Source organism: Liolophura sinensis, chromosome 6, assembly GCF_032854445.1.
Source record: "Liolophura sinensis isolate JHLJ2023 chromosome 6, CUHK_Ljap_v2, whole genome shotgun sequence".
Taxonomy (NCBI): Eukaryota; Metazoa; Mollusca; class Polyplacophora; order Chitonida; family Chitonidae; genus Liolophura; species Liolophura sinensis.
Genome location: NC_088300.1, coordinates 27,127,832 through 27,194,292, shown reverse-complemented (window position 1 = coordinate 27,194,292; position 66,461 = coordinate 27,127,832). Strand labels below are relative to the sequence as shown.

Below are 66,461 nucleotides of genomic sequence, written 5' to 3'. Positions count from 1 at the left end.
GAATCCACTCAAAACTGACCGAAATACCTTCATAGTACAAAATTGTGTATAGGGGCTTCTTGTTTACGTTACAAAGTTGTTCTGTCTGTAAATTTTAAGTGACATCGGAAATCACCCTATTTACGGCATACACATATCCCACAAAGTAATTTATCATCCTCTGGGTCAAACATTGTAAATTGTATATGTTTACATACACAGATACCATATAGGAGTCTGCTGAAGATAGAGCGGTCTTCGCTAGGTATTCTTGTATGTCAGCTCACAAAGACATAGGTATTATTAATTCCTCTATCTGGCGAGTGTCCAGCAAAAATAGTTTTATAGCATTCTTTACCTTGGCATGTTGTTTAATAATTCAAAAGACCCATACATAGTACTTGTCTACACTATGGTGCTCGTGTTCCATCTAGCTCCTCACTGCGAGATGAACAAGCAACAAATTTTGGTAACCGAGTCAGGAGGGTTTCCAAAGCTACAGATGTATACAGTACAGAGCTAGTTATGAATGGGTCTTTGTATAGGTTAGTAGTCCTTCGAGGCTTTCTGAAGTACATGTACGTGATTCAGGAATACCATGGGAGCAAAAGCGAAGTTATTTTTTGTCACCACAATTTGGATATTTGGTATGTGATACGCTAGTATTTACTTTCTATACATGGCCCTGGCACTTATAATTTTCATTGGGTTTTCGACACGACGGTTTACTACAAGTGTTTCTTACATATTCCTATGGCAACTGGCGTTTTAGGTTATCGTGGAAACGTGTCATGCAATTATCAACCTCTTTCGTCAGTTCGTGTTTTACAAGTACACTAAAAAAAGTTAATCTGTTAAGTTTTGTTTGAGTCTGTTGTTTGTGTGACGCTAAGAATGTACTAGAATGTGATATTATTATATTATAATATGGTGTCATATTCACCATGATATCCTGTTAGTCTAATAGAATCTTTATGTCGAATTTATAGAATATGTGTGATATATTTAAGAGAATATATTTATTAATTTATTTGATTATGGGTGTTTCACGCCGTACTGAAGAACATTTCACTCATACAACGACGGCTGGCGTTATTGTGGGAGGAAACTGGGCAGAGCCCGGGGTAAACTTACGACCATCCGCAGGTTGCTGGAAAACCTTCCCACCGGAGAGGAAGCCAGCATGAGCCAGACTTGAGCTCACAGCGACGGCGTTGGTGAGGCTAAATTGTGCCGCGATGGCGTGCTAAATCCCCCTATTTACGAGAATAATCTAGTGCAATAGCAGAATACCTTCCAGCATCACTCAGAGAACAACTTTCTGTTAAAATTAACAGATTAATTTTAGTGTACATATTTGATATATCGCTAAAAATCACTACAAATGAAACCACAGACTCCTGTTTCCTTTAGGACAAGAGGGATAGTTACAATTTTGACATTGTAAATTCTCCTGACTTTGACAGCAGTGTATGGCCTTGTAGTGTTTGTTAGATCCTGAGTATTATGTGACGATTTCAATCAACGTCACAAGTTATTGCTTGTGTGTCAAATGCTATTCCACCAAGCGCCTTCAATCTAAGGTTCTTAAAGTAAAGCAAAGCAAAAATATGAAGTAAGGTTCCTCATACAGACAACTGAAAACTGTGCGAAAAAATACTTCCATTTATTTTCTTTCACTCATAGGTAAAATGAGTTATTCTAACATTCAGTGTCTTGATTAGAGCTGAATAAACTTACCGTAACGTCAGAATTCAGAGTTCTCTTTAGTGATGCCTACTTCGATTTTTTGAGGCCTTGACGTTTTACAATGAGTGTAATTCTCTTGTAAGTCAATACGGACAGAACGTCCAAAATATCTGGCACTCTGATTCTTGATAGTGTTTAATCCCGATTTGACCCATCCTGTGGAATTTGATTGCTACTTTGGATATATGGACAGTTGCTATAAAAACACAGCTAAGATACATATATTTTAGTATCGACAACTTATTTACTATCATGAATTTAAATACTGATCTCACTCATTACCATGGAACACACCTTGCGTCTTTTCAACATCATTGAAAGCTGCTGACTGCTTCTGCGTTCTAATTCCGTACCTTAAATATACTTTCTAATTTTTTTTGTGGATTGTGTTAAACGCGTCCTTTTGGGAATTAGCCGTGAGATTTTTTACCTGGAGTGTTGGTTGACGGCTGGTTTATGAATGTGTGTTTCGACGCACAGAATCATGTCCTTTCATGATATTATATTTGTTATATGCCAAACAGGAATCCCGCTAGATATCCTAATGGCGTCTCAAGTCCCGGTACCTGCATTCAGCCTTGACGCTCCTTCAGGCTGGAGTATCCAGGATGGAGCTATCGACATTAAATTAGCCTTTGATAAAACAGTCGAAAACATCACCGCCACATGCACGGCGAACTTCGGCGATGGGAGCCAAATGGTGAGTGGTAACTGGTCACGTGACTTGTCCTTTGGTCACAAATTTCCATCGTCTGGCACGTTTAACACGACGGTAACATGCAGCAACAGCGTGAGCGAGAATGCAAACTTTCACGTCATTGAAGTCGTTTTTGGGGACGTTCCTATATCCGGTATGACCGCTGTTATTCCTGGTTATATTCTTGTCGGAACGCCGTTCGAAATAAAGCTAATCGTGACTGAGGGAACGAATGTTCTGTACAGGGTTATTCCCGGAGAGAACGACCCAGTTTGGGTACTGACGTCTGGGACAGACACAAGCGAAACCCTGACTTACACTCTAAACCAGGCGGGCAAAGTCACTGTGTCAGTGACGGCCACCAACGAGGTTTCCTTTGCGCAGTCGCGTCCAAAAGCGGAAGTCATCCATCCGGTCACTGGCTTCCACCTCATAGCCACCAACTCCATCGTCAGCATAACAGATCAAGTAAACTTTACGCTCCACATTCCAGAAAGTAAATTCTTCTCTATGGGTCCGCTCAGGATTGAGCTTTTCGACAATATGACATCTATTACAGCGAAAGTCCCCCTCACGGTTAAGCCGTCATCGACCAAGATAGTTCTCACCACAAACCTGAGCCTCGGGATACACCTTATTGAGGCCAGAATTAGTTCACCATTAAACGAACAAGACGTTGGCGTCACCGTTCTGGCCATTGAGCCTATAACCCAGTACAATGCCTCCGATGTGGAGTTCAATATTGATTCTGTTTTCTCTATGAACTCCTCTGACGTGACGTCAAACGCAAGCCTGACTGTGGTGATACCAGACGTCGACGCTAACGGCGATCCGCCCATAGGTATAGAGATCACTTGGGAATTTGGAGACGGCTCTCCTACGGAAACGGAATTCATAACCAGCTGGGTAAAGGAACACGCTTATTACGCTCGTGGGAATTACACGATCACAGCATCCACAAGGCTCACTGGCTCTCAGGACGTGCATACGTCAACGTTGTCAATACGTATCGGTGTACTGGCCATTACAGTCTCACAACTGCAAGGGATCGTCGGGAAGGATGTCTTCACCTTTTCTATCTCAGGAGCACAGGGCAGAGAAGTCGGTTACCTGATAGATCTAGATAACGGCCAGCAGATCTCTTTAAACAAAACAGACGTCTTCGAAGGAAATATAACCGAAGTCGGCGCAACTTATAACGAACCCGGAGTTTACAAACCGCGCATTTTCGCATGGAGTGAATACTTTGCTGAAAATATTTACCTGGAGGATAGAATTCTAGTATACCGTGCTGTTGCAAAGTACAATTTAAGCTGGACTAAACCAACAGCTGGAAAACTCCCGACATCGATTCAGTTTTCTCTTACGTTTCTTGGGCACTTACCAACCAACACGACATGCCTGCTGGATTTTGGCGACGGTAAAAACAGTACAGTTGAAATATTGCCTCTGGCGGAACAGATGACCACAGAAAGAATGGACCAGTCGACGTTGACAATGGATACTACCATAGTAACTGAACAGACGACTTCGGATACAACCGTCCAGCAAACGACTTTAGTCGGCACAACGGGTGGCATCGGAACATCACTAAATCTGACCTTGGATTTCAATACAACAGAGCCAAAAAGGACAACGCATTCAACTGAGTCAGCAGCCGAGTCGTCCAGTGTCACCCTGTCCCCTAAATCCACTACGTTTGCATTCCAGCACAACTACACCGGCTACTCTACATTCCTTCTGCAGGTGTCTTGTTTCAATGTGGTGTCTAATGCCACATACCGCTGGACAGTGGATGTTGAGGGATCAAGCAGAATGTCCAAATCCGCTCCTGTGGTCATCTTTCTGCAAGCCCTGCTATCACTTCTTCTGACAAAGGAATTCTACTAACCCTTATCCCTCCAATACCCTGTTTATGATGACCAGTGTACGTCTGAGACAGCTAGGACATTCTGGAAGGTGAGGTACATGCACACTGATATTTCATTATGGCATTTCTTTGGAAAGTCCGTCGTATCACGAGCACAGACATGTTGGCTGAACATTTCAAAGGAAAGCGGTTCATTCTGATTCTGTTGCTCCCGAACCACGTGGGATCCATGGAAAGCGTCCAGGGTGCCAACATGCAACTACTTGCTGTATTACTGTGTCGTTTTCCTATGAAGCAAATGAAGTGTCACCTACTTTATTGCCGCTTGTGCCCTTGAACAATCCATACGTGATATGCACGATGCCATTTTCTCTACTGTCTTAAAGATTGGGAAGTATGAATAGTTTCATTTTACATGTATTTGTTTTTTTGATTGGTGTTTTACGCCGTACTCAAGAATATTTCTCTTCTAGAGCAGCAGCCAGCATCATGGTGGGCGAAAACAAGGCAGAGAGCGGGGGAAATCCACCAGCATCCGCAGGTTGCTGAGAGACCGTCCCACACTGAGGAAAATGTTTGGGTCACCTGACTCAAAAATCTGAGTGATGCGATGGAACTAATTCGAGTCATATGACCATGTTAGCCGAGTCATGGACGAGTTTTCTGTCTAACCAAATGAGTCAAAATATAACCTGATGAGTCTGTCTCAGTTGATCAGGTGATATGACTCAGTTTTCTCAGTCGAATTAGCTCCATTGCAGAATTACTCACATTTGTTAGTCAGTTGACCCAAACTTTTCTTTCAGTGTACGGACGACCGGAGAGAAACGCAGCATGAGCATGAAAGGCTCCTGTGTCATTGAGCTGCGCTAACCACCAAGTCACGAAGGCCTTTTAACTAACTTCACGAATGCATCCAAGTAGTAAATGACATGACTATAACAGTGTACTTGGTGGTCGTGGGCCTATAATGGAGATCAAAGATTAAGTTCATCCAACGCTTACAGCAGAAGTATTAGGGATGAGTCGGCAATGGATGTTACGGTTGTCATTTCTGATATACTGATAGTTTTCCTATTAGTTATATAAATGTGTAAATCCAACTGGAATGGCACAGCCACGAGTTACTGTGCATTGGCAACTGTTACATCGTAATTGAGAGCTTACCACTAAGAGAAATTCCAACTACAAGCTCGCGTTTTTGTGTTATGTCCTTTTTGCTACATTTTCCCAGACCTCATAATGATGTCATTCTGTGTGACAGGTAACCAATTTATATGGAATATAAAGTGGGGAACGAGCTGAAAGTGTAGAACATGCGAGTGCACTATACATAAAGAGACACTATCCTGGCTCATCAAAAGTTTTTTAGAACATGAATTAAAATTTTGTACTACATTTCATAACGTAAGTAGATTCTCCTGGAGCAGCATGTCTAATAATTACAGTGTTATTGAGAAACCGTTTTATTTGGCCAACATATATACGACTTTTGTCTGTAACAAATCAAATATAGCCGAATGATTATTACAAAGTTTATTATGAGGAGTCTCATAACTCCTAACTCTCATAACGCTAAGAATGACTATTTTATAGTCAGAATTCTCCTTAACATTGTTCAAAAGATACTACAACGTATTAAGCGTCGCTGTTATCCCGTCACAAATCAAACGTTAAATACGGTAAAGAGAGGCAAGTATATCGTATTTGATTAAAAATTTTATCAGATTTTCTGTAACAGTTTGAGATATTAACAATATTCATGTTGTAAGTAGCGTTATCAACACATCCAAACATCTCACAATTGTGTAAGTATACATATCGGTGATACTCTAACAATCTCTGAGTATTTAACACCACTGGACTAGAACACAGAGTAGGGCTATAACAGTCCACCTCAGAAAAATAATACAAGGAATGTTGGAAGTTCGAAACAAATATGAAAACACATATAATAGAAATACTGTCATAAAACGGGACCATGCCAAAATAAAGTAATTATGGTGTTTCAGTTCAATGTATGATGAAACATTCCTCGCTTTAAAAAATTTATCCATGGATAAGAATGTGGTCAAAAAGAAATAACAATGAGCATTTAAGTATTGCGTTGTACAAACCAATACTTTTCTACTGATATTATTTCAATTGCGTTTCACGCAATATTTTACTATCTTTATGCTCTCCGAGTTCAGTAAATGGAAAAATATTTCCACATTTGCTAATTTGAATACAATTCACAATATTTCGCCCCAAATCTACCTTTACGACAGCCTGCATTACATAACAAACAAAAATGTGTTTTACGAGAAAAAAAAAATATGGTTATGATGGATACATTCATCACGTGAGGGTATGGCACACATAAATGTAGTGCCAGTGGATTCTTCCATGCAGCAATCCAATTTTTGGAGTTTGGACATAAGCTGACACTGAATGAGAGTATCAAAACATTTTTCATGGCTTGAACTTGCGTCCATGAAGATACCCCCATATATGAAAAAAAAGTCTGAAGATCACACGTGATTGGTCACAAATCCATTGCGTCACTGTCTACATCACTGCTTGCATTAGATTCAGAGTTACTGTTAGACACATCGCTCAAAGATTGGCTCTCACCCATTGACATCATTGCAAACAAAGCATCGCTTAAGTCGATCTCGTCTCCATTACCGAAGACATCCGTTAAATTTGTGTCCTCTGAATCGTTAGACACTGTCCGCTCACAATTATGGTTTATTTCTGGGACAACTGAAGCTGTTCCATTGTTCTGTGTTTCATTGGTGAGACTTTCCATCCGGCTATTCGCCGGTTGTGACTTGACGTTCTCAAGCTGTGAATGGACGTTCGCAGGTTTTGACTGGTTATTCACAAATTGTGATTGACCATTTGCAGTTTGTAACCGGTCGGTCACACGTTGTGACTGAGTGGCGTTCGCAGGTTGTGACGGACCGGTACATACTAGATGACAGCTTTGAGACAGTCCATTAGAAGGACGCAACTGTCCATTGGAAGGATGCGTATTACCGTTGGTTCCCGCGAGATTGCGAGATCCCAAGTGCACACAGTTTTCGTTTCGCTCGGATGGTTGCTGAAAAATATCTAACGCAAAATCTTGCATGTCCGCATCTTCACTGTCCTCTTCCCTTACGTCTGAAACCTTTACACCATTGAGCTCCACTGACATCCATTTTCTCTTGGCCGGTCCAAGGATGACTTGCTCCAACTCTGCAATTCTCTTAATGGCCTGCTGCAATTCTGTGTCTCTGGTTCGTAACTGACCCATAAGGCTTTCACACTGGCGTGAACAAAATGTAAAACATTGTTGCAATTAAATAATTGTTAAAACAAATAACGGAGTGTCGTTAGTACGGTAACGCTTGCTTTTTGACTTCTGATGTTATACGACACCTTAATAAGTTAACCAACCAAATGTTTGTAGTCCCCGATCTTTTTATTCCATTTTTTTTGATTGTTGTTTAATGTCATATTCGAGAATTTTTCAACTGGACTGTGGCCAGCTTTAAGGATGGACGACACAAGAGTGCCCAGGGTAAACTACCAACCTCTGGCAAAGTTACTGACCAACTTTCGCGCGTCTGACGCACAGATACGCACACCAAACCGATGTAAGAGGTCAATGAAGGTTAGACGAGGTAAACGACCATGTGAGCGTCCTCTGCCAAAGCCCCATACACAACGAAAGTGGGAGAGTCTACTATTACCATGTCATCCACAGCAGTGAGATATTCTGTTATCGATTACAAGCCTAATTCGTGAGTATGAAATGTATAAGTGCTATTCAATCCACTCCAAGGAAATAAACTATACCTTTTCCGAGAGCTGCTGTATCCTGAGTTTTGTTGCCTGTAACGATCAAAAGGTATATAAATCTATGAAATTATCTGTTCAACTTTAAATCTGCTGTAACGGATCATGTATACAGTCATGAAAAGATGACTGCAAGGTAAATATAACCAGCATTCCTGATTTCATTTATTCAGAAGACAATGGTAAGGTTTATCGATGGATGAAACCCGAGTGACGGGAATTAAAGCAAAGGTTGGATTCCAGTCTGCTTCCTCAGTGCTCAGACCGGCTCAGGAATGACCGTCTGATTATCCCCCCACCCTCACAAAACAGAACTGTTCATCACAAAACAGAACTGTACAAATTAATAGTACAGTTCTGTTAAGACGGTAGCAAGCATTTGTTATATCAGAAAATATATGCATCCCGTGATCCAAACAGTGGGTGATTTTAACAACAGTGACGAACACGACATGAATTTACCTGACTATCGAAGGCTTTCAGCTCATTGATTAGATCCTTTAACTCTGTCATCTCTTTACCTGTTAATGAAACGGCTTGGGTTATAAGATGTATAAGAGTGTATGCATGCATAATGTTTATGTATCGTTGGTAGCTTGGCTCCATCCATTTTCATCTAATTTCACACCTCACGGGATGACTACCACCATAAACATGTGATAACAGAATGAATATATTATTTACAAATTTAGAAATCAAAATCCTACACAAAATATATACACAAAAGAAACAATATTTAAATTTGACAAAATAAGTCAACATATGTTACTACCCACCTCGCTTTGATATTAAATTTTGAAACGTAGTGGAACGTATGACGTCAGCCAATCTACTCTTCTGGTTAATTGCCAAGGCACGTGATGATTTTGGAGCTGTCCGTTGAACGTTTTCCTCCTCAGATTCTACATCCGGTCCGCTTTTTCGCCTCACTTGCTTGTTCATTTGCATCCTTAGGAAAGACAAGGCCAGCAGAAGCGTACTCTAAGGAAATGATTTTCTTTCAATTTGAATAAAATTTTGATTGAAACAGAAATCTAAATGAATTGGTGTAACTGAAAAACGAAGTTATGGATCCTTTGCTAAAAAACAGGGAAATAACTCTACGAGCATGTGTACGCAAACAGGCCTATTTAGCCAACACAGGTAAAATGAAGAAGACAGTGATATATACATATTCAATATAAGCCGTTCACTTTTCAGCTCTATGGTTCTGCTGAATATAGAACAGAATAAAATCTGCTGTCTATAAAGCAGTGAAGCTTATGTTGGCCTTTTGATCTTTGAGCTTTACCTTTCATGAGCCTTTTTCTCCAGGATGACTTTGGCGTCTGGATACTCAACGAGGGCCTTAGAAAAAAAAACACGAAAGCTTAAATGTGAAATACATGATGTGGAAGGTATAAACCTGAATGTTGTCGTGTTCACTGTCAATATTGTTACATTCGATCACCTTAGTCTGAAGATAGCTGTTAACTTTACAGATAAAAAACACTTTAGGTAAATTTACTTACGGTTATTAAGTCCTTCCGAGAGAGACAAAGTAGTTCAGAGTAACCCACCGATCTAACGTCAGCTGTTCGCCTGCGAAAGAAAAGCATTTTTCATTTTGTCCTAGTGAGTGGGTGGTTAGGGTTTAACGTCGTACTTATTTTTCAGTCATATGACGACAAAGAAGTCCTTAGAGTACACGTACGTGTAATGTACCTCCTTGTTGCAGGACGAATTTCCACCGCTCTTTTATATAGTGCTGCTTCACTGAGACGCCTTACCAAAGGCAAGCAAGACGCTCCGCCCTAGCCATGATACTGATACGGGTCAACCAGTCGCTGCACTATCCCCTTAACGTCAAGCGAGGAAGCTACAACTTCCTCTTTTAAAGTCTTAGGTGTGACCCTACCAGTATTGACCTGGACCTACCGCTCCCGACGCGGACGCTCTTTAAACTGAGCCATTTTGCCCTAGTGACACAGAAACATAACAATATATGGCCTACTCAAGGTGAACCCTCTATAGCTTTGATCTTTTCGGTCTAACATTATAATTTGGACGATGTCTGGTGTCTTATTCCGACATTAAATCTGATCACGCCAAAATGTTGGTTTCGGCATCACGTGAGTACTTACCTGTTTTGACCAGCGTCAAGCTTCAGCAGACTGATTTCTCCAAAGTAGTTCCCCGCCATTAAAGTTGCTACGACCATCTTATCACCAGTGGCTGGGTTTTTAACTAAAATCTAGAAGACAAGATATGGTACGTGTACTACGAGCATGATATACTTTTAACATTGTTACTAATGACCACACGATCCACACATGCCATATAACCTGGGTTTTTCATTGGTTTATTTATTTGTTTATTTATTTTGATTGGTGTTTTACGCCGTACTCAAGAATATTTCACTTATACGAAGGCGGCCAGCATTATGGTGGGAGGAAACCGGGCAGAGCCCGGGGGAAACCCACGACCATCTGCAGGTTGCTGGGAGACCTTCCCACTTACGGCCGGAGAGGAAGCCAGCATGAGCTGAACTTGAACTCACAGCGACCACACTGGTGAGAGACTCCTGGGTCATTACGCTGTGCTAGCGAGCTAACCAACTGAGCCAAGGAGGCCCCGGTTTTTCATTGGTGAATGCAGATGAGTAACTCTGTCTGTATAAATGAGAAAAGTCTAAACTTTGCTAACACATTTATAGAAAAGTACTTTGTGGAATACAGAAACATCACAGCTTAGCCAGTGTTAGTTTGAATCCAGAAAGACTTGGATCCCAATAATACTTCGACCATAAAGAACAGCATAAATCAACCATTAAGGTCACCAGAGAAAGAGGCATGAACTTGAATACGATTGGGAATCTGGGACAACGAATTCTCGTGATTACGTAGTGTTACTAACTAAAAAATTAGATCGAAAAAAGAGATGCAAAAAAAAGCATTCAAAACATCGGCTGGTATTACAAAGACCAAACAGGACAAATGTTTTAAGGGATGGAAAGAAATGCTGGCCTTTCACTAGTCTACATAACCAAGGGTCAAAGTTGAATACCTATACACGGCTTTGTAGAGAGGCGGTCAAACCATTATGACAATAAACTAATCCCCTCACCTCCACTTTTCCATGGTTTATTATGTACATTTCTCTCCCTGAAAAGGAAAGAAAAATATTTCTGAGCAAATCATATAGAAATAGGTGTGAAAATATGGCCTACTTTTACCTTTATGCAGAACAGGTTCTGATTGGGACAAAAGTACCATACACTAATACATAATTTATACACCAGTCGGAGGCGATCTTAAAATATTATAACAAAATATCTGATACATCTGTCGTATGTTTTCTGGGCAAATATCTGTGATAAAAAGCCTAGGAATACGGCGATGATCATTTACACACACATGTACTCAGGAAACTCCACGAGACAAAACAGAAAGTGTTCATAAAGAGTTCCCGTGCTAATAGGGTCATGTTTGCATTTCTTTCTCCGTGATAACATATGATATCTCATTGCATTATAGGTTCAGTTTGAATTTCACTGTTTACATTTCCACCTCGGATGATTTCATAATTTAGGTGTTGCGCTCTGGAGAAAACGGCTTGGCATTTCCATCATTAAATATAACACCTCGTTTTTCCATGCATCATAGCTATTTTTTTTGTAATGCCACTGTTTGAATTTCCACCTCAATAGTTTGATATTTATCGTGCCTCCTCCTTGGAGTGTCATGTCAAACATACCGGATACATATATGTTTACAATATCCCACTAGTAGTTATACACCTCGTCCACCATTACGTGGCCTGTTGGCATGGATTAGGATTGCCAATATTAGAACATAACGGTTTGCCTAGACTCATGACTGAACTCAGCGGCCTGTTTTACAAAGCCATTTCGGGCCAACGTCCAAAACCGTTATCTTCTTCGCAACACAATGTATTTGAAGCTGGATGCTCTAACATGGCTGCGGCCCTATGTGGGAAGGTCTTTCAGCTACCTGCGGATGGTCGTGGGTTTCCACCCACCATAATGCTGGCCGCGGTGGTATAAGTGAAATATTCTTGAGTACGGCGTAAAACACCAATCCAAAAAAAAAAATATATATATATATCTAACATGGCTGAAATTGTACTACAATAGCACCGAATTACCGGTCAAAATTTTATACGTTTGCCACATCTATTTAAGATATTAATTTCGATTACAATTTAAGGCTAAAGCCCGAAATCCCCTTGTGAAATGGGCACTGCATCTACCGTTTAAGAGGGACACATTTGCTAGCAACATTCAAGTTATATTTTATTTATAGTAAGTTTTCTCACCAATTTCTCCGATTCGGCAGATATAATCCCGTGGAGAGAAAATCTGTGGACGGAGCTTGAGGACGAGTTCTTGTAACAAACCTTCCTCACATTCCTCGAATATCTGTACCTATAACAAGTAAAATGTACTGTCAGGTCAAGTTTTCGAACTTTATCTGAGGTTACACACAATAACCCTGCACACACAAAATTTTATCAAAATTGTACAATGTTTGGGGCTGATATTGCAGGGAAATCAAAGCGTGACAGGCGGATGGACAGACAGGCAGGCCCAAATTACTACACCTCGCTACGGTTTCCAGAAATTTCCCCTGACTATATGTCGCCACGGACAATGGTCTTGTTAAATTGTGGAGGGACGATATGTGAAATTCAGAGTTGACGTATGGATCTAGAAACAACATTAATGCTCAGAATATCGTCCCGTTTCTTACAGTGCACATTTCTGTGGGTATATATGATTTGGTTTTGTCGTAGTCAAAACTATTTACAAACGAAGACTTTCAATTTATATGTATCATAAACACAGGATCTGACGTCAGTAACATCTGTACATTTAGCATCTCAGTGAAGGGGAAACAGGTAAGAGAAAGCTGGACTAAATGTATAGCGTTGAATGTCAGACCTGCATGGAATTTCGATACCGTCACGTAATGCAGTATCAAGAATGTGTAAAGCACATTTGGCTTCGGGACAAGAAATCAATACTTTCCATGTTAGAAGAATAGCGATTTAAGTGTTGTTTAAAAAAACAGCGCTACAAGGGCATAAAAAGTTGTACGAGACATCTGATCCCGGGAATTTTCTGCACCGCATCATTCGAGGAATAAAATGCCTGTCCTGGCACCAGACTAATATAGCAGGCGCAAATTTCTGTATCCATAGTAATTACCATATTAATGAAATACGTCCCTGTGGCATTAATGTGCAATCTGAATCTAAATCAGACATGTAAGATAGACATCCGGTAATGAAAATGTCAAATAAAATCATTCCTGATCATTCCCATTTGTGACAGGAATAAGACAATGGAAGACCAAGAATTGGCCAGGATCCTAGTCTACAAAACTGGTTTTGACATCATTTTTCTTTCATTACCACAGTTATTGATGATAAATATCACGATAATTTTTTTATTCTTAATTATAAGGATTAAACAATACCGATAAAAAGAAAATTGGTTATATCAAAAATTGTTTTGTGTAATACATTTAACAACTGATAAACTTCAAGACAACAGGCGAGGTTAAGTGCATACTTTCTTCAGCGTGTCCAGGTTGGTGTGGATGGCTATCTCAGTTCGGATCCTCTCTGGCAGCATTTCTAACAAACTCGCTTCATCAATAGCCTGCGTTCTGGAACAAGGCATCGATTCTCATGTTAGAAGCCGATGGTTCTAGAAGACCAACAGCTAGACAGGCAATGGAGCTGAGCAGCTCGGGATTAGTCAGTCGGGAATACGAGATGTCAACACATCGACTCAATCCCATAATGAGAAGTCAAGCAAAGATAAGTTTTCTGTTTAATTAATACTACACATGTATATATAAGTATGGTGATCTACGACTGCCAAACAGAATATATATTGTGTTTCTTGAGCATTTTGTGCCTTCAAACCTCCTTCCAGCAGCTGCGTCTTGGTTGCAAAATACTACCTTTCAATACTAATTGCTTTCTCAATTTTTTTTGGATGGAAAACTAAAGATTCTTGGATACGATATTCAGCTTACGGAATTTGCTAGATAAATACTGGATAAGAGCACAGAACGTATTTTTTCACTTTCTCTACAGGAAACAGAATCGAAGTTTATCAGCCTATCGAATGCATTGTATCAAAAATTGTCGTGATTCGTTATGGGATGTCATAAACACGTCATACAAAATTTACGGAAGTATATTCACAGTTCTACTGGTTCAGCTGCTTTTATTTCTCAAACCTTGATCAAATATCGCGACAAAAAATAAAAGCATTTTTTACGATCTTTTTTTTTTCACTGAAATACTATCTCACTTACCTAGTCCAGGAATAATTGGCCCATCTCTTAACTCGGTTTTGCAAAAAGGTTGGCACATTTCTGTGATTCATGTAAAATTTGATTTGGTCCATCCTGAAAAGAGAAATAAATGAATTATACCATAAAGTTCCATCCATACATCTTTTGCAGGACAATGACATAGCAATGAAATTTTCGACATACAACAAGTCAGTCTCTTTCTTCAAATTGTCTCATCAGAGTGTGACTGTGTAGGCTCCATTTTCTCTTTCAGCCTTTGTAACTACTTTATATGCCCAAAAAGTTAGCTATTCGTGCACAATAACTAGAATGAGCCAGTACAAATCACTGGAGTAAATGTCAGCTTGAACAGATAGGATAACAAGAACACCACAAAGTAAAAAATAATACAAAAAGAGCTTATGTCTAAAAGAGAATTAAGCCTCATCAAGATTTTTACAAAAACTCAGTCAGGAGCTCTGATCGGACTTTAACCGACCATACACATGTATACGCCTACGTGCTTCCCCATTTACAAATCCCTTATTTGCAGTTTCCCTTAACTGTCAACTTTATACCTTATGTCATGTATGTTAAACCTCACAACAACAAAGTCTTTCAAGAATCCGTCAAGAGTTTGGAACTTGTTTTAAACATTTTACACCTTGCTCGACATTCTGATCGGGTAGGAGCGCGAGCAAACGTCCCGTTCACTGTCTTAGAAGAATCCGGCATCATTTGTAACAGGAGGCACCGTTTGGCAAAACGTACATTCCAACATTATCACATTTTGGTCGCTGTGTTTTTTTAAGTGTTCTCGTTTTCTCGTGTTTCTGTGTTATCTACATGTAATTACACATATCCTTGTGCGGCTAGTGTGACGGTAGTGAAATATATGTACGAATTCGGAAGCATTTCCTATTTGATGCATATTTTCAATGTTGTTACAAAATATGAACTACATCTCGACCCGAGTTTTCGTGCAAACCAGAGAGTTCTTCCCGACAAGTCAAGTTTCTTACATGAGCTGATATGGCATTTCACTCCACGTGTACCAATGGTCTGTATTGTTAGCATACAAACGAATTAAACTCAGCCCATCCGGTTGTCCAGATTTGCTGTATTGCCTCATATTTATGCTGTCATATTGATTGTAAGCTTGTACATACAGGCCTAATTGCAACTCAGTGCATGTTGTTATGGACATGCTAAACGCTCACGTTCAAAGATTGTCAGAATAAACCTTGGCTGAGGTCAAGGTATATCCAGTGACCGTATATCACGACTTCTGTGTCATCAGATACGAATGTCAACTGTGTGTCAGCCAACTCCACTTGTAATCAATGTTTCCCAGATTTCAGCGTTACTTTAAAACATTAATGAACACGTGCAGGCTGAATGACAATACCTTGCAACGTAATCCTGTCTGGCGGCGTTCATGTTGCTGATCACATCACCGACATTTCCAACCACAGCAGCAAATACGAACACCCCGATCAGAAAGGTCAAACCGGTAAAGATGTATTCCTGTAGAAATGCGGACAAAGTTTAAGCATTTATCCACACCCTTACTGACTCAGGGACGGAATTACTTCATGTGTCAAACAAACAAAGAAAAAAAGGAAAAAAAAAAACAAAACAAAAAAAAAAAGAAGCTATCCTAAGCTCATGCTGAGGCTTATCGCACGTCACAAGAAAGCAGATTTCATGTCTCCAGAGACTAAATCCCTGCTTAACATCTTTTAAACCCTTGCTATACAAAAGTTAAATTACACATGCAAGTTTTGATCAGGAATTTTTGAAAGCCTTGTATTCAGAGAATCACCTAGTATAGCGCAACATCACAACAAGTTGTGATATGATAAAACATGCGCTCTAATGATAACACAGTCTTCACTAGACTGAAGCCACCATCCAAACTAATCAACATCAATAACAACCAGTAATTTATAAGAATTTTATCCCAAATCGAAAATATAACTAATGAATGTAACAAACCCCCAGCACGTACATATAACGACATACTTACTGCTCAAGTAGCAGTGGCATTATGTACGAAAAAGGGTACTGGTAAAAAGTGAATACTTACGATATCGCTTTCCGGTGGCTGGCGTTCACCAATAGTTGTTAATGTCATCATGGACCAATAAAAGCACAATATGTATTTTCTGCAAATAATTATCACACTCATTAAACCTGAAAGTATTAACATTGTTTTTTCTTCGTATATGCGATAACGTCGTAGAGATGTTTGGATGCGTTCGTTAGAATGCCAATAATCATCGCATGTTTATTACGCTCCATTTGATCACCTTCAAATACTCACATATTATTAACATTTATTCAAATATATTTGCAAAACGAAATGGTACATAGCCTCTCAGGGCGTACGTGAAAAGGTCTTCAGCTACCTGCGGATGATCGTGGTTTTCCCCCCGGGCTCTGCCCGGTTTTCTCTCACCATAATGTTGGCCGCCTTCTTATAAGTGAAATATCCTCGAGTGCGGCGTAAAATACCAATCCAGTAAATAAAGTTACATAGTAATGTTAAGTTTTGGCATACCGTGACAATCTTTGACTATCCGGACTGCTCGGGTAAACCCACTCTGTGCTGCCCAGCCCTTCGTACTATCAAATAAATCAATGACATTCATACATTCAGCGACACCTGTACAGAAAACACCCTGACATTCACAAATTCTTTAAAAATGAAATGATTCAATAAGAAAGATATCCTATTAAATACAAGAACAGCTGGATCTCATCTAACAACCAACGCTAACAGTATCTGACATAAGCGACAAAAGGCTAATACGAATGCCAACAGAGATATGGAATAAATTTCAACTGAATAGGGCCAAGAAAGTTTAGTGCTCTTTATTTCTGATAATAATCTTTAACAGTGTACTCAATTTTTTTACGACTGCGGTTACCTTAGTGGGTGGTGGAATTTTTCAATTAAGGTTTGAGATTTTTAGTCTGAAAGATGGAAATAACAAGGAATGACTGGAAGAAGTCAAATACTGGATAAAACCACTTACCTCAGATACCATGTAATAAAAGCATCCAATCCAGTGAATAACTATCCACAGATACAGGGATAGTTGAAAGCCCGGACTACATTCGGATTACTGGTTTGACTGTAACAGGATCAAATCAAGATTATACAGATTATCAACGTCAACAATCAAGAGCATGCATTCCACAAGTATTCCACTATAGTAATACATGTTAGCCGTTGGCTCTTTGGTATACAATCAGGAATAAGATAGTAGGAAAAGAAAACAATATGGTAATGTGGATCGTTTGTAAAATCAACCAGGTGTAGGAAACTAATACCTTTGTAACTAATTGCGGTATATCATGCAGTATACCAACTTTCAGCTCTGATAATGCATGTATGTTGCCTTTATTCTATGAAGCTTGGCAAAAACAGTCATAAATACAGATCCATACTGTCCAAGTTCAAAAGAGCCATAATTCTTTGAAAACTTCATGAAGTCACGAGAAACCCAACGGCCATAACAGGAATCATGCTTCAGCTCACAGTGAAAAACACTCATAAAAAGCCTAATCAGCCATAATTTCGCGAAACACCGAAGTACTCTTCACAAAAGTGCCATCCAGCAAATCGATGCACATGCTGAGTTCAAAAGAGATATAAGTTTGCTGTTTAAATTCTTTAAATTCGCTTCAGATCTATAACTTATCATGATATAAAAGTGTAAAAATAAGTAGACGACAGAAACAAATCAACGTTGTCAAAATACTTGAACACCATTAGTCTTGATAGATAGTAGCTCTTGCTATCCAGTTATATAGATTCCTCACAAAGTGTAGATTGTTTGATCTACATAGACGTTACAGAAATAAACAAATTAGCTACAACGTACCTGTCAGTTATTTCAAAGAATTTTGGCACAACATGATATTTGAGAAGACGGTGGATTCGTGTTATTGGGCTGTAGACTTGATCTGTAACAACAGAACAAATATCAGTGTTAAGGGTGCTGTGTGAGGTTAACATTGGCAGCGCTTTCGTGGCAATGTGATTTTGATCTTCATTTGCGTAGAAGGATCCGATTCTAGTCAAATGACGTCAACAATTTTTATCACATAATGCCTGCGAAGACATTGGTGGAGTTCATGAAGCAAATAGTCACATCTAAAGCCTGAACACTGACTTGATTATAGAAAAGTTTAATACTTGCGAAGTATTAAAATACAATATCCTACATATGTTAGCACACTTGCTATCAACCGTTGCCACATGAAAAGCACACTATACATCCGACCTCAAAAATGAAAAAAAAAAAAAAATGAATCAAAAATTGCTATTAAATCTCACAGCATGACTCCAACGAAGATTTAAAGCATTTTAATTAACACGAATATTGATTACATATGTTTGCCCGAGAAAGTATTTATTTATTTATTTATTTATTTATTTATTTATTTTGAGTGGTGTTAAAAGGCGTTCCTAGGAATTTTTTTAGATATATGACATCGGTCTGGTTTATGAATGCAGGAAATCGGAGTGCCCGGAGTACCGACATTCGCCTCGTATCTGAAAAATCTTCTGATTTAAAGCAGAAGGCCCAACAGCGAGAGGTGGGTTCGAACCCGTGATCTTGTTAGTAAAGGGCTGGACGGTCGCAACCAGCCCGGGGGGGGGGGGGGGGTCCAACCCGAGGATATAATGACCATTTTTGGAGATGCTAATTCAAAATAAGACGACGCATGCCACAGGGGTCAGAAGGTCAACCATTCTTAGCCATGTTATTGATATAAAGCAAACTCCACAGTTATACGAAGGCAAAGGAAGTGGAGAATTGCAAAATTCAATATGTTGTATCAGAGTCTAAATAGGTTCAACTTACCTACGACTCTTATACCAAATACGCTACCGATTCCTATGGGGAGAATTGAAGGTTGAAACTTAGTACAAATTTGTGGAAAATGACAAGAAACAGATGAAACGTGTTTTGATTTATTCCATATACACCACTTCCAAAAGTTACCTATAATTCAAGTACCAAAAATGTTTTCAATCATTTAACTTTAAATAAAGTTAAATTTAATCACACATGCAATAAATAGCCAGCCTGCATGAAGTAAGGAAACAACATTATATCAAAACATAATTACTATAACTTTGTATTGCTAAAGGGATATTGTTGGAGTACATCTAAATCTACTAATAACTGCTTACTACTTAGAACAACGACAGCACTCCCAACAGGGACCAGTGACAAGACAGCCAGTTTAAAGTCCTTCTTTTGTATGTAGTTTTGCTTCAGTTTTTCGGGATCCAACACCTGTGAATGGAAAGCCAAACTTGAATCAAAAGAAAAAGTTTGCTATTGGTTCAGATATTACAGACCATAATAATGAAACGGGGATTAAATAAAACATAGGTTGAACCCAGAAGACAAAGATAAATGCTTTCCAGATTTATCATTAGCACCACATGGCTTTCCACACCAATTAGATCTTCCTTGTTTTATCTCACTATAAAGGAAGGAAAGAATGACAGCGGTAGGATCGATTTCCTTCGATTTTCTTCAAAACCGTTCTTCGGACTGATCTATCTTAAGGACACATGCATGTGCTGTGTCGATTATTCCAAAAATCGCGTATTTCGTCACCAGACGTCACAGGAGGAGCACTGTGTTATAGTTATTGCAATGGCGGACGTTCATGCCACAAGACTTTTCACCGAGGATCAGACACAGGCAAATCACACCAATCTTGACAAATAATGTAGCTAAAGACGACACTGCGCTCCTGAGATCTCGCTCTTTGCCTTCTCTCGTATTTGCGATCCCACAAATATTGCGGTTGGCTGGACACGATAAGACTTCATTCAGAGTAATGTCCCTCATCACGAGTATATCGGTCTGCTAATACCGTGCATCGCTTACACTTGAATGTCAGTCAAAGGGAGCACATTATAGTTCAAGAAGCAGGCAAACATCATGGTATGTTTACCCAATCAGGCAAATCTGTAATTATACAAACATTTGAACTGCTGAAAGTAATTAAGATCATAATCAGAATGCCATAGTTCACGTGCCGAGCTTACCTGCTTTCAAAGATCAGGCGGATTAAGCGTCACAATCGTTGCAGAGTGAACCATCGCGATTTGTCGGATCTATTCGTGCAACAACTGGTGACAAACAGCAAATCCCAATGTTCTACTTTGCAACATGCGATAGTGCTTTTATTACACTGAATGACAACAACATGCTGAAGCTTTCTCACACAGAATGGTCTTAGACCTGACATGCCACGTGTCTATTCCCGTTGACCTTCCAGACGGAATGTACTTATACAGAGGAAGGCAACATCCCTAACGCAATACGAGCGGGGACATCTCGACCCGCGATCAGAAATACAAGTGATGAATCAAGCTTTAACGTGGTACATTGCAATTGTCGCGGGAAAGACGTCAGTAGAACCAACAACAGGAATTGATGAACCACACGTGACATGGTCTTGTCCACTGAAGGGAAGAGGACTTTACATAAGGTGTAATAATTATCGTTAGTGAACACCCTGTATTGCACACAATATGAAACCTTAGCCGACATGGCAGTTAACACACGAGGTCTTACCATTTCATGCAGCTCAGTTGTACCGGACAATCGCAAAATCAAAAAACAAATATTGCCGAAGCGCAAAGGGGTTTCCTTGTTTCCAGGCCAAGATGCTAGAACAGGGCCACCATCTATCCAAACGATCATACCTTTCTATATCTCCCACATAGTACTGTTTGATTCCGTTTACGCAAATATGTGAAGCTATATAAACATGTTTATGTACTAGTATACTGAATCATTTCTTAATATAAATAGAGATATCATCTTACGTGCATTTATGTTTCAACTAGTCACTACACAGGGAAAAGTGTTTAAATCTGGATAACAATGTAGGAATGTCTACTCACACTGATACATTATCTGAAAACAGTCAGCTGTCAAACGATTTCCCTATGAAGTGCAAAGGTAGTTTGTATACTAACCAAAACGTCACCATATTAACACTATTAGGAATTTAGCTTACAATTATCACAGGGAAAGAAACTTCAAGGGCTGTCATGTATTTTATTACACTTTCTTCAGTTTACATGTTTTTTGTTCCTACCATTATACCATCCTCCAGGTAACCCGTTCTCAGGTGTACTCCAATATCAATAAGGTAAATCACATCACTCAGATAATCACAAAAGGTAAATAGTGATTGATACGACGTCTGTAAAGAAAAGACAGAATCATATAGGTTGTTAACACATTGAAAACAAGTAACAAAACCTTCCAACATACGAAAATGTGGACGCGTGTTGATAAAGTGAAATATTTTTAAGTATTAATGCCAACTAAGAATAAATATAGGTTGGAATAAGTATTGTACCTGTGCGCGGAATGGAGAACAAAACGTCATGGAAACAATGAATCTGACAGAAAGGTATAAAACACAAAGCGTTAGTTTGGGTTTCAGTAACATTTGAAAGAAAAATAAATTATATATTACAGATATTATGTAATGTATTTGTGGATCGTCATGGGGCAATGTGTGGTGTTTAGATGGACGGCCACGGGGACATTGTACAAAAGTTTGAAAATGCATCTGTTTTAAACTCAAAACTGGATGGTGGTAAAAGAGGGTGGATATTGCAGTGTGGTGCTGTGAGGGAGTGGGGTGGGGCTTAATGAAAACCAGTCTGCTCTGGAACAGTTCAAATGGCCACGTGCAATACACTTAGACTTTAGGCTGCAAATTTCTATCACGTACATTTCCTGGTACAATCAGTCTTTTTCCATCTTTACTAGCATGGTACACGATTTGAATACTGATTTCACTGATTGGCTTAGAACATTCCTTACGTCTTTTCAAGGTCACTGAAAACTGTCGACTGCTTCTCTTTGCATAATTCCATCGGAATTTCGTACTTTGTATCCTTTCTTAGTTCGTTGATGGTTTATGTTAGACGTCGTTTGGAAAATGGTCTTGCGATTACTGACGTTGGAACGTTTATTTGGTAGAGGGCTGGCATACGAATGTCTTTTCGAAACAGAGATCCTATTTCTTCTAGTTTTCTTCAGACATACTTACCCCTTCTCTGAGTTCAGGAAAGGCCAAACGTACTATTAATATCCCACAATTGTACATCGCAGCCATCGCGCTCACAGCCTGAAATAATCATGATTTCATTTGGAATAGAAAAGGGCATATCACAACGAGCATATTAGTAGTTAAATAAGTCAATAAGCTGGAAACATTATGGAATTAATAAGCCATGTTTATCTACTCTAAACAGAAGAAAAAAAACGTGTGTAAATAAAAAAAATGACAACTACTGAATCATTCAACTCGAAAGAGGACTCTTACCAGCCAGTAATAGTAAGCCGGTCCATCAGGATCAAAGATCACATCTTTCCAGTTAAAGTCCCAGCTCTGCGCACTCTAAAGAAAGGAGAAAATAGGGGAAAATTTTCATTCTTTAATAACAAAAAAACATTTCAAAATGCGTTAACCATGATATACATATTAATACAAATAAATTTATACAATGAAGACAACTGGTAAGCACACATTTGTCTTCGAATTGTAATTCGTTGAAAACATATTGAACAGATTATAGTTTTGATTTTTTGCCTTTTATTTAGACAACATTTACTCAATCTGCTCGTTTAATTCCCCTGTAACAATTATTACGGCATGTAATGTTACCTCACTGTCCGCTGAAGATGATCGCCTTCTTTCTTCGGAGGGAAACGATCCAATTACACTTTGACCGTCTTCCGAGTCTCCCTCGTCCAGACCTTCACCCATAGAACCTTCATGCTTAAACATGTGAGGCCTGAAAATACAGTCGATCATAAAACTTATTCAAAGACGTAAAGCTTATATATTGTCCTGACATTCGGACATAATTTCACTAACAAGTGTTATAGTAAATCGTTGTCATAAGTCTCAAGTCATAAGCTCATAAGGTATAAGTAGTATGTTGAACGATTGTATGTCCCCAGATTTAACTTCTGTCCTGACTTGTGTCTTACGAACTTACCTGTCAAATAGAGCTAGAAACTTGCCCCATTCACCTTAACACAGGTTTGTAAATCCGTGCCATCGGTCGTTTTTTTCTTGTTCATTTATCTGCTTACGAGAAATGTCATACGCACCAGAGAGTCGGTGCGCTCTCGCAGTAAACCTTGATTTATTCAGTAAGGGGAGAAATGAGTCCGTAAATGAAAGGTCGTGCATTCGATGGTCATTTGCGTGTCCCTTCAGTATATTAACCTTCTTCCGCCAAAAGTAATTGAAAAATACAAAGGCTTTAACTGGACCTCAGCTGCCACTCATCTACCGAACTGAAGACCACAAGAAAAACTCAATTAATTTGTATTACCGAAATACCAATTAATCCATCGAAATATGTTCAGGTCCTGGTGAGCTGTGGCTACAAAGACCAAGATCAAACATATTTGTGGCTGAATAAAATATGATTGACTTTGTATATAACTACTATATCTTTTGTACTTATGTATTTATTTGTATTCAAGTTGTAGGATAGCGGTGAGTTTATCAGATGAAGTAAACCATGCAGATTAAAAACCGCTGACAAAAGCCTTGTACTACAAACTCACAGCTAATCTCGCCAAAAATTTTATTTGAAATTAAGGCACAGCGGCTTCTACTGTCCACTCAACAACCTCTTATATTAGAAAGTGGGTGGGGACATATCACTGTTATATCTGTTATAAGCGACCCATTTCACAGTAATCCCACTTCCATAATAATAATAATATGAGTTGGATTAACGTTTAACAGTCTACTGGTGCTGAAAACATATCTGTGTTAAAGAAAACATTCACTCGTCACATATTTCACAATTAACTATGAAAAATACTTCCGTATATTTATATGTAAAGTACCTCCTGTCACGGAAATCGTGGTATATCAACAACTGCACTCAGACACCCGGTATATTTCACTTTGTCACACCTCATGCCGAGAGGTGAACTATGCGAGACAAACCATCAAATCAGCATCAGTGACACTTGGTTAGTGTAATGCATATTTAAACTAGAGAGAATCGCCCATAGGTATTACCAGTCGATCCCAATTACCCTAAGGTATAATGAAATGTCCCCCAAGCCAGGTAAAGTTGGGAAAATATGAGATTAGTCTGATACTGGTTCGTGTTCTTAGCGAGAGTTTGACCAGAATCTCAGGCTATATCTTGAGCGATTCCGTTCAGTATTACATACGATTCACTGGACTGGCCACCACGCACATGCAGGTTCGACATACATGTAATAATGCGCCTGCCATACCGTAAGGTTTTTCGTCTGATGGGAAATTAATTGGACTAAAACAGTTAGAATTATGTCGTGGTTCACGGCTGGATTCCAATGACAAAAGGACTGATGGAAATCCATAGTCATACTAATACAGGTTAACCGGGTAGGCAAAACCTCCGTATTCGTAATTTAATTAAGTTTTCTGTTCTTACCACGAAAAGCTCATATTATTGCCTTTTGGTAAATATCATAGGATAATTGTGACAATCCATTGTTAATTTATGTATTTTAATTTTTTTACCCATTTCAAACAATCCAGAAAGGCCTCAACACTTTTGGCCCAGTAACTTTATTGATTTCCAAAGAGACAAAATGCCGTGGTCTCAGGTTTAGCAGTTAAACTTAACAAAAAAAAATAATGGTAATTATATTTGGCTAATTTTTTCATACTTTGTAAAGAAAAATACAAGCTACATGAGCTGTTAATGTACGATTCTTGACAAAAGGTGGATAAATTATTATTCTGGGTTGACGATTTCAAATTTATTACATAAGTAGCAAAGAAAACCAATGAATGTGCATGCTTAGCCATAGAATAAGCCTTTGTGTGAAAACCCAGATATAACTAAAATATTTCAAGGGGCAAGATTTCAATGTCAGTACGACCCTGATATAACAATGGCTGTAACACAGTGATTCAATAAGCTTCATCGTGTTTCTGTGTAATTATAGTGACGATTCAAGCTATGTTGTTATAGAGATAATCTTCTTTTGAAGACGGAAGCAATAAGGTCGTGTGATCGAATCCAGTTGTCGCTGTTTCGGCAGGGGCTTTAAGTCACGAGGTTTGTCAGCTAGGTAACTGGCTGTAGTCAGTGGTTTACCTGGGGCAGTCCAGTTTGATCTGACCGCTATCACTGATATGTAAAAATAAATACATATCACATGAAACTCATACAGACTAATACATGTAAAACACGTTATTTGAGATTAAGACAGTGTACTGTACATATCATTAAGATAACTGGGTACCTGAGGTGTGTAAGCTCAGGAGACAAGACAGAAGATTATTTGGTGTCTGACCGTCTCGGACAGCGGATTATAGGTTTAAGTCTGATGTCCTCGTGTCAGCCAGCTGAGATTTAGACTGGGATGAATGGGTCAATCAGACAGTACCTCATTACGCTAGTATCAATTGGATGCATTACGTTAGTATCAACTGGATGCATTACGCTGGTATCAGTTGTCACCGATCGATTTCTACCGGGAGTACCAGAGTAATTAAGCGACCGTCGTAACATTCGGCCTGAAATAAGATTTACGGGAACATGGCTACAGAAGACCAAACTTACTTTAACGAGTTTCTTGTAAAGATGTTTTGTTGTTTACTTGAACTTTCAGTATAGGATATCTTACTATGATATTTGCGAACAGCTAAATAAAAAAATATTTATCAGTTGAAATACCAACGGAGATAAAATGTATATAACTTGATAACCTCCCTGTCCAGCAAATTCTCGTATAACCTTTCTGTCCGGAAATTCCTAGATAACCTCCCTGTCAAGCAAATTCCCAGATAATCTCCCTGTCCAGCAAATTCCCATATAACCTTCCTCTCCTGCTAATTCCCAGATAATCTCCCTGTCCAGCAAGTTCCCATATAACCTTCCTCTCCAGCAAATTCCCACATAATCTCCCTGTCCAGCGAATTCCCGCATAAGCTCCCTATAAATGTCTGTCCATTATACTTGATTTTTAGTTTTCAGTATCGCGTTGCACATCATTTACTGTCTCGGGATTTAAATGCCTTCGCCACGAAATGGCTGCAATACTACCGAAGTGGCGTTCGGCAAATAGCCATTCGTTGATTCTAATATTGTGGGCGATTGGTCTTCGATATAAATGTTTCGCTTCTAACACTTCCTTCTAAAAATAACGCCTAGAAAATATTTTCCTCTTTAAATAACATTAATAAGATTAACGTGGAATAGACCTGGCTAATGTAATTTGCGTTTATTATACGTGGGTGGTTTTCGTGGAAAATAACCTGGACATGAAACAGAAAACACAAAAGGTTCGACTCCATCAATGTTATTTCTGGCCTGCATTGTTCTCACCCAATCTTATCAGTTGAGCTGGGATATTTTCGCCTATGGCCAGTATCTTTGCCAACCATCCACAAATAACTCTCAGTGATAATAAGGACGCGACTTCGAGCATTATACATCTTTCTACAATCGTTAAAAAAAGTGACAAAAATAATATTTCCATTGTGTAACCATCCACTCTACAAACGCATACATAGCTTCCTAATCAGATTACTTCTATCACTGCATCATATTTGATGTCATTTTAGCCGGTGATATATTATGCACTTTCATATCACTGAATAATGCATGCTTTAGAACCTTTCAACAGCAATATGACACCGATAGTGTCATACAAAGCATATGTCATAGATTCCCCTATTGATAGTGCGCAGCGATCCGAAAATATGGAGTTTCTCAAAATATGGATTACAGAATGGAAGTCATACATACACGACTATTGTCACCCTAAAATACGCGTAAAGTCGGGTCATTTTATGAGTGTGCGTAACTTTCAAGGTCTTCAATCCCCAACCAAGTGTCTCATTCACCAATGTGGATGGGATTTCACAGGAATATTCAGGTGTGGAATCGACCATTCTTCGTATGTGCAAAACAACACAAGGGAATCTTCGAGTATTAAATGCATAAGAAGTGAACTTTTTGGTATTCTCTATTTGGGCTACGCCCAAATAGAGACGTTAGTACTTTTCAAGCTCTTTATATTTTAGAAAATCATAGTCCTATAAAACTTCACCACTATGTGCCCGACACATATACACAAACTACAGGCCTAATTCCACACAAAATCTTGAAAGTATTCAACTCCGTCGTATATGCAAAACCATACAAAACAAGAATTCGACGCAGAAAAAGCGAGATAACTAATCCCGGACTTCACCTAAATGCCCTAAACTTCATTTGAGCCCTTTATTTTATCCCGTACACATCATTTTACGCGCGAGCACCATTATGTGGCATTAAAAGAAATGAATTGTTGACATAAATAATGAACAGAAAAATTGCACGTTGAAGCTTGAACACGATATTCACTGTTCGATGAAATATCCAAATGATAAGGCACAGCTTCGAGCTGCATGCTCGTTACCTTAACGGGTATTCAAACTTTAATGTACAACATCCCCTGTATTCATGATGCCGTATGCTTCCCAGCGGTATCACGAAGGGTGCATTCGTAGCAGGGAATTATTACGTTTTACTTGTACATGTGTGTGCATTGTTGTACTGCTAACATAATGCACACCGACTCAATAGGCCTAACATGCATGTCATTAAACACAACATACATATACTTACTAGATTTTGTTAAAAGCTTTAGGACAAACTCCTACTGTCAGTTTTGAAAATAACTGAAACAGTCGGACAACTGTTTTTCTTTAATCTCTTGGTTTGGGAAATGACAGCTAATTGCTTCGGGCGTTCGTCTTCCTGTGTCGGGTTCAACAAACAGTGTTAGTAGGAAAGTGAATTTATAATTTAAAAAGTCTGCAATTCTATTTTTATGACAACGCTTTTAGTAGTCTTTGTGCTATCGTGCATAGATAACTTAAACGGCTGGATTGAAGGCGTATGCCCATGGAGACAAATACTGAGCAGCCAACAACTTACAATTTAACAGTATTTAGCGATGCAAATATATGAATCACACGCAATAATAAATAAATTACAAATGTTGATAATTCATACAAGTAAGCCAATAGTGCATCTACCAAATACAGTTCTCCAAATGCTATAATGTTTGAGTGAGTGAGTACTTTGGGTTTAACGTCATGCTTAACAATTTTTCAGTCATATGACGAAGATGTAATGCTTGATTAAAACTTTCAAACTATCTCCGTAGCTGATAAGTCCTGTGTTATTGTGTTTCTGTGAGGTAAATTGCCATTCTCAGTATGTGTTAACCTCTTAAAGCCATAAAGGTGACGGTCATGAAATCTAAGAAAGCCAACAGCAACCTTACTGGATATAGTGACGAAAATCAATGGCAACCGTCCCTTATCTTGTCAAAAACCACAGTGTGAGTGTGAAATCGATGACAACTGTTATACCTTCGTTATTCTCAAATACAGATATAACAGATGGACGGGCGGACACACGGAGAGCATTTCCCTGGTGTCTGACTACTTATGCAGTGAACTCGATTGGCTGACAACTGTTCTAGCTTCGTTATTCTCAAATACAGATATAACAGATGGAAGGGCGGAAACACGGAGAGCATTTCCCTGGTGTCTGACTACTTATGCAGTGAACTCGATTGGTTGACAACTGTTCCAGCTTCGTTATTCTCAAATACAGATGTAACAGATGGACGGGCGGACACACGGAGAGCATTTCCCTGGTGTCTGACTACTTATGCAGTGAACTCGATTGGTTGACAACTGTTCCAGCTTCGTTATTCTCAAATACAGATGTAACAGATGGAAGGGCGGACACACGGAGAGCATTTCCCTGATGTCTGACTACTTATGCAGTGAACTCGATTGGTTGACAACTGTTCCAGCTTCGTTATTCTCAAATACAGATGTAACAGATGGACGGGCGGACACACGGAGAGCATTTCCCTGGTGTCTCATTACTTACGTAGTGAACTCCATTGGTTGACAACTGTTCTAGCTTCGTTATTCTCAAATACAGATGTAACAGATGGACGGGCGGACACACGGAGAGCATTTCCCTGGTGTCTCACTACTTACGTAGTGAACTCCATTGGTTGACAACTGTTCTAGCTTCGTTATTCTCAAATACAGATGTAACAGGTGGACGGGCGGACACACGGAGAGCATTTCCTTGGTGCCTCACTACTTATGCAGTGAACTCGATTGGTTGACAACTGTTCCAGCTTCGTTATTCTCAAATACAGACGTAACAGACGGAAGGGCGGACACACGGAGAGCATTTCCCTGATGTCTGACTACTTACGTAGTGAACTCCATTGGTTGACAACTGTTCTAGCTTCGTTATTCTCAAATACAGATGTAACAGATGGACGGGCGGACACACGGAGAGCATTTCCTTGGTGTCTCACTACTTATGCAGTGAACTCGATTGGCTGACAACTGTTCTAGCTTCGTTATTCTCAAATACAGATGTAACAGGTGGACGGGTGGACACACGGAGAGCATTTCCTTGGTGTCTCACTACTTACGTAGTGAACTCCATTGGTTGACAACTGTTCTAGCCGTGTTGTTCTCAAATACAGATGTAACAGATGGACGGGCGGACACACGGAGAGCATTTCCTTGGTGTCTCACTACTTACGTAGTGAACTCCATTGGTTGACAACTGTTCCAGCTTCGTTATTCTCAAATACAGATGTAACAGATGGACGGGCGGACACACGGAGAGCATTTCCCTGGTGTCTCACTACTTACGTAGTGAACTCGATTGGTTGACAACTGTTCTAGCTGTGTTGTTCTCAAATACAGATGTAACAGATAAACGTGCGGACACGCAGAGAGCATTTCCCTGGTGTCTCATTACTTACGTAGTGAACTCGATTGGTTGACAACTGTTCTAGCTGATGTAACAGATGGAAGGGCGGACACACGGAGAGCATTTCCTTGGTGTCTCATTACTTATGCAGTGACCTCGATTGGTTGACAACTGTTCCAGCTGCGTTATTCTCAAATACAGACGTAACAGATGGACGGGAAATGCTCTCCGTGTGTCTGCACACACGGAGAGTATTTCCCTGGTATCTCAATACTTACGTAGTGAACTCGATTGGATGACAACTGTTCTAGCTTCGTTATTCTCAAATACACATGTAAAAGATGGACGGGTGGACACACGGAGAGCATTTCCCTGGTGTCTCACTACTTACGTGACCCGGGCCGGGCCGGGGGGGAGGAAATCAATAAAACAGACATCACATGGTGTAGATTGTATGAGAACCAGTGTTCCATCGAGTAGAGATATAAAGGCTCACCTAGGTCGAGACATGAGAATCCCCATTTGCCTGTGCCGCGATAACACCCTGTTATAGGTGCGTCTTGAAAACTTCCTCACGAAAAGATCCATGGGTAATTTCCATAAAATTCTCACCGGGAATTCTGGATGAATACAAGAAAACAAAATCTTGTCTTGACACTTGTTGGTAACATCAAATAACCTTTAACATCGCCGGGGTCAACTCTTGATCACAAATCAGTCAAATACCAAAGCATTCCATGTGAATACGTCCAGTCTGTTGGTTCAGTAGATCTATACTGTCTCCTACAGTTCCCTGGGGTTCGTTTCTTCTCTCAGTCGTCCATATATCATGTACGAGATTGTTTTTTGGTTGGAGTTTTTCCTCATGGTCGTCAAATCTGACCAGAGGCGTTAAGGCACATTCAGGGCCACACTAGTTCGTGCTCCAGTCCCCTTCGCTATGGTGCACTAGCCGGCGTTTCCGCGTTGACCGTCCCTCTCAGGTCAGGTCCAAGTAACTCAGTGGTCACAGTATGCACGGAAATTCGTGAATACCGCGGTATTGCAACTGACTAAGACAAACAGTGATGAATGATGATTGAACTCAGGCTACTCGGATTTGTCATCGAACTGATTGTGTCACTGCGGAATTATGATTAAATGCCGTGGGAGGGCACGCCCCGTCTGAGGCTTGAGTGACACGTCGGTTAGAACACAGCACACGGTGAGTTATCAGTGTGTCTAATGTTATTACTGGTATTAACACAGCTATAAAATAACGAATTTGTCCTGGTTACACCGAAAGATGTTGTACGTAAAAATTACGTTGGTAATCTTGTACGTCAACCACAGTACACATGCACAGGCTGTTTGCTTTACATACTCTTAATAAGCAAATGTGTACTGTTTTGTGTCCACATGTACATAATTTGGTACACATTTAAAGTGTAGGCACAGGTGTATCCATAGTACACATTAATATGCCTCTGTAATCTTGTGTATTTTTTTGTGCACGATTGCTTTCGTACAGTTAATACATAATTTTCTTCTTGTTCACAGTTGGTCATGACCTTATATTGTGTAACTTTATACCATGTTACAAACAAGAATAGAGTTTAGTTATTGTGCACGACTACAATCCCGATGTCTGACAACCTCCCTCCCTTCTACCCCCCCCCCCCCCCCCCCCCAAATAAAAGGAAACTGAGAAAATCTTACAAGAAATGACATGTTGAGCCGTTTGGCTCCATATAGACTGTTTCATGGGACATGCCTGGTGTGCTCTGATTGCACTACTGATATATCCAGTTTCAATGGAGAAATGCAGCAATCAGAAGAGAATACAGTACATGAAAATCCATTATTGCACTAAGTACCTGAAAGGAAGTAATTGTGACAATGATGAACCGATTGTAACTAAACTTAAGCATGTAGAGGGTCAGAATATAGACAAGATGTATGCTAAGTTTCATAGAAATAAGTTAGGTACTTTAGGAAGAGTTGCATGGACAAAATCTTAATACATGGAAACGAAGTATTACACAAATGCTAAATGGGGGTAATTCTGAAAGTAAATGCCCCGATTACCTTTAAACTTAAACATGCACAATTTCAGATGATAGCCTAGGTAAATGGTAAGTAAAATCGGCACAGTAGTTTGGGAGGAGATAATGTGACAAAGTCTGAAAGCATGGAAATCACTGTTACACAAAGTCCTAAATGGCGGTAATTATGAAAATAATAAATCGATTGCCATTAAACCTTAGTATGCACAAGTTCATATGACAGACAAGATTATGGTAAGTTTCATCAAAATCGGCGCGGTAATTTGGGAGGAGACGCATGGACAAAACCTGAACATACAGAAAACCACTGTTAGGCAAGGTCCTAAATGGTCATAATTATGAAAATAATTACCCAACTGCCAATAAACTGAGCACGCACAAGTTCAGATGATACAGGCAAGGTGTATTGTGTTTCATAGAATGGCCCAGTAATCTGGGAGGAGATGCGTGGATAAACTATGAATACCTGGAAAGTACTGTTCCGCAATGTCCTAAATAGGGATAATTATTTCATAATGCCCCAATTGCCATTAAACTTAAGCACGTTCAAGTTCAGATGATAGGCAAGATGTTGTTGAGAGGAGGGGGGGTATAAAAATGTTCGAATTAGTATAAACAACAAGCGGAAGTAAAAGTGGACGTTTAAAGCTGAATAAAAACGAATTGCATATGTACATGTACTCAAATGGAGTGAAAAGTAGAACACAGCTAAGCATAGAGTAATCTGCCTTCATATGAAATGAATCGGTATTATTTTTAAGACACGTGTTATGTCACGTTATGTCAACTCACAATTAGTGTTACATTATGTTTAACTTGTCAGCGTTATCAAACGTGGCCGCATAAATAAAACTGCTATTCCCACGTGAAGGAAATCAACATAACCCTATAGATGTTTTCACCAAATACTTCGGTTACATTTAAAAGACCCTGGTCAGATCATACCAAAGAATTTAAAAATGGCACTTATTGCTGCCTCGCTTGGCGCCCAGCACTGAGAGGTAGGAGCTGGGAAACAAGAGTAAAATGTGACTGGTTGGGGTGTCATGTCACTGGTGTCTTTGGCATGGTACCGTACTCGCTCTGCTACTGTAGAAACACAGCACATGTACACGTACTTAATAACGCTTCGTTGTCATATGATTGAAAAGGTTTTAATGGAGAAGAACATTTAAATATCAATCAAATATCACTGAAAAGTTTTTGCACTATAAATAAAGTCAGCGCCAAAATCCGCTGTGGGCGGCTCTATTTTGCCTAAGAACTAGTCCTGAAGTCTTCTGTGTTAGGAGGAGAATTGCCGTCGGAAACCGCCGAAGTGCAGTTCGTGCATTTCCGGTGGAACTCTTCTTCCCAGAAGGTAGCGAACAGTACAGTTCGTTTTCCGCTTGACGATCGGGAAACCGGAATGTTGGACGTAGGTTTCCAGTTTACACGAACAAGCCGGCAGTTTTAACGACTCACACTGACTGAGAGGCAACACACCCCCAGCATAAATTACAGGTGTTAAAGACGGAGGGCGCGATCGCAAAATGATGTAGCAGGCTCCACCAAATAGAAAAAAATGTGCTCTTTTCAGCCTATAGTGTCATGTTTTTAAGTTTTCTCCTTTAAGTACTAAAAGCCAAATCATACATACATATATGCACGCATTTAAAAGACAAAAACGGCTCCGTGAGGAAATAAGTACAGAAGGTACTTCGCCAGATCTTTAATTACAATCAATGCCAGTTTTCAAATCAGCTAGTGCGGTATACTCATGATAACAGTGGCCGATCGATTAAAGAATGACGAGATAGGCCACTGATATTGTGAGTGTACTAGCGCGGAGGCAGTGATCATTATTTTCCACCTGACTACCGATTGATGCATAAACTGTAGAGTAATAGTTCTGATAAACGAAGGTGATATGAGACCTTCATATCTCTACAACGCAGATGGTGTGAACGATGTACCACTGAAATGTTAATAAATTACCGGTGTTCCAAAAATACATTTCGATCTAACAATCGGAGGGTCTTGAAAGAGTGGTACATACATACACCAGATAAGGATAAATTGCTCCAGACGGGCTTTATAGTTGAATTAATTAATTTCCAATATACATACAAATGCGTGAGTTATCGTCTGCGCTGATCCACTTTTATTTGTTTGGCTTTTCCATGTTCTGTCACCTGTTATACATTTACATGAAACCATAGCTGCTGTAAATTGACAGGGGGTCGGATTTTGTTGTTAAATTGCTAAATTACCACACAGTCGTCGCCGCTCTGGGTTTACTCTCCATCTTGTAGTCTTTCATAATGCTAATGTACGCAAATTCTTATGTAATCATGTGGATTTCCAGACTGGATCATAATCCGGCTTTTTAAAAACCAATGTTTGGAGCATACTGCTGTAAGCAGTGTTTGCAGTCCAGCTTGTACTTTCTAATCAAACCATGTTGTTTCTGCATATCCGACAATTCAAGTTTACCGTGGTTTGTACCAGCATTCTTCAAAAATATTTAGATTGTTTTGTGAAACTGATCTTTGTGTGTATCAGACTCGGACTGTTCTAGTGATCATCTTGATTTTCCACATATTAAAGTGACCATTTCATTGGATACACTGTCCTTGGTTAGGACCTGGCCAATCAAATGCATGGTGGTAAGATTCAAATTTTTGGAGCATCTATAGCGTGACTCTGATGGCAATGTAAAATGTCTCCGCCAAGGCATCGATACGATTTTGGAATGCCCATACCAGTACCTGCTTGTGTGGCCTATATGCCAGACAACCATGCTATAAGACAGAGAGCCAATAGAACATATCGTGATGCTCTCCACAATGTTGTCCAGTCATATGCCCCATGCTTCTCGCCTCATATCACTTTACATCACTGCCACCATTTGCGATCCCAACGAAGAAACCTTGAACGCTAATGTCAGAAAATGTTAGAAAACAATTTAAAAAACGCTTTCTCAGCCCTTCCTCCCGTCACTGCTAGGTAAGTGAATGCACAGGCGTTCCCTTTCATCTTAAGTCTGCACAGCATGATTGCAAATACACTTAAATTTGAAATAATTGATTAAAGTGGACTGTAGATCAGCATGAACAAGCCGACACTGAAAAGGTCAAAGCAAACCTAATAGCGACAGTAAGCTAGCATTAAGATGGGAGTTAGCGTTGGTGTCAAAATCCTCCGCTGTTGGATTCATCCTCTATAGGGAGAGGTACATACTAATGTGTATACGGCGTGCCAAGCTACACTTGCAAGCTATACCAAGCTAAACTTCGTACACAGCACAAAACTACCAAATCAAAAACCTGCTACACACCGAACCGCGCTTAATATGATGTCAAGTAGTGTGGACAAAGATTGCACCATAACCATGTTCGGTTGGATGTTTGATATTGTCAATCCAGAGTATACCTACACATCATCAGATCGATTGTCCTTTGTCCATGCAGGTAATACACAAACACAGTGTTATCTATACGGTTGATTGGAGATGCATAAAATTACAAGTACAACGCACACAAAACTGTCTGTTTTCATCGACAATTTGATAAATTAGTCATATGCCGTATTCCAGCAGCCCCGTGTGTTAAGTTTCACAAAACAATGGCGATTTCACACTTGCAGCTTTATTGATCCTGAATGAGTCTATATATATAGACTCATTCAATATGAATGAGTCTATATATATATAGACTCATTCAGGATCAATAAAGCAATAAAGTCTATATTTATATAGACTCATTGATATTGAATGATAGACTCATTCATATATATATATATTCTCATTCAGGATCAATAAAGCTGCAAGTATGAAATCGCCTTTGTTTCAAATTGTCGATGAAGAGAGACAGTTTTGTGTGCGTTGTACTTGTAATTTTATGATACATACATATATATATATATATATATATATATATATATATATATATATATATCACTGAAACTACAGTTTATTCATTTATTTATTTATTTGACGGTATTTTATCCTGCGTTACAAACCCTTGGACAAACACACTATACCTGTATTTCTTTGATTGGTTGGTGTTTAACGCCATATTCAAGAATTTTGCCGATCCAGAACCTGACACTCGTTGCCTGGCAGCCTTGTTAACCACCTGTGTCAAAGAGGACCCTCAGTAAAACCTTATGGAAACACGCTAGCCACCGTGCACCGCATCACGGTGGACAGTTATATATTAGAATTATACAAGCAAAAAGGAGGTTTATAATGAACAAGACGCAATTCCACCAAGACAGATATCCCAACTAACGTTCATGGCTTGTTTGTTTGTAATTCTCCCTGACGGATTATGTTGTATATGAGAATCTAGCTTTCACTGATTGTTTGAATAATGGTGATTCGACATTCAGTGCTTCAAATCAAGGACGGATGAGGTAGGTTGTGTGAATCTAGACCTCAATGGGTTGTATGAATTGTGGTAATTGGTCATTCAGTGAGTCAAATGACAGACGGATAAGGCAGATTGTGTGAATTTAGCCCTCGCTGGTGGTGTGAATAGTGGTACTTGGTCATTCACTGTGTAAATTGAAGGGAGGATGCGGCGGGATGTGTGAATCTAGCCCTCACTGGTTGTGTGAATCGCGGTACTTTGTCATTCAGTGAGCAAAATGACAGACGGATGAGGTGGGATGTGTGGATCTAGCCCTCAATGTTTGTGTGAATTGTGGTGCTTCGTTATGCGGTATGTCAAATGACAACACTAAACACCAGTAGCACTAAACTGCTTTAGACTTAACAAACATAGTATTACACTTTACTGTACCCGTTCATGTTGTAACAATTTTATTTTTAAAACTAAGTGATGACGGATTAAGTCAAGGAATAATATGTCTATCACAAGTTAAAGCTAAGTCGGATTTATATCTTAGATAGCTCCATGATTCTGCATGGGGCATTACATATCCCTGCTCAGCGTGCCAGTGAGGTGACGATAAAATAGAAGACTTACAGCATAGAAACCAGAGTAGTGACGACAGTGTGATAATTGGCAAAGGCATGTATTACCAATGAAATCCGACTACTTGTCAATTTATCTTAGTTAGGGTTTTATTCTGACTGTTCGTGTATATGCCTAATAACAGCAAGGTGCATGCCTCCTAAGCCTAGCGATCCACCCGCCTTACCTGAAAACGATTGCTACTAATCTTAAATAGGCATTCAGAAAACGACATTAGACGTCATAATTGCAGTTCTCGTATACAGTATTCGTATCACATTTAATACAATACTTGGATGAAATGAAGCTTGAGTTCAAATGTAACCACGACTCATGACGAAGCCCCAGTTAATAGTGTCACTCAAATAAAATGGCTGGGCGTACTTATAACAATGAGTGGGTAATTAGCGGCAAGTCGACTCTCCCAACGTACGACGTATGACAGACGAATTACACTAACAATATCCAGCCTGACACCTCTGATGGGCTATAAGCAGGTGAAAGGTGAAAGCTACAGGTGAAAGGTCGTATGGTTTGACGACGTAGGCAATATTAGCTAGAGAAAATCGAAGTGATGTCACTGTGCTTCGCGTTGTGAATGCAGTCCGCGATACCCACCATCCGATTCGTACCTTTGATGTTTTTGTAGTCATACATCTAAAAGAATCAAGGCAGGTATTTTGAGATAAAGTTTTGTAATGATTTATGTGAACTTTGAACATCTTTTATGCCACGCTTGAGGGGAAGCGAGGATAATTAATTTGGATTCGTCCGTTCGTCGGTCTGTCTGTCCTTCTGTGATACTTCGATTCCCATGCAATAAACGACCCAGGCTTTGTTCGATTCTGATAAAAGATTTGTCTGCAGATACACTCAGTGGAACCTCATGTCAAATTTGAAAACCGGATAAGTGCACAAGTTTTGAATATTTGACAGTTTACTGCATTTTGATTGGTGGTGGATTTCTATGAACTTATTGATAATATTGTCCCATATTTACCGTGTGATAAAAACTCTTTTTTTTTAAATTCAAGAGAAGAAACATGAAATCGCAATCTCGATTTAGGAAATGCATCCTAATTCTAACAGCCTTTCCTACGACGTAAATGTGATGCTGCAACACAACTGTCAAACATTAAGTGGTCTCACTGTCAACTATTCAAACAGATCTTTAGATCAGATTTTGACTGCGAATTCAAAACAAGCGCTTACCCATTCCTTTATCGATCTTAGTTTCAAATCCCAATAGAGCTTACGGAAATGCTTCTGTGTTTTCAATCATAGATTTTGAAATGGGCTATAGAAGTTTCCATCCATATTTTTTATTGTGTCAACATGGTAATGCATTTAAACAACCCATTCTGTTAACCCAAGTGTGGTCATGTGACGTAATTCTATTAGATGCGTTAAGGGATCCTCACTTATCCATTATGCAAGCAAAATGTAAGGTGATGAGTCGGACGGTTTTAAGCCGACATACAAAAATAGTAAATACTGACTATGAATGGGATCCAACAATGCAATGGAGTTTGCAATGGAATGGAAAGGGTTCTGGTGGCCATTGTGTGCTATTAACTGTTAACAGATAACAACAGATATGTTATTGTCAATCTAGAAGTTTCTTTGAGGAATACAGGCATAGTGACTACACGCTCTCAAAGAAGCTACAAGTCTTAGGCAACTAAGCTGACACACTGTAGGAGACATTAGCTATTTACGATGTCTCTATTCATAACACAGAAATAGTTGATATCATGTGAATCACACAAAATGTGGAGGTTTCACCCAAATGCATTATAAAGCGTTTATGTGCATTTGCGTTTGTGCTTTATAGCAACACTATTTGTTTTTAGTTGCGACGTTACATTTGCTGGCTGTATGACTTCTATACACTAATATCTCAAAAGAAAACAACAAAATAGTGATGTAATAACCACACGGTCACTGATAAGGACATTTCTTCCAAAGTGAAAATTTACACGCATTCCAATCAGAGCGATATTGCCTTAGGGCTGGCATTCTGACACGTCTCGGACTAGTGCATGCACGAGTTAGTGATGTATAACATTAACCATGCTACTAGTGACAACAGATGCTGAACGATCAATCCGAATTACCGCGGATTTGATCCCAAGATATCACACTGAAACTGCCAAAGACATTAATCTTATCCGACCCTTTTCATTCTAGTCTAGACGCAATAAACTACGGAAGACTTACCTGTCGCCAGCTGATGATACGTTGTCAAACAGGACGTCAATGGAACCATCGGTCGACAAACTCAAGGACGAGGTAGAAAAAAGGAGTCTTCGTGTTTCGCAAGTGGCCATAGTCCGTTATTTCTGCTGAGGCAGTGGATACTAAAGCTGAACGAGGTGGTTTTTATCCTGACATAAGCCTTGTGGTCAGGTGCATCCCTAATGATAAGCGACCCTATTAGCAGATTGCAGCGTGCACTGGCGTTCGTAGGCAACCACGCAATTCGATCTCACTTTGTCAAACTCTTCTTTCGCGGCAGCTAAAGTGTCACTGACATTTAGGCGCCTTCGTTGACGGGGTGCTCTCTAGGGATGGACGCGGTGCTCTCCGCACCTGATCAGTCGTATGGGAGCTTCTAATCCCTCGTTCCCACTGCACATAGTTCACCACACATTTGTACAGTGCAAAACCAGAGATCACGGATTTGATAGACCCTATTACAAAGAAACACGTCATTTCACCGTGTCACGCATTAGCACAAATCCGCATTTGTGGATTTACTGTTATCCATTGTACATAATGTTCTTGTTCTTCATCCCGAACTCCTTTTCCATAAAAACGCGATGGCGATTTCTGTAGTGTTTTTAGATAGTTTGCTATCTATAGTAAGGTAACGAAATCCTGATGGACAAGCATCGCGATATGCTTTCCCTGTGCTTTCAGTCTTTTACATTTTAAAACATGAAACTCTCCCACACAATCAAATGTTAATACACTAAATAATGATAATGATAGTGATGATGGCGACCAGGAAGTAACGTTATATGCTGCAGAAATTCACATCAGATGAGCACACAAAGCACCATTTAAACACTGCGCTGTCAGTATACCGCGGCAACTAATAAATCCTTTGGTGGACGAACACTGTAAGACAAGCCAGCAGGATACTTTATACGACGACCTGTGTCCCCAGAGTTCTTAATCCAAGAAATTCAATACGTTAAGGGACAGGGGCAAAGGTGGTTATCATAACGCGCTCAGGCTTCGGAATACACTTCTTACATCTCGGCTCGATTGTATAACAACTCTCTGGCATCTCTGGTTACAGGCGCCTGATGGCAACTACCAAAAGCTCGTGAAATTGGAAAACAGGTCAGGGGCTCTAAGCGTGAGAGAGGCTTTTGTGGGATTTTGGCCGCCTCGTGCCAGCGATGCCCAGGATTACAGAAACCGTCGAGTGGTCGACAATTGCAATAACCATAGATATACACAAACATCGATGGAAGCGTAACTTTTACTGGACTGCGTTTTATTCTGCGTGTCTCGTTTAATTTCCGATGAAATGAAAAACTAGAATTTCCAATATGCTATTGGCGATATCTCCTAATCTGTCTTCGCCGTTGTATTTGATGATACGATTTGACCGTTTATCACATAAAGCCAGTGGTATTTGCCTTTGTGGATCTGTTACTTTCAGTCGAAATGATTAATAGATTAGTGCATCGATGTGTTAAGAAAACATGACGGAAACTGTTCCATGCGATATCAAACATGATTCAGTTACCATGTAAAATCAGATAAAAAGTCAGATGGAATCAGCATAAATGTTTAAAACCATTTTATGAGATCAGTCAGACAAAATGGCTTCAGCTTGATCTCAGCAAAAAGAACCAGTACCTTAATCTGTGCTGTTTCAATCTGATATTCTTTTATACGGACCACAAAGAGAAATTATGTGCTGCTTCACATCTGATATTCTTTTATAGGCCACAAAGGGGAATATAACTACAAATATTCAGAAATACTACAGCTCAGCGTTCCAAAAATCGTCCTCTGGAAACAAGATGGATTGTGGATAGATGCAGGACAGGTTCATGTTACAGAGCCAAACACACTAAATCACACATTCACACTCAAACATACATAATCATCAATTTTCATTTCCTCCCTTCGACAGGTTTAAGACTCGCAGAGCGCACATGTGCAAAACGTTCAATGTAAAGAACAATTGTACCAAATCAACTTTTCGGTCAAAAGTTTTTATCAGCCCCTTCTCTTGTAGATCGCAAACGGTAGAATGGGAATAAAGTCATTATATTCACCTTTGTTATTTTCTCAGAGCAATTCGTTTGTGCACAGAGCAATTCGTTTTGATTTCGACAGCTGCGAGAAGGTTCTTCTGATGAACGGCAGCTTATGGAGACAAAATTTGATATCAGTTCTAAAGGGACATACTAATTTCAGCGATGCCTGGAGAAGAATGTTTTCAACAATTTCTTGGAAAAAGAAAGCCTGGGGGGAAAGCCTTGACAGTTAGGCCTCATCAGAAGTGTCCCTACTAGGTTATCCGAGCCGTTGGTCTTTATTTCTGGCCGTGCCTGGCAGACAGATTGGATAAACGCCCCTAGCATAGGAGCCTGATGTTGTTCACGTCTAACCGTAATGTGAACGTTGGATCACGGGATTGTCAAAGGACAGGGCCTCGCAGGGAAAAAAGGGAACGACTGGATCGTCGTACAGCGCACCCTGGACCTCAGGGACAATTACACCGGCGCCGAAACCTGCTTGATGGAGGAGAGAGGGACGGGAAAACACTGGAGAGGCAGTACCTAATCGACCTTGGTGCCATCCCCTAAGGTCACGTTATCGCCGGCCACGCACTCCGCGTCCAACTGCTGAGACAAATGACCTTTCTTCCAAATTTCGATGTATAGTTGGTGAAATATGAATAGAAATCCGAGAACCGATACATGGGATGACGAGATTCTTTAAGAACTCGCGTTTTAGTGTCGTTCTCCCATTCTACACATCGAAACATTTATACGCAAGAACCGACACGCAATCAGTGTTTTGTTTCACGGTCACGTGGCCTACAACAGCTGGACTGGAGAACCATATAGAATTTTATAGCTAGTATATTGCAATGTAACAGCATTTCTATCCTGCACAAAACGAAGAAATTACGACACAACACGTTCTACAAAAATTTCTAGTCCCTAATACCATATTATAGTATAAAGACTAAAATAGATTACCAGGGAGTACAGTGTATTTCGTAATTTCTTGAAATTTTTGCTATCATAACTACGATACTACGGACAAACATAAGATTATATTACGATAATATAAGGATAAAAATGCCATACAATTTTAAATCCACCTCTTATAGACCAGGTGACTGTTTTGATTCTGCGCCTTTGCATGTGGTCATATCAGTAACACTTTTGATGAGCTAAGACCATATATGTAACTACACTTTAAATGGTGACGGAATTATCTTCATTATCATTAATATCAAAATTAATCTTCATGAGTGTAATACCTGAGGAACTTATAATTTCAAAACACTTTCGATTGACTTTGGTCAAACGAGAGATTATACCCAGGCGCACCTACTGACCTTGACCTTCATCAATCATTCAAGACTTGAAACTTTGTGCTGAAGCGTTCACAGCCCAAGGCGTTTTGCTCAACAACCACCATGTCCTCCACTGGAGCACAATGTATACTGGTTCTTATGGGAAATACAACTATGATGGACTTTCTGTGCAAGTAATCCCTTGAAAAGAAACCAGCAGCTTGAGGTGGTGTACTGCAAATAACATGCACAATGCACACGCAAATACTCTGTAGCTGTGCGCATGACTGACAACAGAAACGACGGCAGGCGCGAGTAGATGGATACATACTGTCGAAGGAGGACAGGTCTTTGCCGTACTGTCAAACGGAGCATATATCGTTTATTCACTTGTGTTCCGTGTTTATTCCATCCCAATTGACAAGACAATCTGTTACTTTGTAAAATCGATGTTCAATACACACAAGAGTAATCTGCTGTGTAGTACTTGCAGAGAAGTACTTGCAACGTAATTTCCGATAATTGCCGTGGCATTTTTCTAAACGCCAATCACCAAGGTTGAGCCGTTTATTGTTTCATCTGGCAATGCGTTTTACTTTCTATCACATCACACGCTTTCCATGCAAATGAGACTGTTTTAATTTTGGCACTCTGAATCAAAACCTGGTAGTTCAGAATAATACACGTTTAGATCCTACAAGTAATATCGTCGTGTGGCGTTTCTTCGTCGACTGAATTATGCAGTGATTTCAATCTTCGTCAAAAGCGTTTGATCTTGTATTCAGGACATTCTATCAAAGGCTTTGATTATAAGCTACTGAAATGCCACGAGCAATTCCACAACACTCATGCATGACAAATATGGTTCAGCGTTCTGCATGGTAGACATACTTGGGCAAAGTAAGTCTCGGAACAAAAACCAAGTTATCATTCAGATCATGATTTTTTGAACAGATACAACGAGACTGATGTCCACCTAAATACTTTTGAGTTCAAAAGCGGGCAAACAAACTGTTTCGACAATTATATATATATGTACATTTTTTTTGGGAAGTAATATAACTAAACTGTTAACAACTGTGAATTATTGTGAGAAAAACCTTAGAGGAAACTAAGACAACATATATACTACAACAATATGCAATATACAACAATATACTTTCAGTCAGAATTATATATTTCTTTGGAGTCTATACAAAGCATGCAGGAACATCAACTACTAAATTCTTGCAACTATGCAGCCAACGTTACATCAATTAAATACTATGTTAAAATTCTTAACAGGTTTGTATCTATGTGCATATCGTTTTATGGGATGTGTCCCAACATCCACATTACATGATTGATGTCCTAACAGAAAACTGCCAAACATATTCCGTTTAATTTTTTGAATGATGATCTATTTTGTACATGATTTCCCGCTGACTATTAATCAGACTGAATAATCTGTCACGATTTATTTGTTAAGAGGGTATTTAGAGAATTCATTACGCCATATCATTCTGTTTAAAAACAACATGCTATTTTTACTGGCTTTTATACCTAAAGTAAAACTGTACAAAAAAGGTAATGTCTTAAGCGACGATAAATTGTCAAAAAATTACAAACTTCAAAGAAGATTTGTCCCAAGTTACCAAAGTGAGTGTAAAATCGGTGTGAATTTGTTCGGAATTCTTGCCTTGTGGACTAAAACGTTCTTAGATTTGGGCTCTTAAATATCTGGTGTAGACAAACTCACCATTTATCAGTTGACTGTAAAATGGAGTCGATGTGACCTTTTCGACAGGCAGGAAGACAGGCAGGAGTCACTATTGTAACACTCATTGAAAAACGTGATTCCAGTTCGTATATTATTGTTTGAGGAAAAAATTAAAATGACTCAAAATCTGCCTCTGTTGCTTGCTGGGCAGGAATATATAACCTACCCGCGCCTACTCTTTTCTCCATGGCAATCCTCCAGCAGTTGTACTGTACATGAACCAGCACTTCGCGCTTCATAACGATCATTCACAATATACTCAACTCTTCTAACATTGCCACTTCATTATCTTCCGTTAAACCATCTGCTTCTTTCACCATAGGCTGTGTCACTGTTGTAAATAATGTGTCATTACTACCAGGCATAATACTGATCGATAATTTACCTTTTCACCTTAATATTCTTATCAGTAAATAGGTTCCACAAAGACATGGCACAAGGTGAACTTACACAAGTTACTGGAACACAATTATAATTAGAGCTGAGCGCTATAACGATTAATAAGGGCCAAACAAAACAGCGTAATTTCTTTTTCTCGTTGTAATTTTTTTTTTTTGATTTTACCAAAAACGTTGGGGTGAAATGGATCGTAATCCGAAAACTGTTGAGCTATATAAAAGCAAAACCACATTGCTGGTGTCCAACATTAAAAAATGCACGATGCTGCTGGATAAAAGTATGTCTTAAAAGTATATGTGCATATTAGCTTCAATGGGTACCCAGGCAAAAATCATGATAAGAAATGATACGAGTATAGATACACAAGTGATACAGATGCCTTGATATCGTGAATACCATTGACTTCTCATACATGGAATTTCTTAATTAAAAATGTAGCTAACATTTCCCACATGGATATAAATACACTTAAAGGAGAAGAAAACTTAAAACATGACACTATGGGCTGAAAAGAGCACATTTTTTCTATTGCAATTTATTATATGTCACTGTTCTCGAATTACTCAAAATGATGCTGTCATCGCATTTAATATATACAATAACATAAAAAATGCAAATGGACCAGGCCTCGGAGATGCTTAGTCCACCAGCAGAAATCCTGGTTTATACTGGAATACAATATAATTAGGTGGTACAGCATAGAGAGAAAAGCCAGAGCAGTGACGATAATGTGATAGCTGACGAACTGTCACACGTTACCGGTGAAATACTGCCTTTTGTCAGTTTACCTCAGTTAGGGTTTTTAATCCCTTTCTTTCCTTCTGTCAAGCTTTGAAAATGAAGTACTCAAAGTATTGCTCGAGTTTGACAAAATTGTCTTTGAATGCATGTTCTCTTTGAGGAACGTGGGGTACAGTTCTGGAAACCAGGCTGATCCGCGTACAAATTTGGCACATTTAATGTATTCTCTGATTCTCATTGACAGATGCTTAATGTGCAACAAAAACTGCTCCAAAAAACGTTAGACTTTGCTTAACCTCGAAATACGTCTGGATCCATGTGTAAGGTTTGTATATTTAACGTACCTATACAAAACATTGCCAGAAAAATCATGCGTTACACGTTATTATAAAACAAAACAAAAAATAAAAAACAAGCCATTTCTTATACATCACTTCCGCATTAATTCTGACAACAGAGTAAACATGAGCTCTATTACAGAAGCCGAACATTTTTCTATCTTGATGTGAGAACAGTGAAAGGTAAATGTCGCAAAATTCAAAACTATCACAAGTTCAACACAAATGTATAATGGGAAATATGATACCTGTCACAATACCAATTCACAACAAAGAATACAACTTAGACAAAGTTCACACAAATAAATGCTTCCCGTACACAGAACTGTATTTAAGCTGTATCAGTGCAAAAACAGTGTACATTTTACGATCCAAAGTTATTTGTCGATGTATTTTTGCCGACGACAGTATCTTCCTGTTACGTTAATAATGTATGTTGGTCTAATAGACTAACAACTAATGCATTTGCAAAACACTTAACAGTATCAGAAGTGACATGAAGTCACCCGCTGTGACAATATAAGAGTTCCATTAGCAACAGTTGGACATTAAGTTTTCAGGGGAAATACAGATATCAAAAGGAAATAAAAGCAAACAACAGCCTAAATCAGCAGACAGATATACTACACCAATTAATGTGTATTTACCCTGATACAGCAAATGTATAGGCCCGTATACACATACAGTAAATTCATCTTTCACACGAATTTGTCACGAACTGATATAAATCCCCCCCCCCCATTGTTACCATTGTAAACGGAATAAGATTCTCATCTAAAACACTGACAGCAAATATCAATAATGTAACCATTTCCGCACGCAGACATATACTATATGCACGTCTTTCATTAAGCGAGTTACATAGGGCTGTGGACCAGGAATGAGGTCATGCACAGATACAGTTAGCATCTTCAGTACTGCCTCACAACACACATCTATGCGGTATATATTATCTAATGTGCCATGTATATGTAGTTTTGAGACAGAAGTCTGAATACTTAACAACCCGAGGGGCATGGTATTCACGTGACAGAAACACTGAAACACAGGTCCAGCCAAGCATAGACAATAGGTTATACTTTCATCAACGACAACATATAAAACCAAGAAGTTCACGTTCTTAAAGCGAACGATGGGACGAGATCGTACAGGCCACAGTTACATTATCATTACTGTCATTTTTTTTTGGACATTTAAGCGACATGACATCACATGACTTTTCATATGCTTGTGTTTTTACATCATGCTTAACAATTTTTTCAGTCATATGACGACGAGGAGTTATTAGGTGTGTGTACATATACTGTATCTTCTTGTGGAAGGGAGAATCCATGCTATCAAAGTACATGTTTTCATAAGAATTCCCCCTATTTCTCCACGGAACATTTTGAGAAAAGTTATTTTATGTGAAATAATCTCTGATGAACTATTTAGGATCAGTCTATCAAGTTTTATGCGCTCAAAAGAATGCAAAAAGCTTTTGCGGAATTTCTTATGAAGAAAGTGGAAAAAATTTCTTCAAGTATTTCTAGAAACACCTCTCTGTTTAGTTTATACTAATTTTAATTCCATTGATTATATACACAACTCAAATACTTTAAATCTCCGAAATGAGCACAACCTGAAAATGTGAATGCGACAAAACGTGCAGTCCCTTCAGGCTGAAAAAGTAAGATTAACAGCCTGCATACAGCTTATAAAATGTCAAAATCAACAGATTATGTAAAATGACAAAAAAAAATCACAGTATTCCATAATATGTATAGGGAGACCTATAGGACGCTAGACCAACATTCAGAATTAGTAACAGAATTTGTTAGCCAGAATGTCAATTGTAACAAATATGCAAAAGATTGGGAACGCGGGAGAGGGGAGCGGGAGCTGTGTCTGTTCACGAATTTTGCACTACCACTAAGATTATAAGTGAAATATCAAAACGTGATTATGCTGGCAGCGACCATCAAGTCCGGGTTTTCGCGTGTACATCTATACCTGTAGGCGTATATAGTGTACATTTCATTGAGGGAGGGGGGGGGGGTGTGGCCTAGTGTTTAGCGTGCCAGCGCGGCACAATGACCCAGAAGAACGCTGTTACACATATCACAAACTGAAGCACGTAGTGAGGGAAAATGTCAGGCTATGTCAATTCATATATGTATATACATTCTCAACACAATTAACAATGAGCTGTAATGAAAATTCGTGCATTTATTCATATTCGCATACAGAACAAAACGGTAAATATCTCACAAAATGTATGTTTTGGTAAACAGGTTTCAGGCAAGTTGCCTTCAACCTGCATAAAAGGAAGTATGTAGGAGAAAACTAAAGAATGAGACAGTCAACGGAACTACAATGGGTGAGCTTCCGTCCTCAAGGGGATTATCACGTCAGCGCGGCGCAATGACCCAGGAGCCGCTCACGAATGCGGTCGCTGTGTGTTCAAGTCCAGCTCATGCCGGCTTCCTCTCCGGCCGGGCGTGGGAAGATATTTCGGCAACCTGCGGATGGTTGTGAGTTTCCCCCGGGCTCTTCTCGGTTTCCTCCCACCATAATGCTGGCCGCCGTCGTAAAGTGAAATATTCTTAAGTACGGCGTAAAACACCAATGAAATAAATAAATAAATAAATAAATAAATACAACGGGCGTTTGCTAAAGATATGCTATTCGCTATATAGCGAGGCTTTAAATGAACAACTCTTTAGTGTGAACAAACAGTTTTGTGCTGATGAAGTTGCTGGAAGCAATGTAAACAGAGTTATAATACTTGTGAGTCGGACTGATGTAATGTGTGATAACAAACCAGGATATTTCCTATTCGGGAGTCCTATTGGGACATGTATGTATAAAGTAGCCAAGATAAGGTACGAAAGAATAAAATACCTAAACACATTACATACCTCAGTGACAATATGTTTCCTTTATTTCAATAACTCAACATCGGAACAAATTCGTGCATTTGAGGGAATTACAAGTGACAGTCTTATCGAAATGCCACGTAAAATATTTTAATGGAGTCTTGATAGATCGTATCGTAGATGTGGTGAAGAACACGAAAGTCAAAGCTGTCATCCGCTCACAAGGGACACTACCTAGCTGTTAAGTAGACGATCAGTTTTGTTGTACTAAGGTAGAAGTTCAATAATTAATATCACGAAAATATAACAAGAAAAAATGGTTAAAACTCGATGGCGTTGTTCAGTTATGCTGAACTAGAACGCCACGTTCAGGTTTCTAAGCGCCACCGTGGTGATAAAAACTTCCGTTTAAAAGAAAAGACAACAAATAATATCATCCGAGTTATTTAGAAAAAGAGGTGGTAACAGAATTAAAATTTCACTGACTTTTTTTTCTGACGTTCTTGTAACTCCATAAATCGGGATTTCTAACAAAATTATGCGTGGGATGCGTTATGTTAGAGCAGCAGGAAACACGATGTCGTGTCAAACGCACTCCACTTCCTTATGATTAAATGCAAAGCAGAGTTCGGGTGAAGTACGCCGTCCCTAATGGGTTATAGAAATAACCCTCGTATCATTGGTTAAAACTTATAACATTGCGCCATTTTGCTTCATTCAACTGCAATATCTCAATTATGAAACATCCCAAAAACAAAAATGAAGCTTTCTAAACTTGTTATCTGATAATTTATCGATGTATCGTGATCTACTGTTGTATTTTAAAATTACTTTGTAGTTTTAGGGCGCCACGTCCGGTAAATCATCATTGGTGTTTTTGACGTTTTGGCGTCAACAGTACATGGTAGTTTACTTTAGACCAATAAATGCGGAAGTGTAGATAAAAAAAGTTAGGTGCAACTCGGTTTGCATCTTACGACGGGACAAAACGTTGAAGCCCGTATAAACCTATACACTCAGGTAGATATATCTTAAATGGTGGGGACACGTTGATAAATAATTTCTCTTCTCTTGATATAGATCGAAAGAATCTACAATTATATCAGAACAAGAGCGCCCATTTCATTGGACAAGTAGCCTTTACATCCGGCCAATCAAATAAATATCCATGCGATGAAAATTGGAAATTTTGAAGACATTTATTTGGGAAAATAAGATGGCCATGTAAAAACGGGTTGTCTCAGCGGTAATCGGATCGATTCTATTTTACAAACCTACTACGGACAATACCTGATCAAGCGTAATGAAAGAATATGTCATATTTATTTTTACAAAATATAATATTTATTGTGTAATAAAACGCCATTTTCAATAAGTCTAGGAAAGACCTGGAATGAGATCGTATTCTAGACAGAATATAAACTTCGTTTCCTTTGTCCAACGCCTCCACCAACTTTAAATGCTCTCTTTGTTCCAGTCACTATGCCAAGACCCTCACTTATGAACGTGTCGTTGCAGAGTACTTAAAGCTAGTTTTTCAATCCCCCTATGCGTAACGCACGACTTTCAATCCCAGCGTCAATGAGGTCGTCTTACATGAAGTTGTTTGGCGATAACATATATGCCTCCCTCAGATATGACACATAAACGCTGCGCTCGTTTAACGGGCGCAAATCTCCCATGTGGTATTTTACGTCAGCTTCTTGCCAAAGGTCAATTCCAGGCTCTACGCATTCCTCCATCTATAAATCTGCTGTCATATAACAAAAAACATTGTACGGCGTTCAACCCCTATAAAATAAGTAACATGTGGTTTTCGCCAATAATGTTTATGTATGGAAGAGTGTTCCAAACTTGCAGTCATAGAGATTTCGGCAGAGAGAAAACAAAGGATAAAAAAATAATAAATTCGATACAAAGTTATAGGCTATTGTCGTCCACTAAAACAAGAATACCCAACTACGGAATTCACGCTCAGCGTGGCACCTTCCCCGATAGCAATCTTGGGTTGGGTCGCACCTAAGACCTTGTAACTTCCTCGACTGGCGTTCAGCAACAAGGGGATAGCGCAACGATTGGTTGACCTGTATCAGTATAATGGCTCGGGCGGGGCACCTTACTTGCCTTCGGCAAGTTGTCTCAGTGAAGCAGCACTAGATAAAAGAGCGGTGGAAACAATGAGGCAAATTACATACACTCTAAGGACTCCTTCGTCGTCATATGACTGAAATATTTTTAGGTACGGCGTTAAACCCTTAGCACACACTCACTCATCGTGGCACGCCAGTTCCGAATGGGTAAAACCCGTGTTTACTTGAATGGTGTTCGCAAACTTCTCTGTGGCGGTTATAAATGTTCGGTTAGAGAGAGAGAGAGAGAGAGAGAGAGAGAGAGAGAGAGAGAGAGTGCGAGCTAACAAGGAAAGCATTGAAATCTGCCGTATGGAGTCTGTACTAATACAGTATGCATCTGAAACTATTAACCACCATTATTATTCAGGCTGATGTTTTTACACCCACTTAATAACTATGCCGGTGGACTCCCTCTAATACTTAATTATATAGACCTACACGCAAACCATGTAGTTGGCTACATGCTAGTCATTTCCGACCCAGATGTGCTTTCACTCCCATTATATCTCGGGTTACATCAGGTCATTCATACCCGTATACACTTGATACGGATCACAATATATGAACTGTCAGCGTATATTACATCAACCTGATATATTGGGTAACAGTAAACCGCCTTAATTGAAAAGGTGACTTGGTTTTGTTGAGTGTGTATAGGCCTATATATATACTAAGATACGAACACAAACCGATATATGTTCATTTGACATTGTATGCAAATATGACAGATCTATAACACGTGCAATATTCTCTCAAATGACTCATTATGCAACGGCTATTGATAACAGTAAAATTAATCTAGCAATGCACCTAATCCGTGTTGACGCTGGATCTAATGTGACAGCGTACGGCATAGATTACAGACTGGAATAGGAACTGGTTTATCGTACACTGACTTACCTTCGCCACCTGGAGAATATCCTATATAACACAGCAGATGGCATTCTTCACATGGACACTGTCAACGTATATCTCACAGTTTATGTAGACGGAAATTCATGGATTTGATTTCAAAATACCAATCATGTATGTTTTTGCATTTTGGTACTTTTCTTTCGACCATTTACCCAATGCTGATTTACCGGCTGTCAAACACGCGTGAAACCCGGCTAATGGTCGACGACAGGAAACGTTACACAATATAACCGCTGCACGGTCTGTAACTGTTGCTCAAGACTTTTGTGCTGGTACTATAGTGTGAATCTGTCCACTACAACTTGAGCCGGAAATAGTAAGTGTAGGTGCTGCACAACTGTTCAGTCAAGGGTATCCGTGCTAATGATTGACGTTAAATTATGTATAACACATATATGTATACATATACAACATTGGTTATTCTCCAGTTCACTGATCTCCATATCCACATTCCCAGGAATACAGTGAATACAGCAATTCACGGTCCATCGCTATATAATCGCCTTATGTGTGTTGACTTCATAAACACGATTTCAGCCCTCCGCAGAGAATTGAGACAGCTACAGGTAAGCTTTGGGAAACTTTTCAGGATTACACCTGACAAACTAGTCGGTTCCGTATACCGTGAAAACACATCCAATCTCCACTGCAATGCATGAGCTGCAATCAGCACGCGTGTGTTACTGGGACGACTGCCTCTCTTCTGCGGTCATATAAATGCCATCAACTATATCAATAAAAGGCACAGTCACACTTCATCAACACGACGCCGTTGGAAATATATATAGGCCTACGGTCGTATCAATTTTCATTAAAAGTAACAATTAACTATGACATTTTTGGAACTGTAATCTTAAATCTGCATCGACCGAAACGATGTATGCTTGTATTTTTGAGTGAATCGTATAGGGTATGTATAAAATGGAAGCTGAAATGTTCAGAGACAGAACGGCCTGGTTGTGGAGGATGGGTCCAGCCTGTGCACGAGGTGTCAGCACTGATAGAGACAAAGGCTGGAGTGTTGACCCAGTTCGGGGCAGATGTCCTTTTGGGTCATGAGGGCTTAAATGATAAGACGCCCGTATTTTGAAGTGGACTTTCACTTACCACACCTAAACCTACAGTAACATACATTTACAGTTTCCCCAAATGTTAATCTGAATATTATTTTATGAAAAAGTAAGCAACATGAGCGACAAAAAAAAAAAAATGAGCACCTGCCACACAGCCGTGCATAACGCCATGTAATGGGTGGGCAAAGTCGTGGTTACAGTCGTGTAATTATTTCATGCAGCTGAGTTTAATATTCAATGCCCATAATGCAATAAAAATCTGTTACATTTAAAAGGAAGTTTGTTGTCTAGGTGAGGCTACATTATATTCTGTTATAGCAGCAGATTATTCTGTTCAATACAGCAGATATTGATTGAACATACAGATTGTATTAGAATAACATGATGTATCTATTCTGTTGAATAGGACACAGTATAGTATACTATAATAACAGATTTCAAGGAGATTTGTTCTTACTTTGTATACGACTTCTGACAAAGCTGCTATGACATTTAATGTAGAAACCGCTGTTAGTACGTTATAACATCATAACGCTGTGATTAGCGAAAATAACATACCCGGGTAACTCTTGAATATTCTGTAACATCTGTAACATTGGTAACTCAGGCGAATACTGCACGCGCATCGGCAAGACATTGCCAACAAGCGCCTGTTCTCTATTAGCTGTACCCACTTATGCGTGACGTCTTATCGCACAAACCATTTAAACCATATCTCTGCACTCAGATCTTTATGCATATAACTGATTTAGTCATGTTTGTGAGCAAATATACCATCGCCGATGAAGTTGTCGCATGTACTCCTCGTCAGAGCAATGCCTCAAGGGTTTCTTTTACTTATAACTATACAGAACTTCACAATATAGCTGTATTGTAGGTTTAGTGCAGAGTTGAACTGCAAGTCTGCAAGCGTTTTTGTTGACCCAACGCACCTGTCAATCATAAAGGGGCGTTCCAAGACGAATGCTGAATGACCACACCTACATAGATTCGCAGTAAATTTCTTCTCTATGAGCTAAATCCCATTGCAACACATGCCTTGAAATAATTGTATTGATATCTATTAGTTCATAACAACCTACAAGTCGGATCAAAAAGCATTATGACGTAAGACAGGTATTCATAAAAAACATGCGGTCAAAAAGGCAGTGATTTTTCTTATAAGCTAGATTATTGCCAGGTAATAAACTCTCATACCTGTCCAATACATGATTTACGACATAATCATTAACCAGCAGTGCTCTGCATTCGAATCACATTTGCTGAGTGTAACAATGCATACCTGAGAATGAAAAAGGATACGCGACCGCCGTACTAATTTCAGTGCACGTGGGCAAAACGTCGTACGTTTACGCACAACACAGTGCGCATAAGGCTGAAGAATATAAATGCAAGGCGATTGTGCTGCGGTGATAAATGTGGATCGAAAATACCAGTGCAAATATTCCAAGCTCAGGTAAAAAAAAAAAAAACCGCGCGTATAGGTGTAACACGAATTCAGGGCGAATGGTATCCTGAAAGATGATTGATGAATGACAGCCGAAGGACTGATTAATCCCCTATTTTATGATCCATTGTTCAAGCCACCAAGTGCCGGTAGAATTATTCACTGACAAATGAACAAATGATCAATACAAGAATTATTTAATTCATTCATTTATATCCATCTAGAATAGTAAAGTATTCATTTATCTATAGTAAGGTAAAAGGAAAACAGACAAAAAAAGCAATTTCTGAGAATTTATATCCCGCATTAAATGTGCAGACCTTATGCATGAAGCAAGCTGGGGCTTTCAATGATTTTATCAAAATCGGACCTTATTTGAAGCAGTTATTAGGCGGAACCAAAGCCAAATCAATGGGGGAACCATGTCTATTGTTCATTCCTGCCTTGGCGAGGATGTTTACAGACAAACTGGTGACATTGCAATTGTCATGTCCTCTTGGAACAGTGCCGACACTGCACGGGAAAACATACCCTATTATCGAATCGAGGAAATCGTTAAAGAGACCTACAGAAAACTTTCCCACGTATCCCGCTTGGCTTTTGAACTTGGCCACAGCATGCAAAACAGGAACATGTACATAAAATTATATAAACATCGGACACTATTTGGAGAAGTTATTGCGCAGAAACCACCGACACGCGAGAATCACAGAGTACATTAAAATTGTGCGCCGATTGCGCTGTTTTTTAAACTTCAACTAAGATTCAAAAAGAGTGAGTGAGTGCTATGGGTATAAGGTCGTACTTTACCATTTTTTCAGTCATAAGACGACTAAAGAGTATTTAGAGTGCATGTACTTGTAATGTGACTCCTTGTTGCAAGACGGATATCCACCGCTGTTTTATTTATTTATCTGATTAGTTTTTTACGTCGTACTCAAGAATATTTCACCTATACGATGGCGGAAAGCATTATGGTGGGCGGAAAACTGGCGCTATACTGCAAAACCACTCGGTATTGTACGGTTATATCACTAGGTGCGGCCTATATACGGCAATACCACTCGGTATTGTGCGGCAATAGCGCGCGGTAATGTACGGCAATACCACACGGTATTGTACGGCAATACCATTCGGTACTGTACGTCTATATCACTCGGTACTGTATGGCAATACCACACGGTATTGTACGGATATGCCACACGGTATTGTACAGATATACCACATGCTATTGTACGGATATACCACACGGTAGTGTACGACAGTGAACAATACTGTACGGCAATTCAGAGTAAGGAAACAGGACTGGTTAGCCCGGTATCAGTATAATGTTACCGGGTGGGGTGTCATGTCTGGTGTCTTCGGCATGATGCGTCAGTGGCGGCAGCACTCTGGCGACATGGCCTGGCTCAGCCACAAGAAGACAGAGTAGATGTACATACACCTTATCACTCTTCACCGTCATATGACTAAAACATTGTTAACGTACGACGTAAAACCCCAAGCGTACATGCTTTTTATGTTTGTTTTTAGATGGGTGGCTAAGGATTCAAAATTTTAAAAACAAAAATTGGGGGTTCTACTTGTTCAATAATTTCAATAAAACGATTGTTTACATGAAGGGGCAATAGTCTATTAAATATTTTAATCTTGACTTACCTATACTCGCAATTATTCATCGAGCTGGAGGTCACTTGTGGAGAAAGCGGCTCGTCCTCTTCCTGCATACATACAGGCGCAACATTATAGTCTGGGGTTTAACACACACATGTACATATGCATAATGAGGTCATGTTGTGTTTATGTATATCACAAACGCTGTATTTAGAGACGACAAGCCGCAGGATAAACAACGTGTTGTTCTGATACATGAGCACAATCACTTTTCATTCCTCATTTCGGAACTTATTTTACCACCCTTTAGATTAATATACCTTTTTCGGGTCCAGTCTTCTACGAAGCATGGAGTTACCAACATGTGACTGGCGTACGACGTCCATGTCAGAATATAATTATGAAAAGATACGTAACCATTGTAAAGCTTTTTAAAACTTTAAAGTTAAACGTTGCCTGCGCACAAAAAAAAATTGTGTTGTATGAACACAAACTTGTTTCCAACAAAAGTCTTGTGTCATTTATGAACAGTTCTATCTTGTCTTTAATTACCACCAAGTCTTGTTTTGAAAGAATTGAACCCAAGATGTGTTGGATGTTATACACAATACTTGTGTTAAAATATACAAGTTTCTGTTGTACCAACACAACATAAATTACATTATTTTGGTTCAGCTCAAGTTTGTGTTTTATTATTTTGTAATACAAACACGTGTACTTGAAATTTCACATTTATTTAACACATGTTTGTGTTGGGATAACACATTTCTTTGTTGAATGAAGTTGTTGTGTTGTAAATCTCAACACAAGTGTTTTTTGTATGTAACGTCTCAGTAAATAACGACATATTTTCATTTATTCGTCGAAAGTCAGGTTTATGGGTGGAGGAAGCATCTGGAGCGAAGATTCCACCATTCTCTATCCAAGTACGTGAAAAATATTTATAAACCGTGGCAAATTTATAAATCGTAGCAAGTAAAATAACAGAAGATGGATTCGAACACACGATCTCGTTGGCCAAGTTACTGTACACCTAAGAGTTTCCCACCTGAGCTGGATCCGATCTAGTACAGTTTCACTTCACATGACATTATACGTTTACTTTTTACGTTTACTAAACGGTTAAAAAGAGTAAACCTTTACCAAGACATTTATTCAAGATGCAGACTAGATTTATAGTCCTCATTCATGCACATAGTCCTATTTGCCTTAGGAAAGTGGTGATTTAATGTACATAATTTAAAAAACACAAGCGTCTCGCATGGCCAAATGTAAACATTCAGGTACTTGGGAGGAGATTGGGTTATACTCGTACCTGAACATGTACATGTTAACTGACTTACCATCGCATTGTAAAAGATTACTATTTCAAGCAAACAAAAAAACTTAGTTACAAAAGTAGAATGTTTTTCACTTGAAAGGTAAACATTTACACAAAATATGTAAAACATATATAGTAATCGCTGAACGTTTACTGGGAATTATAACAGTGTATAAGTGACTTTTATCTCAACTGATACGTGAGAGAAGGTATGTCATGAACCTTAAGACACATGTGCCATACCTACTCTGATAATAACCTTAAGACACACGTGCCATACCTACTCTGATAATAACCTTAAGACACACGTGCCATACCTACTCTGATAATAACCTTAAGACACACGTGCCATACCTACTCTGATAATAACCTTAAAACACATGTGCCACACCTACTCTGATAATAACCTTAAGACACATGTGCCATACCTACTCTGATAATAACCTTAAGACACATGTGCCATACCTACTTTGATAATAACCTTAAGACACACGTGCCATACCTACTCTGATAATAACCTTAAGACACATGTGCCATACCTACTCTGATAATAACCTTAAGACACATGTGCCATACCTACTCTGATAATAACCTTAAGACGCATGTGCCATACCTACTCTGATAATAACCTTAAGACACATGTGCCACACCTACTCTGATAATAACCTTAAGACACATGTGCCATACCTACTCTGATAATAACCTTAAGACACACGTGCCACGCCTACTCTGATAATAACCTTAAGACACACGTGCCATACCTACTCTGATAATAACCTTAAGACACACGTGCCATACCTACTCTGATAATAACCTTAAGACACACGTTCCATACCTACTCTGATAATAACCTTAAGACACATGTGCCATACCTACTCTGATAATAACCTTAAGACACATGTGCCACACCTACTCTGATAATAACCTTAAGACACATGTGCCATACCTACTCTGATAATAACCTTAAGACACCTGTGCCATACCTACTCTGATAATAACCTTAAGACACGTGTGCCATACCTACTCTGATAATAACCTTAAGACATATGTGCCATACCTACTCTGATAATAACCTTAAAACATATGTGCCATACCTACTCTGATAATATAATAATAGACTCAAGTATGCAACACTCTTAACTATAGTAAAGATGGAAATGTATATATAAGGCAACCGTGGTTTGAAAATGTATATTTTTCAATTTGAAAAGAAGTTTCAAGCCTATACTTTATAAGGCCTTTGTGCAAGAATACTTACCCCTTCTGATATTTCAAACTGCACGGAGCGACTGAAATACATAGCATGAAGTAGTAAGAATAATTTAAAACAGTATCACGCAAAAGCATTATCGACTTCTTTAATAAAAACTCACAAAAACAGACGCAGCTGGAAAGATTTTATATACACTTGTGCTGTGTTAAAATCCATGCCATTGAAATACCGCAACAAGTGTGAATGTAAACATACCCACTGGCCAGCTGACCTGCTATCTGGAGAGGTCAAGTGGGTCAGGGGTGAAGGTCAGACAAAGACCACGCGGTTAAGACAAATGAGGGACATGGATCCAGAGATTTCAGGACGTAAGATACTACTACACATCGTTTAAATGCTAAACAACACCGTTTTATAAAGCTCATACACTTGTCTTTATAAGATATCGGTCTGTTTGCTCACAATGCATAGATTTTTCACAGATTCAGTACATCTGAGTCTAACATCTGTTGAACTATTTATATACATTCCAACTAAAAAGACAATTATAATGTGTCTATAATAATCGTTTATTAACAGTTATTCCAGCGATAAACATGGGCCGTTATACGTGAGCATTAGTCGCAAGGTAACTACGAATATTTAGTCAAAGTTTGTCACAGTCTTTAATTTGTAGCATTGGTGATCATCCAGAGTCAGTTGAAGGTTAAGAATACCGGTCTATATAGAACATATTATATGATGGGATATGGCGAAGGTCAATAATTGATTTTTCATAGGTGCAAATATATATATATATATATATATATATATATATATATATATATATGCATGAAAGTCAGTGCGGTACGGGATGTATAAACGCCTACTAAAGCTTCTTCTGTATTGCTACAGATTTTTGAACTTTCTACTCTCAATACATATGTACGAGTATACACGGATACATTAAACCACAGAAGGCCACGTGGTTCTTATCACCCACGTTGTAAGAGTAAGGCTTGTATATAAGGGTCGAAATAAGGCCTAAAAGTACTGAGTAGGAATATCAATTTATGTCCCATCTGTGTACATATAGGGATACATGTGATATTATACATGCTCACTCACCGTGCCTCATCCCTCCGCCTTATCCTAGACGTGAGAGACGAGTAGAAACTAAACATCCTTATTCCACTTTCGTGTACTTCTCATTGAAGTACAAGTAGTCGCGAAGCGTCTGCAGTCCGGCGAACCATGTCTGTCCTTGAGCATTTGGTCCGCGACAACCCGAGAACCACTGACCTGCTTTCCGTGAGTCAACTGTGTCCCCATCAAACAACCAGGCGGCAGCAAACGGCCCTCTTTGAATGAAACCAGATGTTCGCGTACTCAGTGAGTGGTTGACACCGAACGTCTCTCCTCCCCTCCCAACACGTGTATATATAGAGAAAGACATATATACAAATATCAACCCATCCTGAAACGCGTACATGTATACAATTTGGACACGACAAGCGATTAATTTTAACATGCACTAATTACAGTTTTCTCGTTTGTTATCGACGCATGAAGTTTAACCATGTCAGCCGTGTAACGGAACACTCTGTGTATACAGTTAAAAAGTCATTGTTGTGAGGTAAGACGCACGTCTTGACCTGGGTCGGACAATATCAGATCCCCGAACGTCCCCACGTTATAAGTTTCTGTTCTACCGCCAAAGTCAAGCCGTGGCCCAGATCCGAATGGGTCGGGCAGTGTTATCACACAGACTTGCAGTGGACAGCTGTGTTGTGCTATAAGCTAACTCAGATAAGTCGGACCCCGATTTGTCCACTCCAGAAGCTGAGTTTCCCGTTTGAGCGCTTCGTGGCTTTGACTGTCAAAGCTGTAACACTAATTCTGAAATGCGCGAGAAAAAAATGTTATGCTGGCCTACAGTTACGTAATCAGGCCATCACGAGAGATTGTGCAATGGTAACTAACTTATACTTAATTAATTCCCTCTGACAATTGAAAGTGTAAAGTTTTTTTTCTTGTGTTCCCCAATTTACAGGTTTGCATGCATGGAGCTGATCAATAATGAGCAATCTATAATACCGGGTAGATGTAATAAACGTGAGTTCAAGAGGCATGAGTTCTGAACACCTGTCACATATAGATGTTATACTAAATGCCAGGTAAATAGAGTTCAAGCGGCAATGCAGATGCCAGGTAAATAGAGTTCAAGCGGCAATGTAAACGCCAGGTAAATAGAGTTCAAGCGGCAATGTAAACGCAAGGCATATATACTGAACACAAAAAGTACAGAAACTTCACACGTGTTACTTAATGTTCCAAACGTACTCATATAGAATCAAGTGTGTTGCTAGAGGATAAACAAAGTTGTAACATGCATTATATAGCGACACGAGCGATCTCGTTATTCGGGGTTACCCCCTTCACTCATTTTAGGATTATCTTGGCGGTACCAGTATTAGGCTACCAGCCCGTTGAAAAAGCAGAGTCAAAGGAAGGAGAAACCCGTCCGGACAGATGGCGCACCAAATAGCCTGGTTGACAAGACAACCACAGCTTCCATTTCTGATTCAGTTTCTGTGCGGCTGTCAGAGGCAGCACAGCGCATGGCAGGTTATGGTAAAGGGTTGTTCCAACCCACAACTCAACCTACAGCTGAAGTCGGACCAGGTACAGTCCCCTCGCAGTTGTTCTGCGGGGTTCAAAATTCTGGGTTATTTGTGCCATGTGTTAGCCCTGAAAATCCAGTTATGAATAACTTGTTAAATTGTAGCAGTGCAAATAATAACAGGGGATTCACTATATTGTACAGAATGACGGGCCGGGCACTTCTGATCCAATTGGTTGTAGAATGCCACGTTCTGCGGCGCACAGCTCATCTATTGGTGAGCTTGCTGCCTCATCCGCCAGTTTCGGGATACCCGTGCAATTCACGGGGATAAATAGTTTCTCGCATCCCAATCCGCTTATAGGCTGTTGTGATGAGATCGATGCGCATGTTTCTCTCCGGCTAAAAACAAGAATTTGGATATGAGAGTAAGTAGATTTGCCACTGCTACTTAAATCTTCATTACAGATGCAGGAACAAGCTTGTTCTCTCGTTTTATGGCTGACCTGAGTTTTTTTTTAGAAAAGGAAGCCGTACAAATGGAATCGAGTCCGAACCTAGACTTCCAATTACAGTTACTTTGTTGAGAATTATTGTCCGTGCGTTACCTTTGCATGTCGTTCAACTTTTGCGCAAAAGTTATTTCAGTCGGCTTTCTTGTTAGTATTTTGCGTTTTTTTTTTCTTTTTTCTTTTTTTTTTGCGGTTGGGCGATCCTTGTCTCACATCCTTCTCTAAACGATCACCGAGTACAAAATAGTTAAGTGTTAACGATGTCAATGTCGATTATAATGTAACATTCCTACATTTAAAGCTACGTTTTTCCAAACAGATCAGTTAGGTGTGCGCACTTCAATAGTAATACGGGCACTGCTTTTTGTCCTCAAATGCGATCCTCACTTTCGAGGCAGTCCGTCCATTCGGCCAGGGGGGACAACTCTTAGTGCATTATGATGGTTCTCTTTTGACCCGATATCAGTTTTCAGCTTTTATAAAGAAAACCTTGCAATATTTATGTGTTCCCTCAGCAAATAGTACCACTCACTCTTTCAGAATAGGGGCGGCTCACTCCGGATACCATTAAACGCCTGGGTCGATGGAATTCAGATGCTTATCGGGGTTATATCAGAGTTCTTCACTTGTGTTAATTTTGTACAAGATTGTTTTTCTGTCATATTGCCCAGAGTTCTTTTTATTTGTTTTAAGGCTCCCTCGGTGTCTGCATTGTGGGATCAAGTTACGTTCACTGAGCCACCAGAAGAGCCTCAACTAAGCTCCCGGGGAGGCACTTAGGGTTGTCGTCACACTACGCCATCACCGTAAATTGAATTGGAAAAACCAGTAGGCTTTGGGGGCAACTGATCCCCAAGGCGCGTCGTAAACTGACCTATCTCCACTGTCTGTACCTTATTGTAACCGACCTGGGAGCCAATGATTTGTGTAATGTGCAGTCTTTGTAACTCAATCAGAGAATGTCGGAAGGTTTTACAACAGCTATATTACATACTACCGCATGTCAAAGTCGGGTTTTCTGCCATACTTCTTCGTTTAACGTGGTTTGGATCGCGGGACATCCCCAAAGTTGAAGTTGCCAGATGAAGCTGAAACGCATAAACAGAACCATACTGGCTTACGTGCATCAGCGTGGCGGGATGGCAATACGGCATCTCTGCATATCACACGAGAACCCGTTCTGATAGTGTACATCTATCACACATTGGGAGCGATTTTTTCTGAATATTTTCGAGGATGCATTGGAGGAGTATTATATCGGTCAAGTTCGCTGGTTTCCACCTAATGAGATGCGATGTGGGCCACTGGTTTTGTTGTGATGCAGGGTTTTATGGATGGCGGCGAGTGTTAAGTCACTCATTTTGTGGCGGGTCTTATGTGCGTAAAAAGTAAATGGTAAAGCAGGCCTATTTCAAAAGCACTGGTCAGGCAGTATTCAGGTATAAAGTCATTGTTTGCCTGTGTAACCAAGGGGGCAGTGCTGAGGCTAGGCTCGATCCTGCTTGAAGAGTGTGGCTTTTGTCTAGGTTTGTCCTTGCTGGTGTTACCAGAGGGAGGTACAGTGTAAGTGTGATCTGCTGGAGTGTTCCACGGGGATTCACCAGGGATGACATGTGAGGGCTTTCCGCAGCAGGCAAGTGTTGGGCTTACCCATGAACCCCTGAGGGCCATCTTAAAACATTTAAGACATTTGTCCATGAATTACAATAAAATGGTGGCCTTCATTATTTCCACATCATTTATGTTTGTCTGCATTCTACAGCTCACAGATTCATTGGTTTGATTATCATATAGCGAGACACAGATAAATCTGGTTTATGAACGTAATGAGCGTATACTAAAACAGGATTAACTAAGGTGCGAACGGTCACTTTTTGATTTCATGGGGACAAGCCACCTGTATTGTTCATTACCACAACAGCAATACAACATTGTCTCGTTGGCTACCTAACACCCGTATTAAGCAACCTGTGCCCATGCTGTACCAACATGGCGCCCAGCTCTTGAACATTCTAGGGTTAGCGTTTAAAGCCACGGAGATTTCTTCCAAGAGCATTCCCATACGTGTTCATTGAGACTGAGGTCAGGAGATCCAGATGGCCACCCCATGACGTGTGATGTCGCATTGTCATGTTGGAATTGGTGGCCTGGACCATGAAACACCATGAACTGCCCCAGTTCCGGGACAAGCACCTGGTCACGATATGCCGCTGCATTCACTGGGGTTCCCACTAATAACGAGAAGACGTGAGCGCACGTTCCCGCTGAAAGCCCCCCAAACCATTACGATACCACCACGAAATCGACAAACTTCCTGTACGCAACACTGGGCGTCACTCTCGCACTCCTCCGTCAGCAAATCGCAGAGTAAAACTTGACTCGCCGTTAACCACAACCCTACTCCATTACGTCTGGTTTCAGCACAAGTGAAATTGGGACATCAGGAACGAAAACATGCATGAGGACATCGGGCACGAAGATGGGCAGCGGGCAAGCGGTTTCGTGTGGTCTGGGCAGTTATTCGACCTAAAAACAGAACGTTACTGGTTGACGTTGCGAATTACAATTACGCAAACCACATGAAATTGTGGTCACGTGACCTCGTACAAAAGCAGGGTCGCGTTTTCACGAAAGAGCGTTTGATTCACAATAATTGCAATGGTCGGATGCGTCAGGTTAGACCTAACCATTATGGTATTCGCCCATATATAACTATATATTCGCTCAACATAATTTATTTCTCCAAATGTGAAGTTTCTTTATTGAGTAATTAAAGTATACATGAAACGCTTTGATTTTATTTCTTAATGTGCAGATTATCATGTACAATAACATGTGACAGTACACACAAGTTTTTCAACTTTGGGAGGCTTCAAAGTACAGTTTTCTTAAGGCCCCGGCGGTCAGTAGGGAAATTAAGTAGCTTGCAGCGGTGAACGTCAACGATGATCTCTGTTTAAAAAACTTTGTTTGGGGCAGGCCGCGCGGGCCATTTCATTTACGGTCGAACGAAATTTCTGAATTCTTTCAGGCCAGGGATATTTCTGTTCAGCCTGGTTGTGTTCCTCATTTTCTTCCCTGGAAGTTATCGAACCCATTTGTCTCTGTGGAATTACATTCTAAAGTCAAAAAGGCGGACAACTTTAATGTATCGTTGTTATGTGTCAAGGACCATATTAAATCAAACTGGAACGAGTACTTACAAGTATTTACCGACGCTTCCACATGCCCCGACACTAACAAAGTGGGCGCATCAGTGTGTATTCCAGAAATGAGGCATGAAAAATCTTTCTGCTTGCCAGGTTATGTTTCCGTGTTCACGGCAGAGCTTACCGCAATCATGTGTGCTCTTAACTATCTACTCGAGTTAAGACCGATTAGGGCTGTTATTGTCACAGACTCCTTAAGTTCTTTACAGGCACTTGGTAACTTTATTTGGAATAATTCGGCAGCGCTTGTGTATGAAACACTGTATATCTGTACTATATTGGGCTATCAAGGTGTATCTGTGGCGTTTGAATGGGCGCCGGCTCACATTGGTGTTGACGGAAATGAGTTGGCCGACAAACTGGCCAAAAAGGCCCTTGATCTACCCAATATATCCCACACACCATTCCGTTGTCTGTACAAGAAGCTATTAGTTATGTCAAACCGAAACTTATACCAGTATGGGCAAAATGAATGGGATAACTCTGTTACAGGAAGATTCTTTTATTCTCACAACCCTCAAAATACGAAATACTCGTATTTAGACTCTTGTCTGGTCACATTAAAACAACAGCTATTTGCATAAATTCAATCTCCATGACACGGGTCATTGTGAGGAATGTTTTGTAGAAGATACTGTTACGCATGTTCTTTTTCGTTGTAGACGTCATATTTGACGCCATATTATTTTTTGAAAAAAATCCGACCGTTCGTTGATGGAAAATATGCATAATATAGAGGGGTAATTAACAGGTATAAAATACCCCCAAAATGAAATTTTTAAACAATATTCCGGGGCACAATTTTCTTCATGTAGCATAGAAACATAATCTTTGTTTTATACAGTAGTTCTCTTTCATGTATCCTTTAACACAGAAATACATTTATTGTATTTGTCAGCTTTATGGGTCGAGGAAACCAGAGTGCACAGGGTGTAAAGCGCCGACCTTTGTCAAGTCACTGGCGAACTTCCCCACACCATATTTTAGATGGCTACAGAAGCATCGTCTTGTCTCCAAGGCCTAACAAGCAGTGAAAGCGTGAGAATGCTGAAACAAACGTCTGGTGAAATACATCACAGATATACGAAATGGTAGTTCTGCAACTATAAATACTGATCTATATTTTACCTCCGCCAATTTTCGGAGGATCTTCATCCGGATCCAGGAATTAGAATGTCATCGCCACTGACAGGTGTCCGTCTCTCCGTCATGGCTGTCTCTCTGTCATGCTTGTCTCTCTGAGTGAGTGCTTGGGGTTTAACGTTGTACTTAACAATTTTTCAGTCATATGACGACGAAAGAAATCCTTAGAGTGCATGTAATGTACCTTCTTGTTGCAGGGCGGATTTCCACCGCTCTTTTATCAAGTGCTGCTTCACTGAGGCGCCTTACCGACGGCAAGTAAGCTGACCGCCCGAGCCATTATATTGATACGGGTCAACCAGTCGTTGCACTATCCCCTTCCTGCTGAACTGCCATGCGAG

At 39.6% G+C, this 66,461-nt stretch overlaps 1 protein-coding gene across 1 annotated transcript; it reads right to left on the bottom strand.

The window, feature by feature from the left end:
• Positions 1-5,873: 5,873 nt before the first annotated feature.
• On the bottom strand, positions 5,874-52,427 carry LOC135468252 (cyclic nucleotide-gated cation channel alpha-3-like). Its single transcript, XM_064746398.1, is given in 24 exon segments — positions 5,874-7,590; positions 8,124-8,159; positions 8,586-8,644; positions 8,900-9,072; positions 9,415-9,470; positions 9,635-9,704; positions 10,247-10,356; positions 11,229-11,266; positions 12,441-12,549; positions 13,699-13,795; positions 14,456-14,548; positions 15,843-15,961; positions 16,524-16,602; positions 16,998-17,062; positions 17,476-17,540; positions 17,543-17,574; positions 18,328-18,409; positions 19,315-19,347; positions 19,647-19,752; positions 21,581-21,688; positions 22,550-22,627; positions 22,826-22,900; positions 23,168-23,297; positions 51,972-52,427. Coding segments are annotated over 24 exon segments (2,625 nt in total). The 5' UTR covers positions 52,016-52,427; the 3' UTR covers positions 5,874-6,822.
• Positions 52,428-66,461: the final 14,034 nt, after the last annotated feature.